The following is a 72,089-nucleotide window of genomic DNA, read 5'->3' on the forward strand; positions in this document are numbered from 1 at the left end:
AAAGCCTATGCGCTTGAAATGCCCGTGGTGGTGGTTTTGCCACCAGGGAACACAGCTCTTCTTTAACATGCTCTCTGTGATTCGAGGGACGGTGTTGTTCTTGCTGTACGTCATCTTGAGAGACGTCGATTGTCCGTGCCATGTTCGGGACAGCGCTTGACATGACTCGGGACCGGATTTTGTCCACTTGTTTCCTATATGCTGGACCTCTTCGGTGCCACTTAATGCCGTCAAAGGTCCTGTGCTTGAATCTTTCTGCAAGTCGTTCGTTGATGTTATAGACACCCTGAATAGTGAGTTCTACCTCCATTGTGGCTATGAGGTAGTCTTCTTCTCTGCTCCATCACGCTTTTGTTCTTGTCAGGTCTATGTCGGCATTGTAGGCCTCGAGATGACAGAGGCGACGATGTTGGCTGAGACCAATTTTTGAGTTGAATGCTCTGCTGCATTCGGGGCAGACCTCATGGTCAGGATTCTTGCGACTAGACGTTTCGCCTGCCGCTACCACGTCAGCCGGGGCGGGGGCAGATCGGCCCTTCAAGGACGCCCCATCTCCCTTTAAAAAATCCGATGCGGGAGATTGTCTCGCCTCAGTGAGGGATCTCCCACAGTACGCATGGGAATCTACCTCGCTGTCTGATTCCGACAGTAGACCAGACGGGACAATAAATCTCCGTCGATCTCTTGGCCGGGCCCCCGTACTAACCCAGGCTGACCCCTGGTGGTTGCCGTCGGCCGCGCCCCTAGGGTTCACCGTTACGGACACACCTAGTGCTGGGCAGTCGGAGGTGGCCGCTAGAACAGAGTCCCTGGCCTGCCTGTTCAGGCTTTCATTTCCAGTTCTGCTTGCCGTATTTCAGCTTTGAATGCTTTCTGCAAGCATTGGACTTCCTTCTGTATCCTCGGAGGACATGGGCTTCATTCGTACCATTTCATCAACCATCCTTCGCCCCTCTGTCACCTTATAAGAGGCTGTTACTTGCTGCCCACACGACATGCCTTCCAATCCTCTAGCGTGGCTCAGCTCCTTCACTTCCTGTGATCCACCAGCTTCCGTTTTTGTCACATCATCGCCCTTATGCATTGTTCGCGTCATGTGTATCGACAGGCCTCTCTTCGTGTCAAACGTTCTGTGGCACACCGCACATTCAAAACGAGTGCCTGCGATCTCGGGGGCTCTAAGGCCACTAGATGCACCCTCATCCTGAGTGGGAGGGAGACCTCCCCCACCCTCCGCACTTGGTGCTGCTGCCTCTCGGCACTGGCTTTCTTTCAGAAAAGTTTTCGACATTTGCCAAGTGAATAATGTCTACTGCCGATGCTTGAAGTTTGCCGACGCGCGGCGAAGCTGCGCCGGCATGCACCAATGAGAGGCTGCGACGATTCGCAGGCGTCAACCAATCGGAGGCTGCGGAGACTCCGCTACTAGGCCTAACATGGCCGCCCGTACCTGCCCGTACGAAGGCGACGGCACCAACGATCGTCCGAGTTTCTTGGGCGTACGACGCGCGCGACAGTGTTCCTGAAAAAGTGTTGTAATAGTATGCTGACGACGACAGGACCGACGACCGTGGGTTGTGGCAGTGCGACGTGGATCCGAAGCGACTTCGAACGACGCCAACTAATCCAACCTGCCCACTGGGTTCCGCCGGGGCTCAGTGCGATCGTCTGTTAAAAGAGCCAACCGAATCACGATTACCGCAACGTCCGTGCTTGTTGTGTGTGTATTTTGTTGTGCTCAAAACAAATGGAAACATGTTTACGAGTTCCGAAGTCTGGATAATCAGCACTCGCCTATCGCCGATGTTGTTTACGTTACGCGTAGGCCTAGCGGGTCCATCGAGTTCGTAACTGGCGAGTGAACGAGGCCAGCTAAGAAACTCTGTTGAACGAAGTGAATTTAGTAGCAAGGTTCCATTACAGCCATTTGAAATGTAGTTTGCGCGGTGAACCTCGGTGTGCTTGCTGTCAAGACCGGAATCCGTCGTCACCGTTGGCGAAGGCAGCCGTCGCACTTTCCGGCACATCTCAGGAATGTATGACCACATGCGTTGTGTGTTTTTTTGTTCCAATTTGTGCATTTTAAGACGTTACAACGTCTTTAAATTTCAGAACAAATGATCCGCATGTGATGCCACGCGATCGACAAGTTGCCCTTCGATACAGCTGCGTGTGAACTTTGCTCAGCTTTCAGGCATCAATTGCATGTGCGCGAGAACTGAACCAGAGATATCCGCGAAAAACAGTACACGAAAAATAAATCCGCTAACGGCGGGGTAGCACGTATAAAAACCAGTGGCCGGCGATAACCGGCAAACAGTGGCCGGCAAACAAATCGACGGTTTCGGCTTCGCGAAAGTGCACGGAAGGGGCTACCTAGCCGGAAGCCTCCATCGTACATGACGACACTTCCTGATCGATTGCAACTGGTCATGCTGTCTCCTGTCTGTTTCCGTGCTGTTTCTGTGCTTGCTGCTCGCGTGTAGTTCGTTGTGTGCGTCCGAGAAGCATGGTCGGAATTCCGATCGCCGACACTGAGTTGCTGATCGCTGCTGTTGAGCAGCGGCCAGCTTTGTGGATGGCCCGGCACCGAGAGCACAAGAACAAATTTCTGAAAGCGGCCCTGTGGCGTGAAGTAGCGGCCGCCGTCATGCCCGTTGGTGTGGGCATTGAAGGTGAGTTGACTGGCGGATTTTGATGCTTTGCTTATATCAGCAGTGTTACTATACATTCTTCCGATTGTCATTTGCGCAGAAGGCGTTGAACTTGTTCAGAAACGATGGAAGTCGCTACGGGACAAGTTTCGGCGCCTCTTCTTTGCCCACAAGGATAAGCTCAGAAGTTGCGCCAGTCAAGTGGCCGCCGAATCGTCGGAGAGTTCATGGCCCTTTTTTGACGCGCTGCTGTTCTTGAAGGACACAATGCAGACAAGGGTGTAAGTGTTAATTTTGCCAAAATTTTCTAAAGTCATTTGCACACACAGCTGTAGTTCTGTGTTTGGATACATTTATTGTATGAAATGTGTTCTAAATCTGAAACTTTCCTATAGCGGCTTTACTGCTTATCTCACAACATCTTAAGCACTGTCCCCCTCAAAGTAGCCCCTCTACTGGCAATACACTGTTCCCATCGTTTCTTCCATTTTTTGGAAAGCCTCCTGGAACGACTTCTAGGATGGAGTGCAGGTCGGTTGTCACATTGTGTAGAATGTCCCATGTGGTTTGGAAACGACGCCTTTTAAACATAGTTTGAAGTTTGGGAGACAGGAAAAAGTCAGCTGGGGCTAGATCTGTAGAATACGGTGCATGGGGAACAACAGGAGTGTGACGTTTTGCTGGATAGCTGCAGACAAGGAACAACATGTGGGCCGGTGCATTATCACGATGCTATATGCATGTCTGGTTTTCCCATAATTCAGGACTGTGCACAGCAACCCTCAAATGTGCCAGACCTCCTTGTTTACCATGCGGCCCCATGGTACAATTTCCTGATGTACAATTCCTCTGCAGTCAAAAGAACAACCAAAATCACCTTGCTGTTTGGCTAACTCGTGCGTGTTTTTTTTTAATTTTTGATAAGGAGACCCTTTGCTCACTCACTGCGACTGCACCTTCGTTTTAATGTACACCTTTTATTACATTCTTAAGGAAGCTTTCATAGGGAGTGGCAAGCAGTTCCTGGCCAATTTCAACACAAGTCTGTTTCTTGTCATCAGTCAACAAATGCGGCACGAATTTTGCAATGACACGACGCATCTCCAGTTTGCCACTCAAAATTTGATGGCATGACCCTGCACTGATGCCCACTTGTCAGCTACTTCTAGAACAGTTAAACGACGATTTGCGCAAATGACTAACTCCCTCGACATGGTCACCGTCTGTTGATGCGGAAGGTTGTCCAGACTTGAATGATTGCCGACTGACATTCTGCTGTGTTCAAGCCGCTTAAACAACTCGTAGCACTGAATGCTACTCATCCAGTTCCCGCCTTTTGCTTGACTATGCAATGTAATATTGTGCGAACATTTTGCCAAATTTGTAGCAAAATTTCAGTCACATACCTAATGTTCTTCAAGCTCTTTCATTGTCACTTGGGCACTAATCCGACAAACAGCTTAGGCACGTGCTCAGTTCAGCAGATACAGCGCGTCAAGTAACAGGCAGAGTGAAACGCGGTAAATGGCAGTTGGTTGTCTAAGCCTGCCACTATGTGTGCTCAGCAGCTGCAGCACACTCCCTGTGCATGTTGGCGGGCTATTTATTTACTAAGTGTGGTTTCTTTTTAACTACCACGTATAGTGCAGCGTGTGAATTTTTTGAAGTACAAGCATTGATAACTGACATAGCTTATTATAAAATGCGAGGACGATTTTTCTCAGTCCTTGCACTACGTTTGTGTCACAGTTACCATCCTTGAGTATGTCATTACCGAATACAAGTGTCCTTCTTATGCAATTCGGGCTTCTGAAGTGGTTATGTGGTGATGAAAACTGAACGGCACACAACGTGAAGTTAGTTGTGGGCACAACTTGTGATGTACTCTCACATTTATTGCAACCTGCAATGTGCGAGCGCTTTGCCATGCATTCTCACGTAGCTTACATTGAGTGCAATAGTATTTCAGTTGCAGTAACATGACCACTTTGCTTCTAATCAGCAGTCTGGTCATGCAAAGCTGCACGTAACTTTATGGTGCTTTGACATATCCCACTTACTACAATGAACTCTATGCGCTCACTTGCTGTATGGAAGTTGCTGTATGCTACTTTCGAAAATGAAACTAATCTCTTTAGGTCGAGATGCCTTAACTACCACGAGCGATAACATTGTCCATCATGTACTTCCTCCAGCAGGAAGTAGAAACTGTGATTGCGATTTAGGTGAATGATGTGAAAAGACCGAACATATCGGTGCAACGTGGGCAGGCTAGGCTTGCTGAAACAAAGACAAGGCATCTGTTAGTCTAGATAACATGTGATTAGCTTGAACAAGTCAGTATTCATAATTGAAAGAAAAAGCACGAGCACTGCCACACACAGAACGGGCAGAGGGCAAATTTGCCTGATTCATGACGCGCCACCAAGCCATTAGTTTGTCTCCTTATTTCATGTGTAACAATTTTACATGCATATTTACACTGCAAATTGTAACTAGTGCTTCGGGTTTTACAGTCTTTTTCATTATTTGCATATCCAGTCATTTTGAAATTAAGTTCCGCACTTACTTCATTATTCTGCAATACAGAAGTGGTACCTTATAGGATATTCGAAGCTAGAGCACAGTGCTTCTTTACCCTTAGTGACGTGCCAAATGGCAAAGTGCAAAAGTTTTAAAGTTTGTTACTTGAGGCAATGTCTTGTGGCTACACAAGTGCCACTGTAAACTTTCATGCTTTGAGACACGTGTGATGCATTGACAAGGTCAACATGCTGAAAGGCAAAATGTGTACTTTTGTATTGTCCCTTGCTTACATAACCACATCAAGAGGAAGAAAATGAGAAATGGCACAGCTCGTGCCCAGTGAAAAGAATAATACAAGACACACAGGTAGACATGTTATGAAAATGATATACATCTTTGTCTTTTTGAAGAAATATGCTATTGCAATAGTGCTAATGCAGAGAATATTACCTATGATCAGCCACAGAAAAGTTGGGGCAGTGGATGGAAATTATGGTCGTATTACACTTGTTGGAAAGGCCTGGTCTGGCTACTGCATTTTCGCACTAAAGTTGTGGGGGCTGGTACCATAAGATGCATTTTGGTGCACACCTATGTTTTGCCTCAAGTAGGGCTTTCTCTTTCTGTAAGCTGTCTTGTTTCCCTCAAAACGAATGATTCTGCTGATATAAGCTTTTACATGCTCCGATACGCACTTTTGGCTACTCTATAGAGTTGCTCTAAAACGGCCCCGGCCAATCGCATATTTGTAAACTTGGTTATGACTTTGAGGTTTCTGTTTCATGATTACAGCAGTGCTGCAAACAAGTTGGTGGAGGCATTATCTATCTCAGCATAACAATATGCTAACAGCAGTAATAGTATACAAGATAACTCTGGAATACCCGTTGAAATCTTTATTTCACGTCATTGTGTGGAAAGAACTTGCAAGACAAATATTTGTGCATATTGATAGATACGTTTCGCCTTTTTGTTTGTGTAGGACGTCGGGCAATTACTCGTCATATCAGACGAGCCAATGCGTAAGTCCTGGAAGCCAGTCGGCGAGCACTAGAAGCCAGGCAGTGAGCCCAGCAAGCCAGGCGCCGAGGCCTGCAAGCCAGCCAGTAAGCCCTGCAAGCCAGCCAGTGAGGCCAGCAAGCCCAACTGCTAGCTCTCAGCCGAGTGCACAGGAGCTTCTTAACAACATCATGCAATTTGAAGACATAGATAGAGATGTTCTCCAAGAAAGCTCTGCGCACTCGGACATAGACTTGCAACCACCCTCCCGGCCACCACTTTGCCAGCTGCAAACGCATGCAGTGCCAACTACTGCGCTTAGGGATTTACAAAAAATGCTTTTACCCCCCAGCGTAAAGGCAGCAAAAGAAAGCACGACACTAGTGAAACAGACGCACATTTTGGCGACCTCTGCGAAGCTCTAAAGAACACACAGCCACGCAATGAACATGAACATTTTGGGCTGTGTCTGGCCAAGTACATGGAGCGTGTGCCTGGAGAGAGGCAGTTAGAACTTAAAATAAAAGTTCTAGAAATAGTGAAAGAATTTGTAGAGGATTAACATAATTTTTCATTGATGTGTTTGTTTATTTCAATGCAGAAGAAAAGTCTAAATGCATTACATGGTGAATTGTTAAATAAGGGGAAAAACAATGTGAAGAAAAAGGAGGAGTAACAAACAGTCGTCACTAAACCAGCTTCGTTGTACTGCAGCCATATATAGGCTTTTAATTTTTTATTCATTATTTATTTACAAAGTAAATGTGCGGGGAAGGGGAGTCACAGTTCTTTGAATATGCAGCCGGTATGCTTAAAGGGATCCTAAAGGCAAATATGAAGTCAAGCTAAAGTAATAGAGTACAGAAGGACGTGCATGGCATCAGTATTATGGGAAGTTGAGGTACATGCAGTCCATGATTTCAATAACTTTTTCCCTGCTGAAATATTTCTTTCTTTATATTCTAGTCATGAAAGATGTTAACTGAAACCAAAGTTGGTAATGAATTTTAGCATAATTTCATAATTTCATTACCTCACACTCTAATTGCAACATTAGAGAGTTTTGTTTAGGGGACGCAAGTGGCTTGCGTAAGCAAGAACTAGGAGCGGCGGTACTGCGCATGCACAGACCCCTACGTCTAGGTCTGCGCATGCGCACTACCATCACCCCGAGCTCTTGCGTACGCAAGCCGCTTGCGTCCCCTAATCTAAAGCTCTCCATTATGCTTACATGCAGCATGTGCACTTGAAATCCGTCAACGTGTAGGTATAAATATGAAAAGGTTTTTCTTCTGCAAAACACAAGGTGCCTGTCCAGTAATACACGCATTTTGTGTAATACTAACCAAACACAGGAGGCGCACTTCATAGAAATTTCCATGTCTGGGTGCATGGCCTCATGTGCAAAACCATTCGCGAAATGTACCTCGCCAGACACACCCATATAGGGCTTTAAAGTCCAACCGCAACAAATTTGGGACCGCGTAAGAAACCTAGTTTTATATAGCGTACATATAGAGCCTGCATGCAAGCAAATTCTGACATTTCGAATGGTAGGGGATTCATCCTCAACATCTCGTAGAAATAAGACCTATATATGAAAAAAAATGCCACTATTACCACTTGTTGAAAGTGACATGGGACACTGCACGTTTTGCTCCTCGACATGACCTCGGAGAACAGTCCTGAGCAGTATACGCAGAGTGCCTCAAGCGGCCAGCCTCGCTGCAATTGCGCATGCATTCGCTGGCTTTTTTCACTCTTGGAAAAACACTTATCTACAATGTGCTGAGCAACAGAAAGCTGTATCTGATATTTTTTATGCGAAGCATATTACGAGGGCTCAACCCAGCTCCTCAGGCGCGGCGGTGACCATGAAATCACGTGACACCGTGACGTCACGACAGAGGAGAAGTGGCTTTGGCTCAACTCTTGCAAGACGGGCTGGGTGGGAATCGAACCAGGGTCTCCGGAGTGTGGGACGGAGACGCTACCACTGAGCCACGATTACGATGCTTCAAAGCGGTACAAAAGCGCCTCTAGTGAATGCGGTGTTGCCTTAGAAACGAGCTGTTTCTAAGGCGTGCGTCTCTTGCTCAGGCGCACATTTCGTTGCCGCGCCGAACGCTGCTTTGCTCGACGCTCACCGCGTCCAATGCGGGGCGCGTAGTCGCTGCCCTGTAGCCCATTGTCTTACACCCCTTGGCGGGTCGACGGGAACGCTGTCGCGTTCCACTCTTGAAGGCGAAGAAGTAATGCATGAGTTGTTTCTTCGTCTAGCCGAACCAAATATAGCCAAGCAACAGCAGTTCACCAGGCTAAACAGTGGTTCAACAACTAAAATAAAGGCTAGTATGCTTCGCATCCTGGGCTTAACCTTACCTAAGCCACAGCCATTTTTATGTTGCTCTACAATTTTCTCACTGACACTTTTCATTTGCTTATATTAATTAAGAATTACATCTAATTAGGCAGAATGCAAGAAATATTATGAATATTTCCAGGTGACGGCAAACATTACCTTGGTTCTGTCCAGATAAGTGGCATTTTCATATTTATAAAGTTTGTGTGAATCAAAGAGAAACACCCTGTATAGTACTATAGCGGCCTGTTTGGGCAAAGTATAATTTTTTATTGTAATTGGCCTTTAACTTGTACTTTTGACAACACAACCACTTCACACACAAAAACATATACAAAGAAAATTGTAATGCTGCATGGAGAATGCACTATCTCCTTGGCCGGGAGGGGTGGTGGGTCGTGGCGGTGATGCACAGAAGGATGTGCATAATTATGTTTCTTCCAGCAGCTTGCTGAAAGGAGAATGCTTGCCTTACAAATTCAGCAGTGATGCTTAATTCAATTAACCTTAAGAATTTTACATGCTGAAACAGTATGATTATGGGGCCTGCGGTGGCAGGGGCAGATTAATTTTCACACCTGGGATCGTTAAACGTGCACCCAGTGTATGGTGCATAAGCACTTTTGCATTTCCCCTTCAATGAAATGTGGCCGCCTTGGCTGGGATGGCTGTGATGTTTGTATCAGGCCAAACTTTCAAAATGAACTCCTGTGAAGTGACCTGCTACCATATGCACGACTGAAGAGACCAGCTCTTATTATTCTCATGCTGATACAAGACAAAAGTGGTATGTGCATGGGGTGCTACTGAATCCACTTGGACATTAATGTTTCAGTAACTTATGCTTATTACAAGACTTATGCATTGGAATGCCTTTCCCAAACTCAAGCTGTTGATGTGACTGCAAACATCGTTCTTTTTTTAGCAAGAATGTTAGTACTACATTCGAACGCACTTATAACAATACTCAAGTGCCACTAAAATACATTGTTATATAATTGAGTATAATTGAGTATAATATAAAATTACATGTTATATAATTCTGTAGAGGGGGCTGCGGGCCTCGTCAAGCTGCCTACTGGAGCAGCTTTTACTTGCAGCCTCCTCCATCAAGTAGATGGAAATAAAGCTATTCTATCTATCTATCTATATTTGTCAAGCCGAGTTGCATGAAAAAATCACAATGGGGGATGGCAGAGCTGTTGTGAGAAAACTATAATGGCGTGGAAGCGTGTGCCCCACCCCACCACGTTCCTCCATAAGGCTGCTAATTGTGTTCACTCGTTTAACTGCCTCTTGGGCACTCCGATCTCATGTACCAAGCCAGGGCTGCCGGCGTTATAAAATGGCATTGCTATAACAACTGTTAAGAAGGGTTACGGGTGGCAAGTGATATGCGAGCTCCGCCAAGGCATCGCTTTGGTGGCTCCAAAAGGGGCCTTTAAGAGTGCGAGAAGGTCGCCGCGGCAGCCTGTCAGCTTGACAAATCCAGAAGAAATTCTGAGGCGAGATCGCACGAGCATCCCGCCACGTACTTCTCACTGGCTTATACGAGTAAACCCTATGTCCGTCAGCCTTGCATGCTTTATGCAACCTTTGCCGTCATCCTTCATGAAGGCATCCAGGTGCTCCACATAGTGCAGTGAAAGGTTCCTCACGAAAACAAAGCACTGGAGGCACTGCATCATCTGGCGGTCCTTCTGTGAAGACAACGTTGAGGCAGCCTGCCCTACCGAGTCATTGCTGCTGTTGTTGCCGTCGGTAGCCAATGCAAGCATGTTTGCGACGATCGCCGCATCGGTTAGAAGCACTTAGTTTCCACATCTATAGCTGTGTGCTTTCTTTACACTGGCAACATCGTGCGTTGTCGATGATCAGTGGGCGGATCATTCATCTCCCGTTTCAGCAGCAAGTCAGAGAAGGCCGACAAACCACGTGGCCAGGAATAATTTCACTGCAGCCAACAAAGACGAACACGAGCGATTAAACTCTTTGCATAACTGCACTGAATGAGGAGCCAGCGAACAATCTGGGAGCAGTGCAGTTGGCGCGGTCCATTCATGTTTCAGAGGGTGGTGCGGCTAAGTGCTGTGGGTGCTGACCATTCGTGTTCGGAGGACTGCAAGAGCGACGGGAGAGAGGTGCACGAAGACGGCTAGAAAATGAGCGCACGGCGGCTTTTGGGGCAGCGGGCCATCGTTCAGCAGCTCGAATGTCTCGCTTTCATTTCTTTTCTTTTCAAGGATTTCGCATTTCAATACCTTCTGGCATGGGCACCCAGCAGTTAGACTTCATCGTTATAATCGATAATGCAGCAGCGAGGTATTGTAGTAAGTTGGTTATTTCACCATGGAAAACATACAAAAGTTGACTGTGCAGCAACTTTTCATTGTTATAACCAACATATTATTAAAACCGGTATCGCTATAAGTGGGTTCGACTGTACATGCTATAACTTTCACAACTGCTGCATCACCTGTACACAGCACCGCAAGATAGGCAGGGCAGATAGGCTGCCATTGGCTAGTGTCATGTGTTATAAATCTGTTGCATTATGCACTGTGTGTTGAAGTGGGAGTGTTGGCTTTGCAACTGTAGTAACGTCTAGAGTGCTTTGCATTGAGCAGATGGAAAGTGCAAGTGCTTGTAGCACAGGAGAATATTTCAATACACATGAGATCTACTGTGACATGAGGGCCCCCTGTGCCTGCTGAACTTTAATGCTTCTTGTTGAATTTGGTGACATCTGTGATACATGTTCTTCACTGTTCTTTTTCAATTGCACGCCTTTCCATAAACGTGCCAAGTTTAGTCTTGGAGTTTATGTCTTGTACCTGAAATCTTGATATGCACCTTTCTGTTCGGAGTCCAGTGGTGACATTCTCAGGTTATCGTTTTTGGCAGCACCTTCTATATTGCGTGACACAGTACAAGGCATGTTGCACGATTCAAGTGGTTGTTTAGTGAGTGTGCACTGAAAGTGATCATCCAAGCTTACATTCCCTGGGCAATGAATTGCATCAAAAGTGTATTGTTGGCATAAGTGGGTTCGACTGTACACGCTATAACTTTCACAACTGCTGCATCCCCTGCACACTGCACCGCACGATAGGCACGGCAGATAGGCTGCCATTCGCTAGTGTCATGCGTTATTAAATCTGTTGCATTATGCACTGTGTATTGAAGTAGGAGTGTTGGCTTTGCAACTGTAGTAACGTCTAGAGTGCTTTGCATTGAGCAGATGGAAAGTGCAAGTGCTTGTAGCACACGAGAATATTTCAATACACATGAAATCTAACATGAGGGCTCCCTGTGCCTGCTGAACGTTAATGCTCCTTGTTGAATTTGGTGACATCTGTGATACTTGTTCTACACCTTTCTTTTTCAATTGCACGCCTTTCCATAAACTTGCCATGTTGTGTCTTGGAGTTTATGTCTTGTACCTGAAATCTTGATATGCACCATTGTGTTCGGAGTCCAGTGGTGACATTCTCAGGTTATCGTTTTTGGCAGCACCTTCTATTTTGCGTGACACAGTACAAGGCATGTTGTACGATTCAAGCGGTTCTGTCTAGTCAGTGTGAACTGAAAGTGATCATCCAAGCTTACATTCTCTGGGTAATGAATTGCATCAAAAGTGTATTGTTCGCATAAGTGGGTTCGATTGTACATGCTATAACTTTCGCAACTGCTGCATCACCTGTACACAGCACCGCAAGATAGGCACGGCAGATAGGCTGCCAATGGCTAGTGTCATGCGTTATTAAATCTGTTCCATTATGCACTGTGTATTGAAATGGGAGTGTTGGCTTTGCAACTGTAGTAACGTCTAGAGTGCTTTGCATTGAGCAGATGGAAAGTGCAAGTGCGTGTAGTACACGAGAATATTTCAATACACATGAAATCTACTGTGACATGAGGGCCCCCTGTGCCTGCTGAACTTTAATGCTCCTTGATGAATTTGGTGACATCTGTGATGCATCTTCTTCACCGTTCTTTTTCAATTGCACGCCTTTCCATAAACTTGCCAAGTTGAGTCTTGGAGTTTGTCTTGTACCTGAAATCTTGATATGCGCCTTTGTGTTCGGAGTCCAGTGGTGACATTCTCAGGTTATCGTTTTTGGCAGCACCTTCTATTTTGCGTGACACAGACAAGGTATGTTGTACGATTCAAGCGGTTCTGTTTAGTCAGTGTGCACTGAAAGTGATCATCCAAGCTTACATTCCCTGGGTAATGAATTGCATCAAAAGTGTATTGTTGGCATAAGTGGGTTCGACTGTACACGCTATAACTTTCACAACTGCTGCATCACCTGTACACAGCACCGCAAGATAGGCACGGCAGATAGGCTGCCATTGGCTAGTGTCATGCGTTATTAAAACTGTTGCATTATGCACTGTGTATTGAAGTGGGAGTGTTGGCTTTGCAACTGTAGTAACGTCTAGAGTGCTTTGCATTGAGCAGATGGAAAGTGCAAGTGCTTGTAGCACACGAGAACATTTCAATACACATGAAATCTACTGTGACATGAGGGCCCCCTGTGCCTGCTGAACTTTAATGCTCCTTGTTGAATTTCGCGACATCTGTGATACATGTTCTTCACCGTTCTTTTTGAATTGCACGCCTTTCCATAAACTTGCCAAGTTTAGTCTTGGAGTTTATGTCTTGTACCTGAAATATTGATATGCACCGTGGTGTTCGGAGTCCAGTGGTGACATTCTCAGGCTATCCTTTATGGCAGCACCTTCTATCTCATGTGACGCAGCACAAGGCATGTTGTACGATTCAAGTGGTTGTTCAGTCAGTGTGCACTTAAAGTGATCATCTAAGCTTACGTTGCCTGGGTAATGAATTGCATCAAAAGTGTATTGTTGGCAAATCATTTCTGGTGAAGCCCAGAGAGTGGAGGTACATTCAAAAAAGGAAACGACTTTCCTTGTTTTTCGAGTTTGCCTAATTTTCATTGATAGAACACTAGCAGAGTCACTTTGAGTACTTTATTTCAGTGCAATATCATGTGTCTTTTTCTACTCTGACATTGTTCTTTCCTTCTTTTTTAATATGTATTAAACAAGCGCAATAAAATTGTATGTGCCTAACAGTATGCTTCCTTATATTTCTTCTGAAGTGTAACAATGGTTGGCTATGCAGTTCAGTGCTGTGCAATAAAATATACTACAGCAATTGTTTATGGCGCAAACTTAAAATGTGAAGGTGAGGGAAATGAGTTTGTTGGGAAGAAACACAGAAGTCACCATGTGCAAAGAAATCAGGGGAGGAAGCTTTTGAAGAAGTGTGTTGATGATGTACAATTTCTTTGGAAAACGTTAGGTATTCTGAAATAAATTTCGACACTTCAAGCAATTATGCATCTTTGCACTCTGTCACGTTGTCAGTGCTTCTATAGTACAAGTCGACAAACGACAACCAAAGACAACCATTCAAACGTTCAGATTGCCATGTTTCTGGTATCTGATGCTGTCATTTTGGCAATGTCGGCAAAGACTCGCTTGACATGTTGAAACCAGTTACAAAACACATGGGTCGTCATTCTGTCAAACCTTGCCTTGCAGTTCACCAGCTGCTCGATGTGGAGACCTCATGGTACAGTATTGATGCCCTGACATCCTAGAAAAATGATTATGTGCTGCATGGGACTTGCCATTGATTTTCTGCCCAGCTTGCAAGAGCACTTCCATAGGCATTTTTTATAATTTCAGCTGGTCACAAGCCGGGTGTGGCTCTTGCATGGGAGCAGGTCATTCGGCTCTACTATTTTCGGCCATGCTTAATCTCTGCGACTCTTAATTACCAAAACAGCGAACAGCAGTCTTTTTCACAATGGTATTTATTCACAAATTCATGTTCCATTCTTTACAAATTACTGCATTCACATTACTGCGCTGCACTCGTCACAGAAGCCGCTGTCAGAGTGGAAAACAATGCTATAAGTAGTAAAAGTTCACCGCAAGCTAAACAGGCGTCTACAAAAAGCACTCAATAACACAGGCAGAAGACTAATTTAGTGGGCCTTTCTAAATGAAGGGTTGGTGTGAGATGTGGGGTAGCAGTGCTTTGTCAACTTCCAGTTGATCTGAAATTTGTTCCGCACAGTGGCGTGCGTCCCATTATTGGCAACCAGGGCGGTGACCTGCTACAATGGCCCCTTGCGCTCTGGTTTCGAGCAGTGAAGTAGTTTCATCGTCGTAGCTTGCTCAACATGCAGTTTGCAATGTAGCTAATGAGTAATTGTTTACAGTGATTTTTAGGTGTCTAATTTTACCAGTGCCCCACACAACTCCCAATTAAGCATATTACTTGTAAGGCGTATATGTACATGTTTATTTTGTACTAACAGACAGCGAAGCATGAGTTTGCAATTTTTTTCATCAGAAATAAGAAAAACTTCAAAAATTAAATAGCAAATATTTTTTGGCAGATCAATGTCCAGATTAACATTATAGAAATAAACATGCACACAGAACACAAGAAATACAAACTGACCACACTGAAAGGCCTGTAGCAATATGTGTACGCATAGTGTGTGCAGAGCCAAGTTTGTTGCAGATTGCATATGTAGCCGCACAGCTATGTACAACAATAGATTATCCGCATTTTAAAGTGAAGTTGACCGAAGCACCTTGAAGGGAGAGGAAACTGAAGATGAGCCACGAAGAGTATGCCACTAGGCGAAGCAGAATACAGTCTCAGTAGAATGTGGTATTATGGAGCACATCATCTCCCGAGGAAATTGCCTACTTCTGGCTTGCTATAGTGAAAACGCTAGCTCACACTAAATTAATACTTGTTATACAACTCCAATAGAAGCAATTTGTCAAACTGGTCTAGAAATTGACACCACAGTGGAGTTGTCTATGAAATAAGCTGTGCCTGGCATGCCCCACAGCCTACTATCAGGTCTAGCCTCTCAAGCATCATTGTCATTACCCTCAAAAGTTAACTGTTATTTTGCTGGAAGGAACCACAAATCTCCCTCACAGCTGGGGGGATCCCCATTCCAAAAGTGGACAAAATCAGAGTTCTGGGACTTTTCATTCAGGCTAACAGCTTTAATGGCAAAACAATAAGGAAACTAGACGGCTGCGCACTGCAGACCATGAGGCTGATCCGCAGGATTGCCAACAGGCGGTCCGGGATGAAAGAAGCGAATCTAGTTGGGGTAGTCCAGGCCTTTGTTATAGGTAAAATAGCTTATGTTGCTACCTTCCTCAGTTTTAGGTCATTCGAGAAGAAGATTGAGGGCATCATACGTAAAAGTATAAAACAGGCACTGGGGCTTCCCATCCGCACTGCAAATGAAAAGCTCTTAGCTCTAGGGCTCCACAGCACTCTTGAGGAGATTACTGAAGCAATGAGGATCTCGCACTATGAAAGACTTGCGGGAAGCCCTACGGGCAGGAAAATCCTAGCTAGGCTAGGCATAAACTATGAGGGGCAGGAAGGCATCAAAGTCGACCTGCCGCGAAGCGTGCGGAACTGACTAATAATCCCACCACTACCTCAAAACATGCATCCAATCCATCACAAGAAACGTAGAGAGAAATGGGCCGAGGCTCTTGAGGCGGGTTAAATATCCACCGGCTGATATATCCCTAAACAAGAGCCAGGCCTTCACTTGGCATCGCCTGCAAACCAACTCGTTTCCAAGCCCGGTGTCATGCAGCCTCTACTACCCGGGTCAGTACTCCAGCCAGTGTAAGCTATGTAAAGCCAGGGCGAATCTTAATCACATTTTGTGGGAATGCCCACAGGCTCCCTCTGAGGGAAGAATAAAGTCTTTAGAACAATGGGAGACCTTTTTACTCAGCTCCGATCCGGAGATTCAACTAAAGACCGTCCGACTGGCCGCAACCGCCGCTAGGGTCCAAGGACTCCTGGCCGTCGTCAAGGTCATCATCATCATCATCATCATCAGCCTGGTTACGCCCACTGCAGGGCAAAGGCCTCTCCCATATTTCTCCAACAACCCCGGTCATGTACTAATTGTGGCCACGCCGTCCCTGCAAACTTCTTAATCTCATCCGCCCACCTAACTTTCTGCCGCCCCCTGCTACGCTTCCCTTCCCTTGGAATCCAGTCCGTAACCTTTAATGACCATCGGTTATCTTCCCTCCTCATTACATGTCCTGCCCATGCCCATTTCTTTTTCTTGATTTCAACTAAGATGTCATTAACTCGCGTTTGTTCCCTGACCCAATCTGCTCTTTTCTTATCCCTTAACGTTACACCTATCATTCTTCTTTCCATAGCTCGTTGCGTCGTCCTCAATTTGAGTAGAACTCTTTTCGTAAGCCTCCAGGTTTCTGCCCCGTAGGTGAGTACTGGTAAGACACAGCTGTTATATACTTTTCTCTTGAGGGATAATGGCAACCTGCTGTTCATGATCTGAGAATGCCTGCCAAACGCACCCCAGCCCATTCGTATTCTCCTAATTATTTCCGTCTCATGATCCGGATCCGCCGTAACTACCTGCCCCAAGTAGGTGTATTCCCTTATGACTTCCAGTGCCTCGCTGCCTATTGTAAATTGCTGTTGCCTTCCGAGACTGTTAAACATTACTTTAGTTTTCTGCAGATTAATTTTTAGACCCACTCTTCTGCTTTGCCTCTCCAGGTCAGTGAGCATGCATTGCAATTTGTCCCCTGAGTTACTAAGCAAGGCAATATCATCAGCGAATCGCAAGTTACTAAGGTACTCTCCATTAACTTTTATCCCCAATTCTTCCCAATCCAGGTCTCTGAATACCTCCTGTAAACATGCTGTGAATAGCATTGGAGAGATCGTATCTCCCTGCCTGACGCCTTTCTTTATTGGGATTGGTCGTCAAGGTGGGAAGGCTTAAAGCCTTCGCTACATCTGTTGGACAGATAAAGTTTTACAATCCAATCCAAAAATCTGCTGTGCCCATGAACAGACAGAGGCCTTGATGATGGTGCAGTTCAGGAAAATAGCAAGAAATCACTGAACAAAAAGAACCTCAGGAGTAGCAAAAATAATTCTCAGGACAGACTCGTAAATTGAAGATTTCAACTTTGCTGCTGCACATATTTGTGTGGACTTTAGTCATGTAACTGACCAATACGATTCTGTCATTTCAGGATTCCTTCAAAGAGCAATAAGCACACTCAGCATGCTTGAGATAGGTAAAAATTTAAGGACTACCAGAGATGACACATACTGCGCTGACTTCCAACAATTTTATTGTGTTGCCACGTCATGTGTATATACACAAGAGAGCATGCGCAGAAAAATGGAAGGCAGTCACAAGCGGTGTTCTAACAGCAAGTCATTGTACTATGAACACGGTCACATGAAACAAATGCGCATTACTATTTATATCTGCTGAGTTACATGACTGCACTAGGTGTCAGTGCGATAGAAGGGGCACTAATGCGCAAACTACCCAGTTTTATGATGAAATATGCTTGTGTAATTTCCCACATGAGCTGTTAGCTGTTGCAGATTTCATTAGCAAACGGGGTAGTTCCTGCGTCTGTGGGTTTGTGGTTCGTGGGTCGTCTTTCAGGGAGCAGCTACGGCGGATTTTTGGCACGCCCACGGTTCGTTCGGAAGTTGCGAAAAAGAGGCTGTCTCAGCGCGTCCAGCATTATGGCGAATCGTATACCTCGTACATTGAGGACATCCTCGCGCTCTGCCGCCGTGTCGACAGTGCCATGCCAGAACCTGATCGCGTGCGACACCTTCTTAAGGGTATCGGATCTACTGCCTTCAACGCACTCGCCGCTCAAAACCCTTCGACGGTGTCGGACGTCGTCTCCGTTTGTCAGCGCCTCAACGCCCTGCAGTCGATCCGCTTGCAACCGGACTTTTCCGACAACCCCCTGGCAAACAGTATTGAGCTCCGGTCTATCATTCGAGCCATAATTCGAGAGGAATTGCAAGCGCATGGCTCAACCCCTTGCAGCAGCGCTCACGTCCAACCTGCTTCTACTGACCTGCGCAGTATTATTAAGGAGGAATTGGCCTCCCTGGAGAACAACCAGCATACCAACGCTTCTCCTTGCCCACAACCGGCTTCTTACGCCTAGATTGCTGCAATGCCAGCCGCGCCGTCTCCAATTACACCATCTGCCCCTGTTCACGATCACCTGGCACCTTTAGTCACCCTAGCTCCGAACCCGCCTTACTACTCTGCCTGGCGTTCGTCGAGGGCTATCTGCTACTACTGCGGCTTTCGAGGACATATCTCCCGGTTTTGCCGACGCCGCCAGCAAGACGAACGTCGTCGTTACGCGGCCTTTGAACGCCATGAGCCACCTCCTCACGTTTACCGCACTTATGACGATAATCCTCCCGTTCGCCGATCTCCATCTCCGGCCGACTTCTCCAACACCGCACTCAACACACGTGCCTCGAGACGCCGCTCCCCATCGGCGCTCCGACGTTCTGTTTCGCCACTTCGACCTGTCTCCCAACTCCATGTCCAGCGACCGGAAAACTAACCAGTGCACTTTTTGGAGGGAAAACTGCATCACCGCGAAGTGCTTCAAGTCCTCCTGAACGTCCTTCGAACATGTTATTGGTGTCTGTGGAGGGTGTGCCTTTGTTAGCTCTGATTGACACGGGAGCTACTATATCTGTTATGCGTGCCGACCTGTGCTCTCGTCTGCGGAAAGTGAAGACGCCTTATACTTGATCATCCCTGATTGGGGCTAATGGAGCAATCATTCGATCATCAGCCCAATGTACAGCACGCGTCTTCATTGATGGTATCTGTCATCATATTAAGTTAGCGATTTTATTCCCGTGCGCTCATGAACTAATTTTAGGTTGGGACTTTCTCTCGTCAGCGTCCGCTTTAATCTCTTGCCGTCGACGTGTAGTCCATATGAGCGAGACAGTTCATTGCGGCGGGAATACCGATGAGCCACGACTGCGTTTTCTCACTGCTGCCGATTCTGTACTGCCTCCCGGCCACGAGCAAGTCATAAGTCTCTCTTCTAAGGACATCACCAATGGCGACGTGTTCATCACTCCTTACGGTCGCTGTCTTGCCCGTGGGATCGTCTTCGCTTCCTGCATGGTGCGGTTCAAAGAAAGCTCTGCATTAATCATCGCTTTAAATGCGACCACTGAGACAATCCTCCTACCTCAAGGCTCCGCAGTGACCTGTTATGTGGATACACAAACAGTCTCCCTGCTTCCTCTTGCCGCTTCGCCAGCTCTTCCTCAACAGGACAAATATGCTTCATGTGCCCTTACTTCCGTGATAAGCCCTGACCTTACTGCTGCTCAACATGAAGCGTTGCTAAAATTGCTTACGAAGCACCAGGCCTCCTTCGATATGGATACTTCGTCCCTCGGACAGACTTCCGTTGCCTTCCATCGTATGGACACCGATGGCCAGACTATTGTACGCCGTCGTCCCTACCGAGTCTCTTTGGCCGAACGCAAAATCATCGAGGAGAACGTCGCCGATATGCTGAAAAGAAACGTTATACGTCCTTCCGCCAGTGCTTGGTCATCACCCGTCGTTTTGGTGCAGAAGAAAGATGGATCGGTACGATTTTGTGTTGACTACCGTGCGCTAAATAAGATCACCCGCAAGGATGTATATCCGATGCCCCGTATCGATGACGCCCTTGATTCGTTGCAAGGCGCGCAGTATTTCTCCAGCCTAGATCTTCGCTCCGGATATTGGCAAATCCTAATGCACGAAGCGGACAAAGAAAAGACCGCCTTTTCTACTCCGGATGGTCTTTATGAGTTTAATGTAATACCTTTCGGTCTATGCAATGCTCCCGCCACATTTGAAAGAATGATCGACACGGTTCTTCGCGGCCTCAAGTGGAAAACTTGTCTTTGTTACCTCGACGACATCGTCGTGTTTTCCTCGACTTTCACTGACCATCTGCAACGCTTAGATGAAATGCTCACATGCCTTACTAATGCCGGACTTCAAGTAAACACGAGAAAGTGCCGTTTCGCTAGCACAACGAGAGAGAGAGAGAGTAAACGTTTATTGTAACAGAGACTGTTTGGTTATGGTGGGTGGAGCCCCTCCTCCAGGGCCCCACTGGTTACAGCGGCTCGCCGGGCCTGGTCAAGGGTCGCCAGTTGGCTTCCCAATTCTACTTCCGCGAGTCGCGCCTCCCACGACCAGTTATGTAGAGTGTTGTCTAGCAGCGGCGAGGTGGCAGCCGCCGGACGTGACGCGCACTGGAATGTTATGTGTTCCAATGTCGGTGTTCCTTCGCACCACGGGCAAGTGTTGCTGTATTTGTCTGGGTACATTTTGTGTAGCCTGTATAAATGTGGGAAAGTGTTTGTTTTCAGGCGGCGCCAGTCCCGTGCTTGCCTCCTGTCTAGGCCTGGGTGAGGAAGGGCTTTGGTTCGCCTACTTAGCCGTTGTATCTCGAGGATTTCTCTTGGCGCACCGGGTGTCGAGGTGTTCTCCCGGGCGGTGTGACCCGCGGCTCGGCCTGTCATGCCTCGAGCCAAGCGGTCCGCCCGTTCGTTCCCCGCTATCCCTGTGTGCACCGGGCACCAGGTCACGCAATGATCCATGGTGAGATTCGTTCCTAGGATGCGGAAGACGCAGCCTGGTAAAGCCCCCCCAAGGAAGAGGCGGCAGGCGTCCTGCGAGTCTGTCAGCTACTAGCACAACGATTAAAGTCCTGGGTCATCTCGGTAGCAAAGACGGCATCCAGCCCGATCCGCATAAAATTTCCGCGGTGCTCAACTTTCCACGTCCACTTCGTGCAAAAGAACTGCGCAGCTTCATTGGACTCGCCTCATACTTTCGACGTTTTATCCGGAACTTTGCCAGCATTGCCTGGCCCCTCCACAAGATCCTTGCTAGTTCCAGTTCCTTCGATTGGAACGATCAGTGTGAAGCCGCGTTCCAAGAACTCAAGCGCGCACTAACATTCCCACCTGTTCTTTGTCATTTTGATGACAAGGCGCCCACATTAGTGCATACTGACGCCAGCGGTCACGGAATTGGTGCCGTACTGCTGCAGCGCGCCCACGAATTTTGCGAAAAGGTTGTTGCATATGCAAGCCGCACTCTCACTTCCGCGGAAAAGAAGTACTCGATAACCGAACAAAAGTGTTTGGCTGTTGTCTGGTCCATTCAAAAATTTCGTCCATACCTCCACGGTCAACATTTCACGGTTGTGACCGACCACCATGCCCTATGTTGGTTGTCTACGATCAAAAACTTGCCCGGGCGCCTTGGCCGCTGGATACTCCGATTGCAAGCATATGATTTCAATGTCATATATAAGTCCGGACGGAACCACCAAGATGCCGATGCTCTTTCACGATGCCCATTACCACCATCATCGGAGCACATCACATCACCTTGTCAAATTGGCCGTACGGAGGACGCTTCGTCTCTTACACCGATTTCTTCCTTGACTTCACCAAACCGCCTTTCAGTGCTTTCCACTCACCAGCGCGCCGATTCCTATTGTCATAGTATCATCAATTGCCTTAGCGGTGTTTCATCTCCACCCAATGCCAGGCTACGGAAACAACTCAAACTGTTCAAGTTTGAAGACGACGTGCTCTACCGGTACATTTTTCACCCAGAAGGCCATCGATGGGTTCACGTTCTACCGCGCTCTCTTCGCGCTGCAGTTCTGCAGGCCTCACACGATGACCCGACGTCAGGCCACTTGGGTTACAACAAAACACACGAGCGCATACGCAGCCGATTCTATTGGCCAGGCCTTTCCACGAGCATAGCTAGATATGTTGCCTCGTGCACGCTTTGCCAACACCGTAAGCGACCTACTACTGCTCCAGTCGGGACCCTACAACCACTTCCTTGTCCAGCACAACCCTTCTCTGTCGTCGGCATTGACCTTTTCGGGCAACTCCCACCTACTCCAGACGGCAACCGATGGATCGTCAGTGCTGTTGACCATTTGACCCGGTACGCTGAAACAGCCTCAATACGCTCAGGAGCTGCCTCAGAAGTAGCGACCTTCTTCTTGCAGGCTGTCTACTTACGTCATGGGGCGCCTCACGTTCTTTTGAGCGACCGAGGCAAGACATTTCTTTCAAGCACTCTTAATCAAGTTCTGCAAGCGTCCAACACCGTGCACAATACAACGTCTAGCTACCACCCTCAAACCAACGGCCTAACAGAGCGATTTCATCGTACGCTGTGTGACATGCTATCGATGTATATTCAACCTGATCATCGTAACTGGGATGCGATTCTCCTATTTGTAACATTTGCGTACAACACGTCTGTTCAACGGACCACCGGATACTCTCCGTTTTTCTTAGTATACGGCCGCCACCCAACCTTAACACTCGACGTTTCTTTCTTCTCTGGCCCCGTCAACTCTTCACCATTCATTTGCGACCAGTTTGTGTCTGTCTTGCCCAATGTCGTCGTCGCGCCCGTATGAACACTGCAGCCAGCCAAGACGATCGCAAATATCGGTACGATGCCTCTCATCGCGCCGTTTCCTACCGCCCTGGTGACGATGTGCTCCTATGGACCCCTGCGCGAACACCCGGTTTATGTGAGAAGCTTGAGTCCTGATATCTTGGCCCCTACAAAGTCATCGAGCAGACCTCGCCGGTGAACTATCCCGTTACACCTGTTGAGGCCCCAACCGACCGACGCTCCCGCGGAACAGAGATCGTGCACGTTTCTCGCCTGAAGCCCTTTCATATCCGTTCCACTGTCTAATGTGCAGCCAGGCTGGCCGCTTCCGTCCACGGGGGAAATTTGTGTAAGCATTTATGCGGACTTCATCTTCATCTGTACAAATTCATCATCAATCATCGGCTCGTGTTCGTTTTTGGGTCGGCGCCATTTTTCCTTCTTGGAATAAAGCGTCATCTCAACCGTGGTATTTCAATATATATATATATACACGTGATGTGGCCGCACAATAAAATATCGTTGGAAGTCAGTGCAGTGAAGTTTTTGCCATGAATTACCAACGAGCCCAAGCAACCATGCTAGTTCAATGCTTGTCATTGTTTAAGTTCGTTGATGAGGACAAGGAAGTGGAGTCTAGAGCACTGTACAGGCTGGTTTTCGAAGGCACATATAATTGCTCCGAGTTCTGAAGAATTGATATGTGAAACTGTAAAGGAGCACCTGAAGAAGCATGACTGAAAGTAATAAGTTTTATTTAGTATAAGTATCAAAGTGACAAAATTTTAATTGTTCAGTATAAATATGCCTTGCTCTTAGTTCCCCACTTCAGGAAAGTAGGCACAGAAAACAAATTTTATGCAGGTTTGGTAGCATGAATATTAGCCAGGGCGATGCCCATTCGATGTAGGAAAGCCATGACTTTGCAAATACGAAAACATGCAGGCACCTACGTATGGTGCAGGGCGCATTTCTTTCGCATGCAAGCAAGCACTCACAGCAGTTTTTCCTGCATTCTGCAGGCTATCCAAGTAATAGTTGTCAGGTTGCAGAGCATGCACAAGCCTCCTTATACTTGATTACTCTGTTGGATCAGCCCCTCGCGTACAAACGCGTGTAGTCATGTATCCAGAAATTGTACTGAAACCATGATGGGCTTTGTAAAGTACTTGTACAGTAATGCACAAGGGCAATTGAACAGGCAGCATATCAAAAGTGAGATATTAGACTGCTAGAAAAGCTTATTTTGTCCGCCTGAAATCGATTGTGCGCTGTTCTGTGAATGCAAGCTCCACACGACGTATTAGGATGAACATCATCAGCGTGGCTATGCCCACTGCAGGGCAAAGGCCTCTCCCTTACTTCTCCAAGTACCCCGGTCATGCGCTAATTGTGACCATGTTGTCCCTGCAAACTTCTTAATCTCAACCGCCCACCTAACTTTCTGCCACCCCTGCTACAATTCCCTTCTCTTGGAATCCAGAGAAGGGAACCCTTAACCATCACTTCACCATCAACCATCATTAGTAACCCTTAATGACCATCACTTATCTTCCCTCCTCATTACATGTCCTGCCCATGTACATTTCTTTTTCAACATTTCAACTCAGATGTCATTAACTCACGTTTGTTCCCTCACCCAACCTGCTCTTTCTTATCCCTTAACATTACACCCATCATTCTTCTTTCCATAGCTCGTCGCGCCCTCAATTTAACTAGAACTCTTTTCGTAAGCCTCCAGGTCTCTGCCCCGTAGGTGAGTACTGGTAAGACACAGCTGTTATACACGTTTCTCTTGAGGGTAATGGCAACATGCTGTTCATGATCTGAGAATGCCTGCCAAATGCACCCCAGCCCATGCTTATTCTTCTGATTAGTTCAGTCTCATGATCCGGATCCGTGGTCACTGCCTCCCCAAGTAAATGTATTCCCTTACCATTTCCAGTGCTTCGCTACCTATCGTAAACTGCTGTTCCCTTTCGAGACTGTTAAACATTACTTTAGTTTTCTGCTGATTAATCTTTAGACCCACTCTTCTGCTTTGCCTCTCCAGGACTGTGAGCATGCATTGCAATTGGTACCCTGAGTTACTAAGCAAGGCAAAATCATCAGCGAATCGCAAGTTACTAAGCTATTCTCCCATAACTCTTATCCCCAATTCTTCCCAATCCAGGTCTCTGAATAGCTCCTGTAAACACGCTGTGAATAGTATTGGAGAGATCGTATATCCCTGCCTGACGCCTTTCTTTATTGGAATTTTGTTGCTTTCTTTATGAAGGACTATGGTGGCTGTGGAACCGCTATAGATATCTTTTAGTATCTTTACATTCATCTCGTCTACACCCTGATTCCATAATGCCTCCATGACTGCTGCAGTTTTGACTGAATCAAACTCTTTCTCGTAATCAAAGAAAGCTATATATAAGGGTTGGTTATTTTCTGCACATTTCTCTATCACCTGATATTACATACACCCTTGAAACGCCAATGGATAAAAGGAGCCCACACGAGAAAAGCTAAAGTTCCATTTCATACTACTCGAACACAATCATGAAAACTACACACACTACTGAGCATGTACCAATGTTTCACACAATGTTAAAACAGAGCCTCACAGAAGGTCCACTGACGCACAATGGGCAAGCCCTCCCCCCACCTTCATTCTCTGAACACACCACTGGCTCTTGTCATGCTACCCCTGTCATCAGTCATCAAAAAGAGAAATGGTGAGCTTTAACCCTGCTGGTTTCACCTGGAGCACCCTGTTGACACAACGACATGCGAAGAAGGCACCGGAATAGCCAGGGAAGGAGCACGAAATGCATGCAACCATTCAGCATGCACCACCAGCAGCACGCAACGTACAGACAGTATGCTTTGCTGCTGCTATCTCGTGCAGTTAAGAGCTGCCTCCTTGGACACTCCTGGTTGGTGCCACTGCCAAGGCACCTGGCCAGCACTGCTGCATAAGTAGGCAGTGAACAGGTCCCTGGCAGCAGCTGCATCAACATGGTGGTTCCTTGAGTGCATTGTTCCAATAGGAAAAAATTGTTGCCTGCTGTGCTTTGCATGCTTTGCCGCCAGTGTCCTGCGAAATTCCCAAAGCTATCTTCCCTATCTGGGAATTTGTGGGCCTGGGGGTTATAGATAGTTAGGAAGTTGTGAAGCAGACACGCAGCTTTCACAACAAACTCAACATTCTCCGGCTGCAGGTTCATGGTGCGCAACAGTACTCTCCACCTGGCAGCAGTAATGCCAAAGGCATTTTCTACACAGCGCCTGCAGAAATGAAACAAAACACAGTTTGAGCAATGATATTAGATATGACAAACAATGGGGCTTACAAACACATTATGAGCACGTACTCGGATAAGCGCAAGTGGCAAAGTAATGACAGCTTTGCGTCTTGAAGTAAAGGTTCTTTGTAAACACAGTGCCAATCGCCTAGTGTCTTGTGAATTGTAGACGTGTGCTCCCCCACACTGTGGTGCCTTTCGGGCTTTCTTTGGTGGATCCTTTTAAATATGATCACTTGGGAATACCACTTTAGCTCACCAGCTAACATAACTACGCATTTCCAAGTCAGCAACACATACGCGGAGCAACTTTGTGCAAGACCTGTGTTGCAAATTGTTTTAAGGGACTGACAACCAGCCAGAACACTTTGCGAGATGCTGGTAAAAATGAGAAAAAAAAACATTAATTATAGTGGTACAATCGAGCCTGCCGATCACGACTTCAATGGAAATTATAATTTGAAGTTGGCATACAAAATCGCAATAACCATCATGAATACGCAATGAACCCTTCGTACTTTGAATGTGGTATATGAGATTACTGTACATTAGCCGATCGTTATAAAGTGGCACATAGTTGTTTAAAATTGCAGTACTTATGTAATTTGGCTTTTGCAATTGATTTTACACGTATTATGCAGCAGCAAAGTACACACTAATGAGCGGCGCTAGTTTCATGGTAACGAGTGGAGCAGCAGAGTGGGCAGATCCATGCAATGTATTGTGGTGCATATTAGGGCTGCTGTATACACCCAAGTTTGCAATTTAGTGCCCAGAGCACTGAGAAACAAAATGCCATCGACGATTTGTGCCATGAATGGGTGCCAGCCCTGCAATAATAGCACTACTGGCATGTCCGACCACTTAGCTTGGTTTGGTTGAAAAAAGCTTCGCGCATGCAGCCTGCAAAAGCATGGCTTTCGAGATCAGTTTATGTTACGTGGAGGGAGCTGTTGCTGGGCTATAGATTCAGACACCGCCTATTATTGTATATATAATTCAGCGCTTCAGGAAACATGAACTGCACTTTACATTGACCTGATAAACAAATTATTACTTTTCTTACAGATAGAGTCGTACTTGCCTTCTACTTTCGACCAATGCCTGCGTAAAAATCGCTATCACATTTACATTTTACTGTTTCCAGCATGTTTCTTGAGCACAACCACATCCGGAATGCAGAACGGAAAATTCTGATAACAAAATGTTCACAACATTTTCCGCATTACCACTGCACACTAACCACTTGTGCGATAGCTACTTGAACTGTTCACGTTCACGCTAAACTGCAGTGCTCTACATTGCAGAGACTAAGTGCATTTTACCAAACTTGCTTACAAGGACCACCGAGTTGTAGCTACCAGCTGCAGGTGGATGTGAACTTGTTTTCTAGCCAACAGTGCTGGTGTTACAATGAAATCAGAGGAACACTGTTACGCCATACCTTGCCCGGCTGAGCCTGTAATTGAAGATCCGTTTGTTGTCGTTGAGGTGCCTGGCTGGGAATGGCCGCATGAAATCCTTCCTCAACTGGAAACCCTCGTCCCCAACAAAGGCATATGGAGCGTTTGTTGAAGTTCCCGGTAGACAGCCAAGCGCGGGGATGTCAAGTTGGCCATGACTGAGGGCACGGCCAAAGTCAGAGTTCTCGAATGTCCCACCATCACTCATCCGACCTTCGGCGCCCACATCAATGAGTACATACTTGCACACACTGTCCACAACTGCCATCAGTACTATGGAAAATGTTCCCTGAAAGATCAAGCGTGGCACATAAAATTAACACAGGTGGAGCCATGAACATTTATATGCCCAAAATGAATGAAAGAGTGCAAGATTACTGGTACACTTTCTTTTCTTTTTCGACAACTTACGTGGGCTTATAGGTGCCACTGCACAGAGGCAATAGGTCTACCCAGTAGCATTGTAACGGGTGGGGGGGCGGGTGCACGGGGCCTGTAGGGGGGGGAGGGGGCTGACAGAAGAGCTAGGGGCCCCGGGTGCATGGGGCCTGTAGGGGGGGTGACAGAAGAGCTAAGGGCCCCGGGTGCCAGATGACCTTGCTACGCACGGGTCTACTTGATGTGCAAGTATACCACACGATGATAGTATGACATCATTAGTATCTAACGGCAATGTCTTGTGCCAGCAGTGCTGCATCCCACATCAACTCTGCTCGTTTATTAGTGCTTTGCAAGCAACATGCAATGTCAGTAACTGAAGTGGCCATTCATGCGGTGAAACAATGTATGCTGCTTCAGCAAGTACACCACTCCAACAAATTGGCAAAGTTGATATGCTGTCTCGAAGGGCTAGAGTGCCTTTACCCTGTAAGTCATTGCAAAGAAAAAGATGAGCACTGCGAAATGTATTAAAAATGTGACCAGGAATTTAAGATGCATGCAGGCTCACCCAACACACTCACTCAGGCTGCATACAGGATTACTAAAGACAGACTCTAAGTTTAGACAAGCAGCATTCTCTCAAAGCTCTGTTAATTTCATGGTGAGAGGCTGATTACTAGAAAGGAAAATGACGACCCATACATTCATCACCTAAATTTTGCGGCAAAACTCCTCAATTGCAATGTCAGCGTGATGTCACAAACTTCTGTGCGTTCTTTGGTAACTTGACTCTTCTGTTGATGAAAAAGTTATGGAAACTTGGCCCTCTAACTGTCTCGCATAATGCAAAAGTTGTAGGTTCAGTAGCCATCGGCCTTGGGTAGTTTTGTCATTTACTTTCATTTCTCCTTCAATTTATCATTTTTACACTTCAATCAAAAAAACAAAACACTTCCTTTAGTCTTCTGCTTGACTTCATTATCTGTTGGTTCTTTGTGGCCGCTGCTTTATAAAGCAATTTAATCCAGATGTACGGATAACTATTACAGCAGGCGCAAACAGACGATGTCACAATTCATCACATCACAGCAAGCTGGTGTGGGGACTTCAAGGTAATGTTACAAGTCTCATTTCTTGCACCTTTTTAAGCTTACTGGCCCTCCATTTACAAAAAAAGTGTCCTTTTTGGAATTGTTGGAGACTACTAGAACAAGTAAACCTACTTTGCTCTCTAGTGCCCTTGTTAGCATGCAATGATAAAGTGAGCGAGGGACCCACAAAGTTAATCCACATGAGCTTTTACCTTGTAGTTGAAGTATGTAGTGCCAGACTGTCGAGGACAGACGATTGCAACATGTTTGCCATCAACAGCTCCCAGGCAGTTCGGGAACAACCACCGCGAGGCAAAGCCTTCCGCAACATGTGCCCAGTCTGCTCTGGTAGGTTTCTGGAAGTAAACAGTGGTAATGCAGTGAGCCAATTAAGAGTTGCTTTTGCACAATATATCATGTGATAAACAAGTATGTATTATATTTCAAACACAGGTGCAATAAACAGTAGCAAGACGAGAGGCCTCAGCCTAGAGCCACGTTTTTGTTTTTAAACAAGGGAGACATGCTCCCATCAGTTCAACAACTACGCACATGATACAGTTTGAAATAGAACGCCCAGCTGTTCAGTGACACAGCCAACGTGACCCCCACACTGGCATGCCATTTGATGATTATCCCTGATTAGGTACATGTATGACAAGCACTCTGTTACCTGTTCCGACACAGCAAACAGCTGAATTCTCAGAAGCGCATCCATTTATCATGCTTTAAAATGTTCATGCTCATGAAACTTGGTTTATCCAAAGTTAGCAGACAGTGACGTTTATTCTTTCATTCTTTCTAATTACTCCCATGAATCCAAGTGCAGCTTCCCTATCGCTCCGATACATCATCTCTGTGGCCACCCACTGATGGCATTTCTCGAGTCGAGCAGCATGACCAGTAAATGGGCACACATTGCAGATTTTCCTGCTCTTTCACGCCGAAAGGGCCATTCAGATTTAAAAAAAAAGCTTTGAGTGTTAAATTTTATAACATTATTTAATGCCTCACAATAAATTACAATCACTCTAACTCGGTACTTCACATATCAACAGTGTACCGTGTTTGTATTTTTGCAAGCGATACTTATCACAGAAAACAACTTCCTTTGCGTTGCCCCCCTCTGCATGCCTATTTTTTTGTCTGGCCACTTTGAGAAATATAATGAATGCAGTATAAAGGAACATTCAGTGGGCAATACTGCAGTGCACCTTGATGTATGCATATCCCGGTGTGCAGGTAAATGTCAGTACATATAATTAAAATATATTAAAGCGCAGGTTGTACTGAATGCTGTACTTGCAACATGCCTTTTGTGTATGAGCACTCGAGCATGCATGCATCAGTGGAAATGTGAGTGAACAGAACATTTTCAACTGTATTAAGAGCACAGAATAATTGCATATTGATATTATATGAACCTATGCAAACATTCTACAATGGACGTTTGTCTGTTTGCATGAAGCGTCAGTGCTTCAGCTTACCTTCATGACATGGTCTTTGAGTCGTGCCCAGATAGCACGACATCACAGGTGAATGCACAAACGTGCCGTCTCAATTCCTACCCGGTAGGCCGATGCAATGGAGGGAATATCTTGCCCAGATGCCAGGTGACTGCAACAACAAAAAGGCAAATGCAAGCAAAAGGTATTTTAGAATCTAAATTTCTGCTTATGATGAGATCATCCTTTAACTAATAATCTACTAACATCAAGGCTATAGCCAGTCTTTCACCAGGTTTCAGGGGATCCCTGGAGACATTGCACCGCGTCAGGTCTGCTGACACAAAGCCCAACAACGTGTCGAACAGTGCTGGCGTCATGGGGAAAAACTTAAAAAAAGCCATGGTCCCCTTCACGCATATACGCATCTGTTGACAAAACGAAAATTAAGTTAAAATTCAGGTGAACGGAACTGTTTCCGACAAAATTGACACACATACAACATGCGTACATTTTATTTTAGCCCATTCACAATTTCGTTCAATACATTTCTCCTCAAATTGATAAATTAGGATGCATGACGAAGTCACACATTAAATGTGATATATAGCCTTGGTTTCCAATTTTGTGGACAGCCTTTTATCAATATTACATCACAACTAAGTATACTGTATCTCACCACTACGGATATGGGGATTTGCTTAGGAAAGCACACATGCATGCACAGTAGCTGTTCATTGGCTATTTCATGTGATTGCTGCTAAGCCAGCAATCACATTTGCAGGGAATAAGCTTGGGCATGTTGGTGGGATACATACAAACTGGGTACATAGCGCAAGAATGACACAAGGACACTCGTCCCTTGTTCCTGCTTCGTCCTTGTGTCATTCTTGTGCTATGTATCCCAGAAATCACACCAATATAACTGGTGCTCCAAGTGAACGATTAGTAGTGCAGAAAGCTCAGTTATTACATGGAAGTGTGCATACATGTGCAACTATTCTTGTTGCATTAGTATTTACAATATTTAACTATGGGCTGATATGTACATTTCCAAATCTCAGGGGAAACTGTCTATGCTTGCCACAATGGCATGTTCTACAGTTGTGCAGTATCACCAATTGTTAGGGTGAATTATGTAGCACTGTGACATCTATCAGGAACCTCCGCATGCGAAATTAATATTTTAATAGCATTGCCGTTACCAGAAAGCGTGGTCGTTTGGAGCTTGTAAAGAGTATCTCATGCATTGCACGAAGTGATGCCCTCTAGCAAAGGCAAGACTGATACGCGTGGTGATGAAAGGGAAGTGCCTGCTCAAGTTCTCTCAGTGAACTTCACAGGTATGCTGAAATGCGGCAATGCCACCAACCACAAGTATTCTGCTGCAAAGCTGGGCGAATCTATACAGTAGAGAGGGATAAAGTAGTCCCGTGTTTCGTTTCATAGGAACCTTTAGCTCGGGCCCAACTGCGATGCCGCCTATCCAAATACATGTAACACGCAAAAATGCTTTTCCGAGATAACCCCTCGGCCTGTTTTATTGAAATTTGTTGCAAATGAGAGAACCATTAAATTCTAGTGGGGACTGTTGAAAGGAGAATTTCGAATGAGTACCTCAGTTGTTTTACCTCAATTGCCGAAAATCGGCAAGTTCGAAAAGCACGAAATTTCCAAATACGTAACTCTACCAAAAACAAGCATCACACTTATGTAAACTGCATCCGTTAGAACAACCAAATGGGACAAAGTTGAAATAGTGATTTATATCTTACGTGAATGTATTGAAATTTTGAATTGAATTTATTGAAATTTATTAAAATGTTTAAAAGTGCATCGCGAAAGTCCTACTCATATATCAGCGTTGTGTTTAAGAGCCATGTATAATATATCAATCTCGTCTGCTTTAGATGAACCAATATATTTACTTTTCGGAATTGTGATATCGTTTTCCGTTGCAGAGTTACGGAGTAGGAAAATCTATAGTGTCGGGTTCAGAACACTAAGTTCAATAATTAATAGGACAAAGATCAACGGCGTAAATCGAAATTTTGTCCCAGCAGTCACTACATTCCTCCTAACTACTACTAAAGGAGAAGAACAATTTCTTCTTTCCCGCGTATTTAGAGAAGAGAGCAGCGAATGAAACTTAGCGCGGTGTGGTAGAGACCCTCCTGTTTGCGCGCCATGAAAACAGGGCGAACCCACCAACGGCGCGAACGCCGCTGCTCTCGTCTCTGCTTTTTCTTTTTCATTAATAGCAGCAGCGCAGCCATCTTCATGAAAAGGATGACTTTGTTATTCCTGGACAGAGCTGGCATGGTCGTGCACGTGCGCTGGCAGGCCACTCGCAAACCGCGCGTCAGTATTGCACTGCCCGCGCCAACGTTGATGTCGATGACTTGCGGGCAATGTTCTGGCTGTTTTTGCGAACCTTTATACATCCAAAAACGTTCGTTGTTACTTCAACGGCAAGAAAAAAAGCGTTTGAAACTAGCGTATATCCATCAATCAAATGTTTTTTTATATCTCAAAACGCATACAGACCACAAAGTCACAGTTTCTAGCTCAGTTGACAGCACGCTGTTTTAGGCCGTGCTAAGCAAAATGGTCAAGGCACAGTGCGCCGCAGTTGAGTAGCGAGCGCCGGCGTGCGTCAGAGCTTTTCTGCAGTGGTTGCGCGCCCTTTCCCTCCAGCCGAAGCGAACCGACGCATTCGCGTGCCAGCGCGCGCCGAAGCTTTCGGTGCGTGCCAGTGGTTGGGGCATTACTCCCATTCCGCGCAAGAGTGCCGAGGCGGACAGAAAGCCCACCCAGTGTGCGTTACGCCGTTTCTACCCGCGGGCGCGGCCAAGCCAACCGTCCAAGGTTGCAGCCGGCGTCCACTGGGCGCAACAAATTCGGCACGGGGCGCCCTTCAAAACTCAGACAATCCCCGGCATGTTCGGGTATAGCCGTCCCCGCGTCCGAGCGGGTCCAGCGGCGGAAAGCGTCGGGCGCAGCGAGCTGCTTCACCCACACGGGGTAGAAACAATGGCGCTCGTCACCCTCGAACAATCCGGTAATGATCCTTCCGCAGGTTCACCTACGGAAACCTTGTTACGACTTTTACTTCCTCTAAATGATCAAGTTTGGTCATCTTTCCAACAGACCGGCGCAACCGAAAGGCCGCGCCGGACATCGGTCCGAAGACCTCACTAAATCATTCAATCGGTAGTAGCGACGGGCGGTGTGTATAAAGGGCAGGGACGTAATCAACGCGAGCTTATGACTCGCGCTTACTGGGAATTCCTCGTTCAAGGGGAACAATTGCAAGCCCCTATCCCAATCACGAAAGAAGTTCCACGGGTTACCCAGTCTTTTCAGACAGGGATAAAGACACGCTGCTTCCTTCAGTGTAGCGCGCGTGCGGCCCCGGACATCTAAGGGCATCACAGACCTGTTATTGCTCTGTTTCGTGCGGCTAGGAGCCGCTTGTCCCTCTAAGAAGGTTGTAAGGTGCTGGGAACCCCGCACCTATTTAATAGGCTAGAGTCTCGTTCGTTATCGGAATTAACCAGACAAATCGCTCCACCAACTAATAACGGCCATGCACCACCATCCACCGAATCAAGAAAGAGCTCTCAATCTGTCAATTCTCCCAGTGTCCGGGCCGGGTAAGTTTTCCCTTGTTGAGTCAAATTAAGCCGCAGGCTCCACTCCTGGTGGTGCCCTCCCGTCCATTCTTCTAAGTTTCAGCTTTGCAACCATACTTCCCCCGGAACCCAAACACTTTGGTTTCCCGGAAGCTGCCCGCCGAGTCATTTGAGTAACTCAGGCGGATCGCTGGTTGGCATCGTTTACGGTCAGAACTAGGGCGGTATCTGATCGCCTTCGAACCTCTGACTTTCCTTCTTGATCAAAGAAAACATTCTTGGCAAATGCTTTCAAAGTAGTTCGTCTTGCGACGGTCCAAGAATTTCACCTCTAGCGCCGCAATACGAATGCCCCCGTCTGTCCCTCTTAATCATTACCTCGTATTCCAAAAACCAACACAACAGAAACGAGGTCTTGTTCTATTATTCCATGCAAGTTTATTCAGGCGACTCGCCTGCGTTGAGCACTCTAATTTTTTCAAAGTAAAAGCACCGGCCTTCTCGAGGCACACAATGAAGTGCACAAAGAAAGGACTGGCATGATGTTCAGTAAGAACCGTCGCATCGGGTAGATGCACTACTCGTGTGGAACTGAGATCCAACTACGAGCTTTTTAACCGCAGCAGCTTTAGTATGCGCTATTGGAGCTGGAATTACCGCGGCTGCTGGCACCAGACTTGCCTTCCAATTGATCCTCGTATAAGGATTTAGAGTGTACTCATTTCAATTACGGGGCCTCAAAAGAGTCCCGTATTGTTATTTTTCGTCACTACCTCCCCCTGCCGGGAGTGGGTAATTTGCGCGCCTGCTGCCTTCCTTGGATGTGGTAGCCGTTTCCCAGGCTCCCTCTCCGGAATTCAACCCTGATTGTCCGTTACCCGTAACAACCATGGTAAGCAAGTAACCTACCATCGAAAGTTGAGAAGGCAGACACTTGAAAGAAACGTCGCCGGCTCGTGGCCATGCGACCAGCACAAAGTTATCCAGTCACCACACAATACGGGCCGAAACCCGATGGATCTTGGTCTAATAAAAGCACCTGTGGCCCAAAGGGCTTCAGGCTCACTGCATGTATTAGCTCTAGAATTGCCACAGTTATCCAAGTAGGAAGAAACGATCTAAGGAACCATAACTGATTTAATGAGCCATTCGTGGTTTCGCCTTATTTCGGCGTGTACTTAGACATGCATGGCTTAATCTTTGAGACAAGCATATGATTACTGGCAAGATCAACCAGGTAATCGTTCAAGTGCGCGTCCCGCCTGTTAAGCAGGCCGGACGCCGTTTTTGCGATGCCGAGGCCACCTTCAGGCACCCAGCACGCTTCGTTCTTGCAAAGAGTAGCACTTTGCACAGTCCGAGACGACGGCGTTCGAGCTCGCTACCGCGCCCTCCCTGCCGGGCCGGGTATCGCCACGCGGCAAGAAACACGCAACATTCTCGATAGACTGGTTGTGTCGACTCGATCACGGCTTGCGGTTTCTCTTGAGCCCGCAGCACAGGTGGACCGACCGACACTTGCAACGTAGCTGAGGCAGCAAAGCCGCCAGGCGACGGGTCACGCCCGCACCTTCGGCGCTTTCGTATTTGACTCGTCCGAGGACGATGCGGAACACAACTCGATATCGTGGAGAAGGCGTCGTCCGACAACCAGCCCCTAACGCATCAGGCGGATGAGGCTGCAGACGTTAGCTGAGGGATCCACGGGAGCGATACCGGGGACACGCTTGACGGGCACGAAGCCCGCCGCATATCAAACACCCAGGTCGCTTTTGGGGGCGACTGCTCCCTGGGACCCCCATATAATAGCAGCGATACGTTCCCAAATCTCAATGGGGCCGTACTCGTGCCACTTTCGACGAGCGTTTGGCGAAAATCGCGCCGCCTCGCAGCGCCGCGAGCCATATGGGAAGCTTACGTCGGCAGCACAATGCCGAAGTCGTGAAGGCACAGCGCGTCGACCGAATGCGCGAACGGCAATCTCTCGCCAATGGACAGCGCGGTTTCCAGAACAATCGCCTTTCTGTCGCCCTACGGGGCACCCGGCCGATCGATTCGAGGCACGCTAGCGCGCCCCCTTTCGCCATTTCCGAGCACGAGTGCGACCAGCGCGGGCGGTGTGCTCGACACACCGGCTGTCGTCGTTACGGATTTTGTCTCTTCGCGCGCTCGCGTCAACGTCGCGGCCAACGACGTCTGCGCGGTTCTTTCCCGGTTCCCGGCGTGCTATAGTGCAGCCCTCTGGATGGTGACGCCAACTCAGTCGCGGCCGTGCTGCGGCTTGTACGCCAAAGTTTCGTGAAGGGCGTCGAGCTCCCGCCGCCACGGCTCAGGTGGTTTCGGACTTGTCTCTTCGAGCGCTCGCGTCGTCGTGGGCACGATTCTCGACTGCGGAGCAGTGCGCGGACACCACCACGAACACGCGCAAGCCGAAAACGGCACTACGGTACAATGTCGGCCAGGGCCGTACGGCCCTTTACAGCAGTAGCGATAAGTGACCAGACCTCCACGGGGCCGTACTCGTGCGACAAGGCGGCGTACTGCGCCGAGCCGAGCGCCAATATTTGGCTTTGGCACGGCCGGTTTGAGCTCTCGTGATCGCCGCGGTACCGCCGCTCACCGATTCAAGGCACGCTAGCGCGGCCCCTTCGCCATTTTCCGAGCAAGAGTGGGAAAAGGGCGGGCGGCGTGCTCGACGCCCCGGCTGGCGTTGTCTCGGTCTTAGTCGACGCCCCGGCTGACGTCGTCTCGGACTTAGTCGCGCCCACACAGCCCCGGCTCACGTGGCTTCAGACTTAGTCTCTTCGAGCGCTCGCAGCCATGTCGGGGCCGACGCCGACGTCTGCCTGGTGCTTCAACGATTCCCGGCGCCACGCAATGCAACTGCGCGCAGGATGCCAGCGACTCCGTCGTGGCCGTGCGGCGGTGTATACGCAGAAGTTTCGTGAAGGGTATCGAGCTCCCGCCGCCCCGGCGGACGTGGTTTCGGACTTCAGCCTCCTCGATCGCTCGCAGCAATGTCGCGGCGATCGCTGACGTCTCCGCGGTTTCAGGTGTGCTACGATGCAGCAGTCTGCCGCACGACACCTCTTGGTTGCCGAGGCCAGCACGGCAATTTGCGGAAGCGAGTGCATTCCGCCCAGGCGGACGCGGCAGCGGACTTTGTGCCTGCGGGAGTGCTCTTTTTGCTGTAAAATTGGAACGGGTGCAGCTGCGCGAAGCAAGTGTGCACATTTTCTCTATCTCTCTCTCTGCCTTTGAGGCGACTGTAATTTTAATTTAAATGCAATTGGAGGCGGGAGCAATCTGATGAGAGTAGGTGCACTTCGGCACAACTTGAAGTTTAGAAATTCTTTTCAAGCTTTGAGGACATACACATTCGCGCCACCTGCTTTCCCCGTCTCTTTGGCACTTCATAGTGTGTGCTGCATGCTCTGCATTCCAAAGAAACACGCCTATTTCTCCCCCTCTCTCACGTTCTTCTTCGCTTTGTTACTGCTCTTGTAGAAGTTGCTATACTCTTTACTCGCTGTAAAATAGAATGCTTGCGCAAGCCAACAACCTTTGCGTGTTTTCTTTTTCTCTTCATAAGACGTTTCTGCCATTATTCACTGGCTCTCGTTCTTAGTATGCAATGGAGCGTTAGCTCGCGCCATCTACCTATCTTTATGTATGGCGAAGTCCGTAGGGCTTCCTAGTTCCGTACACAGATGGCGCAAATGCTTTTCGCGCCAGTTTCGAAGGACCTCGCTGTACTCATGTTTCTCATATAAGTGTTTCAAAGGGGCTTGTGAAAGGGCGTGGTTCTTTTTTCTTGCGCAAGGCTGAGCTTTCCAGCTGTGCTAGCATGTGTGCGTATATATATATATATATATATAAACGAGAAGAAAGGGGGTTAACCGGGGGACCCGATAATTAGTCATATAATGAGAAGCCAACAAACACTGACACCAAGTACAACATAGGGGACATTGCATGTGCTTAATAATAAATGAAATAAAGTAATGATAACTTAATGGAAATTAAAGTGGATGAAAAAACAACTTGCCGCAGGTGGGAACCGAACCCACAACCTTCGCATGTCGCGTGCGATGCTCTTACCAATTGAGCTACCGCGGGGCGTTTCCCCATCCACTTTCTTGGCTATTTATGTGTACTAGCAGAACCCTGGGAGTGTTAGCCACTCACGCTCCCGTGACGCCTGCGGCAAAAAAGACGTTCCACGTCCGCCGCCAAGGTCCGTGAGTGGGGGCGCTGGCTAACACACCCAGGGTTCTACTAGTACACATAAATTCCCAAGAAAGTGGATGGGCAAACGCCGCTGCGGTAGCTCAATTGGTAGAGCATCGCACGCGACATGCGACGGTTGTGGTTCGGTTCCCACCTGCGGCAAGTTGTTTTTTCATCCACTTTAATTTCCATTAATTCATCATTACTTTATTTCATTTATTAAGCACATGCAATTTCCCGTATGTTGTACTTGGTGTCAGTGTTTCTTGGCTTCTCATTATATGACTAATAAATATCGGGTCCCTCGGTTAACCCCCTTTCTTCTCGTTTATATATATATATATATATATATATATATATATATATATATATATATATAATGTGTATATATATATGTGTGTGTGTGTGTGTGTGTGTGTGTACGTGTGTGTATATACACACACGGCAGTGGTAAAGATGATGAGGTAGCACGTTTTTTACAATACCTGTGCTCCACATGGCGATCTTTCTCCCCTCTATGTTTCCGGTTGGAAGGAGTGCGCAGCCTTTTCTATATTTATTTTTTAATTCGCTTTCATTCGTACATGGGGCACGCTACCTAATTCTACCGGTCGATTCGACACGTTGCAATCCGTCCCGGCCTATGCCGTATCAGAATTTTCAGTGGGCTTTGCGGTAAATAAAAGGAAATGAAGGAAATGCACGTAGTGTATTACACTTGCGCACGGGCTTGAAATGAAGGCCTCAAAGAAAGTCGCCTTGAGCGGTCGCATTCAGACGGAAGTAAGCATTGCCCTTGCGCGTGTTTTCCGCTCGCCTGTTCCGTTTTCTACGAGGTTGCCTTCGTTGGTTTTGCCTTGCAAACAAACTTGCGCTCGGGTCTCGTTTCTACGCGACGGCGTTTCGTTAACAGTGAAAGACTTAGGCGTCGCGAGTTCATTCGTGAGATAGAGAGCATAGATTCTCTAGACGGGCTGAGTTTTATAAAATTGCCCACGCTGTTGCCGAGGTTACCAATGTCGGCAGGGCACCCATAAGGCAGTAGTACAATGTAGCGAAGTGAACGACATCACTTCTAGGCCCTTTGGCTAAGATCGCTGCCCCAGGCCGAGAAGACTACTTCAAGAGTCGACACCATCACCCCGGAGGTCGCGTCGGGACCACGGCAGACCTCCAGGAGTCTACAAGGGCCTGCCCACTAGGACCAACCCGGCTGCCCGCCCGCCTGCCCGCCCGAGCGCCATCTGCTGAGCAGCGAAGCAACCCGGCGAGCCTCCCCAGCGCCTGCCGAGTGGCCCATGATCACGGGAACCAGCTCCTCTGCAAGCGCCTCCTGTCGAGCCGTCGGCCAACCCCCTGTCCACAGCGGAGCCAGCGCCACCTTCTGAGCCCCCCCCCCCCCCACAATCAGAGTAGAGCGGCGTTCCTAGCGCCTGCTGTACACCACGAGTACAACTACTTTTTCACTATGAATCCCGGAGGCCACGCTCCCAGCAGCCACGCCCCCCAAGCAATGCATCAAAGCTGTGAGACCCCAATGCGGGAGAATTGTTTCACGTTTCACGCCCCTGAGGGCAACATATCTGTAGATGACCTGATTGATGTTCTTGAAGCGACTGCGGGGGACGACAGCGTATTAGCGTTACAACATATGGGAGGAGCAAAATTTCTAGTATGCACGAGGAACGCTGCACAAGCGACTAAGCTAATGGTAGCTGAAGGTTTTCATGTAAACCACGTTAAGGTACCCGTAGACGCTGTCGGCCCGCCAGTCACCTTTGTAAATGTGTACCGATACCCAATCTACATGTAAGCAGATACCCTGTCGTTTGCCTTGCAACCCTACGGCAAAGTCAAAAGCATGGCTTTTGCAAAGGTGGCTAACCGCCAAAACAAGCTCAATGGTGTAAGAGTGGTCCGCATAGAAATGAGCAGATGAATTCCTAACTTCATGACGGTCCACGGCTACAGGATAATGTTGCGAGTACCGAGGAATGCGGCGCGTTTGTGCGCGATGCGGTGCTGACAGCCACATGGCCACAGTGTGCACTGCACCGTATTGTAAACGTTGCGGCATTTTTGGCCATGAAACCGAAGGCTGCGAAGAAGAATGTCATAAATACGGAGGCAGCCATGGAACAAAAGCCTGCTTCCGCGGAAAAGCATGTCCTAAGTCTTATGCCGGTGTTGGGCGACACACGCCCACTGAACAAGAGCAGGCCAGAAACGCGCAACTGAGCCAGGTTTTCCCGCCGATAGCAGAAAGTTCTGTGCCACGAATGCAAGTTCTTCAGCCGAGCAACCTAGGCTCCAAAAAAAAAAAACGCACGACTTCTGGCTGGGCGCAGAGAGCACCCCGACAAGTGACAGTGACATAAGCCCAGATACAACAGCGCGGCAATCGCAAAACGTCATTCAAGAAAAGAGTCACGATAAAGCAATGGAAGACGGCGCGCCCCGCAATCTAGACGCAACAGAGCCAGATAGTATGAGGGAAACAAGCGAGCCGCAATCCGCAAAGCAGACAGCAGACTCAGAAAGCGAAGGCGGCAAAAAAAAAAATGACCGCCCCTCCCCCCCCCCAAAAAAAAAACACCCCCGGGCGAAGCAACACCTTTGAAGATGCCCCAATTGTCAGTAGCGGGAGGTACGACATCCCGGAGGATAATCTGCAGAAAGAAAAGCTCTCTCCCGAAGTACCAAAAAAACAGAGTGAAGGAATAACTACTGAGGGACTAAAGACAGAACCCCCACCCCCTCCCCTAAAAGAACAACCGAGGAAGAACGAAGACAACCCAACTGGCAAAGGTACACTGAAAGGACGGAGCGGCCGCATGCCAACTACACCGACCGTAGGTGCCCAGGCAACAGGCCAGCAAAGGCATAGGTCTAGATCTGGCAGAAGAGGCGGCGGAGAAAAAAAAACACGCCAAAGAGCGACCAAGCCCAGACACCCAAAGACGCACTAAAGAGGAACAAACAAGCAGCGACGGTGAACTGAAAATGCGTAACAAGATCCCGAGAAAGGGCTCCCCGCCGCCAGGAAAAACAACCAAGCAAACTGGCGAGAGTGACATGGACGTCACAGAAACCACAACACTAGGGGAAATCCCCACGCCATAGTTGCGCTATGATGTTATGCACGCCGTAAACAAGATAAGAAGCGTGCCAAGCAGGAGCGCAAGAAAGCAATAGAAAAAAAACTGATGAAAGGAATCCCCCCCCCCTTCCTTCTTCTGGTATGGCTGAAGGCGTGAGAAACAGGATAGCGTCTGTGAAAGAGTATGTTTACCCCCCTTGCCACTGCCATGTTACGGACACCACCATCAGCGACGTGGCTCGCGGAATACCCCCCTCCCCCCCATAGCCTTCTTTAGATCGCCCTCACAAGTCTGCGTCAGAGTCCGCCAATTGGACGACCGTCACCATCAAAGGTCCCACCAATGGAATGAAAGGACCATCCCGTACCATGCCCCCCCCCCCTGCTATTTTTTTTCTAACTCCTATGTTAGCAGACGAGCCAGGAGCCAATGGCCTATTTTAAATTCGCGTCCCTAAACGTCAGGGGTTTCCGCAACAAAACCAAACAACGCGAAATTATGAATTTCGCAAGGGAAGAAGGAATAGACATTCTTTTCATTCAAGAGGCAAATCTGAGGACCCCGCTTGACGTGGCGACATTTAAACGAGACTTCCAAGTGGAAGCTTTTTTTTCACTAACAAACGCCCCAGCGTGCGGCGTCGGAGCCATTTTTGTAACAGGCAGGTTTAGAAGACAAGCGCATTGCTTCTATGGAGCGCACGGACGGACTTTGATGTTAGACATTTACATAGACGACAGGAAAGTACGATTCGTATACATTTATGCCCCGGCAACACGATCAGACACAAATGCTTTCATCAAAGCCCTCCACCCACTACTTCTCGAAAAGTTACCGTACGTCCTACTTGGAGATTTTAACTGCGTTATTAACTCCACCAGGAATATTAGAGGCCCAGTGCAAGGAGGTTCAACTTATAATTCAAAAGAGCTCAACAAAATCCTTCGCCACTTGTATCTCACAGACGCATGGGTTTACCTCCATGATGAACAGTTCGAACCCACCCGCATCTCCACTCGAACAACAAGCAGAATCGACAGGATATACATCCCTGACTTCCTCGTCCCAAAACTCGAGACGTGCACGGTCGCCAAGCTCCCGACGCTACTGAAAAAAAAAACCGACCACCTCACAGTAGTCTGTACGATACGGGGCCTCCCAAGGCCGGCAGCAAGTATCGGAAGTTGGCGACTAGACGCTGCCTTACTACAGGACGACACCACCAAAGAAAACTTTAAACAAACATTAAGAGCAATAACTGAGCAAATGGCAGAAATGAGCCCGGTAACTTGGGAAGATCTCAAGGAGAAATGGACCGCGGCATTACAAAGCGAAGGCAAGGCAAGGCACGGAAGGTACACCGCTAAATTAAATGAATTACAAAGAACAATGCGGATCATACAGAGGGCCGACACCATAACCGCCTGCACCGGTTCGTATTTGCAGATACTGCAAAGAAAGTATGACTACCTCTTGGAAAAACGCACTAACAACATACGGCAAGAACCGCGCCCACTACAGGCCATCACAGAAGAAAACAGCAACCGCGTAGGGAGTAACGACCCAAAGGAAATAACAGAAGCGATAAGAGAAGATGGTACAAAACAAACGAACAAACAGAAATACAAAGCATTTTCTTAGCCCACTTCAATAAACAGTTCGGGGACGATCAAATTGAAACCGATAAAGACGCAAGGAACCTTGATAAGCTATGCGAGAAGTTGCAGCACCTTGACCAGCTTGAAAGAACTAACCTTTGCAATGAGGTCACAACCGAGGAAATACAAAACATCATGCAAAATATGACACAAGCATCAGCCCCAGGATGCGACGGCATAACCACAGGGTTCTATGTAACCTTCTTTGAGCAAGTAGGTGAAGCGCTCTGCCACATGATTAATAAGATATTACGCGAAAAGAAAAAAACCCTCCTCCTTTGGGAAAAGGCGAATAATACTCTTGCTCAAAGAAGGCGCAACCGAACTGCCCCCAATCGTGGCGTCCAATCACCTTACTAAACACAGACTATAAAATCACAGCAGCAGTATTAAATAATAGAATCAAACACGCCCTTCCTAAGATAATATCCCCTTACCAAACATGCGCGGTCCCCGGGAGATCCATTTTTGCAAACCTGACAATAACAAGAGACATATCCGAATATGCAACAGAAAAACAGATAAGCGGTGCATTTCTTTCCTTAGACCAGGCAAAAGCCTTCAACAGAGTCAACCACAAGTACTTATTCACAGTAATGGAACATTTCTCCTTTCCCACAGATTTTATTGAGATAATTAAGCTTCTGTATAGCAACATGACATGCAACATACAGATAAACAGGACCATCACACAGGATTTTCATTATAAGCGGGGAATACCTCAGGGTTGCCCTCTAGGACCAACCCTGTTTGTCATCTCCATAGAACCCTTGATAACCAGCACAATCGGAGAAGAACGCATCCGCGGCTTCCCAATGACAGGACGAGAAGAAGTAAAAATAATGGCTTATGTGGACGATCTCTCCATCTTCATTCGCAACGAACCAAGTCTTTGGTACTTAGGTACCGCGTTAAACCAAGGGAAAAGTAAAGCGCTTATATTCGGTTCCTTCCCACCGAGTGCTATAAAAAACCTGCAACGAGTCGACACCATGAAGGTCCTCGGACTGTATTTCACACAAAAACGGGTAGCACCAACCCCATGGCAGGTTGCCATCGCAAAGGCAGAACAGGCACTATACCAATTACAGCAAACGGAATTAACACTCACAGATAAGGCTCTCGCAATTAGAACCACAGCTTGCGGCTTCGCCAACTATGCAAGTCGCATAGGCATAATGCCGAGCAAAACAATCACCAAGCTAAATAGAATGAATACAGCTTTTCTATGGGACAACAACCCCCCCCCACCCCCCATTAAAACGGAACATCCTGCAACTCGCGACGTCGTGCGGTGGTCTCGGCCTCCTCCACGTCAAGACAACCTCCCGGCTTTTAGCTCGAAACACGGCACGATTCTTAGGCAACTCGACCGACTACGTAGGTAAGAGCCTAACGAAATACTGGAACAGTACGAACCGCAGCATCTTAGACTACAGCAGAACCCCAGGACCACTCGCCGAGTCCCCCTCTGAATTCTACAAGGCCGCAATCATCAGCAAAGCCATGTTAGAAAAAGAGGCCCCAGAAATCGAAATCGATACTGACTCGCCCGCCCGAATTAGCGAGACACTGACGGTAAAACAACTTTCAATGGAGGATATGGCAAAAATGAACCGCTTCAAGGAAAACCACCTAAAGAACGTGAGGCTTTCCGAGGAAATACAAGACTTTGAAGTTAAAAGGAAATGGCAAGTCCTCCCAACACGTCAGAGGCTGTACCGAATGGGCATTGTGCCAAACGACCAATGTCCCAACTGTAAACACACCAAAACCGTGGACCACGCCCTTTTTGAGTATGCCGCCGCGAAGATAGTATGGCAACTAGTTTCAAATGTTTTCGGTGTACGGACTCAGCCACCCCAGAAGAAATGAAAAGGCAGATTTGATACATAGTGCATGCCAGCACCAAGTTATGTCATATAGAAGCGCAGATGCCTAGCGGAAGTAAGGAAAACACCGGTGAGAGCGGCATACCCCACCCTACAGAGAATCAGCCTGCTTTTATGGGACTACCTACACGAGGAAATCGGAGCCACCGGGGAGGAAAGCTTCCTCAGGCGTTGGCACACAAAATTCTTCATTTACAAAAACGGTGCAACTCACACTACCCTTAATAGCATACTAACAACCTCCCCCCCCCAAACCACATGCAAACAGAACAAGTTGCGGCAACATGTAGCGCAGAGCGCTGTCTCCGACGCTGCAACGGCAGCCGCTAATAAGAATAGGCACAGGTACCACAAGACTCAATGATGTTCACTGTCTCCTTTTTTTTCTCAATGACTGTTTTTCTGGCTGTTGATCAGCATTAGAATTATATAAAGATACGCGCAGCCTGCATGTACAGAAAAAAAGAGCTCACTATGTGAATGTTATGGAAGCACCATAAAGATGTATAGAAACGAGTGAACTGTGTATAGGAAGTTTATGACGACATGAAATTTGTTATTGGAGGAATAAAGCCTTCCCTTTGTGTAGTACATTCAGCTGCCTTGACCGGCCTTTACTATACTTAACTTTGTGGAGGCGCCCGGATACCTGCCCAGTTATAGCAGTGTCTTTCCCCTGACCCAGCCCTATCTTTCTAGGCCCACGGCTCCCTGCTGCACTGCCACCGGGGCACACCACCGTGCTGCCACCTGGTGGCCCCTGGACGACCCACACCGGCCCTGCTTCCTGGTCTTGCCGCTGCCTGCTGCCTCTCGGAGACTCCTGCCCTGCTCGGTCTGACCACTGACTGGAACCCGGTGCTGTCTGCCTGCGGGGTGCCTGTTGTTCCTGCCGCCTTGACTGGTACTGTGCTGGGGCACAACCGCCTGGCCCCTGCCCCCGCCATCGTCCACCATGGGTCTGGCCTTCTCGCTGCCACTCCTGGTGGCCCCCTAGCCTCCGGACCTGGCCTCCTTTAAGGAGAGCTGCCGGGTCCAGAAGGTGAGCCCATTCAATGGATCCTGGGAGCCACGGCCGCACGGCCCATGACAACAGCGAGGACGATGGCGACCACAACACCCCTGGGCAGGAACGCCAGCCGACCCTCACGGTGTTCTTCCCCGTGCCCCAAACGGTGCGGTGCTGCGAGGAGGGCTGCCGAGCTGCCTACGCCGCGGCCAAATGCACAGCGCGGCGGCAGTCCCTCCAGCGGCACCTCGAACTCGAGAACGGTGCCAGAATCCTGCGCACCATCAACGTGTGCAGCATCTGCGGCGAGACACTGGGGCTCAGACCAGCCTCCCACGCCTGCCTGGCTGCAGCCAACTCAACCGCGCCCCCCCCCCCTGTTGCCCTGCCACACCAGTGTGGCAGTTGCTCAATGTCCTTCCCCAGAAGGAGGGGCTTGAGCAACCACGAACAATGGCACAGGAGTGAGGCGGCACTAGCAGCCAGGCGTGATCTCGCCGCGGGTGCTGCCTCTGGTGCGTCGGAGCAGGACAACGACGGCACCCCCCCAGCAGAGCAGGACAGCACCGAGGGTCCCGCTGAGGACCCTCCCGAAACACCAGCAGTGGCCACCGAGCAGGCCGCCGACCGGGGGTAGTCTCCTGTGGCGCCTCGAGGAACACCCGGCCAATCAGCGATGGCTAGATGGCCGAGGCACCCTCTCAGCGGACGCCAACCCAACCAGGGCGTGCCGCGGCCTCGGCCATTCCTTCTCCAACACCATCGCTGCTGTCCAACCGAGGCAGCCCGGGAGCACCGGCCTCCGAGGCTCACGAGCCGGCCGCCATGCAGCAGGACTCTCCCCAGACAGGGCGGAGTCGCAGGACCATGACGGAAGCACCCAGGACTTCGGGACCCAGGAAGAACATGCTGGTACCACGCGGCCAGAGAGAAGTGCATGGGGTTTAGAGGACGAGACGGCAGAGCTGCGGGCATTGAGCCGGTTGCCTGAGTCTGCTCGGGAGCGGTCACGGTTTGAAAACATCCTCCACCGTGCCATTGCAGCCGTAACAAAACACCTGCGGCTGCCAGTCGGCGACTCGCGCCAATCACGGAGGCGCGAGGTGAACCCCGACAACCCCCAGCAGATGCAAACACTGTACAGAAGGAACCGGCGCCGGGCAGTGCGGGTAATCGCTGAAGGCTCGTCGCAGCTCTGCCCGATCGACCCCCATCCACTGCAAGACCACTACTTGAACATCTGGTCACCAACCGTGGATACCAGAATCCTGCGGTCAAGGATTCCGGCCGCCGAAGAACTGGACTTGTGCCCCTTTTCACCCGAAGTCGCAGCCAAGCTCCGTCAATGCGAGAGTACAGCTCCAGGGGAGGACCGCCTCACGTACCACCACTGGAGGCAGGTGGACCCTGAGGGCAGGTTCCTGGCGGCGGTATACAACGTATGCCTCGAATACCGCCGCACGCCCCTGAGCTGGAAGTCGACGAGGACAATCCTGATTCACACAAAGGGCGGCCGCGAGGACCCCACAAACTAGCGACCCATTGCCCTTGGTCGCACGATCGCCAAACTGCACGCCGTGTGTCTAACCACCCGGCTGCAGAGGTGGTTGGGCGACTATGCAGTACTGTCCAGGTGTCATAAGGGCTTCCTGCCGCAAGATTGGGTGTTTGAACACAACTTCGTGCTGCAGGGACGCCTGGATGATGCCAGGACAGGAGGTGGGGAGCTGTGCGTGGGGTTCCTCGATTTTGCCAACGCCTTCGGCTCGGTCGCCCATCAGGCCCTCGTCGACGCTGTCCGCGGCGCCGGCGCGGGGGAGGCCTTTGCTACCATCGTTGAAGACCTCTACCACGCCAACACCACCTGCGTCGTGGCAGCAGCTGGCATTAGGAGCCAATCACCATCGGAGCCGGGCTGAGACAGGGCTGTCCTCTGAGCGGCCTGCTTCTCAATCTGGTGGTGGACCCGGTCATCCGTGCAGTAGAGGGAGGCGATAGGCAGCACAACATCCTTGCCTACGCCGATGTACTGACGCTGCTGGCCGCGGATCCCACCACCCTGCAGAGCCGCTTGGACCGTGTTACTGCCCTGTCAGCCCGGCTTGGGCTGCGACTGAACGCCGCCAAGTGCCGGTCTCTACACCTGTCTGGTCGCCACCCCGTGGGTACACGGCCCACCTCTTTCACCGTGGGTGGCGACCCGATTCCGGCGCTTGGCAACTTCGAGGGGCACAGGTTCCTGGGCCGTCCAGTGGGGTTCAGGGTGCTGCCGGACGAGACGACGGTCGACGAGGCCATCCACCTAGGCAGAAAGCTGCCCTCCTCCATGCTCGCCCCATGGCAAAGGCTGGATGCCATAAAAACCTTCTTGTATCCAGCCTTGAACTTTGCCATGCGGGTGCGCCTTGCCAGCAAAGGAGAGTGGCAACGCTTAGACGAGGAGCTCCGCCCGCTCATCAAGAAGACCCTGTACGTGCCAGCCACAGCTTCCAATGAATACTTGTACGGAAGCTCTCAGGCTGGCAGTGCAGGGATCCCACTTGCGGCGGAGCTCAGCGACATCTGCAGGGTGGATGGGGCCTTCAAGCTACTGACGTGGACCGACGTGGAAGTCCGGGAGCGTTGGCATCATGCCCAGCGAAACAATAAACCAACTGAACAAGCTTATTACGGCCTTTTTGTGGAAAATAAGCCACCCGCGTTAAAAAGGAGCATCCTGCAGCTAGCAACAACAAGCGGAAGCCTCGGACTTCTGCATATAAAGACGACCACGCGACTTCTAGCCCTAAAAACGGCCCGGTACTTAGGCAACTCAGCCGATTACATAGGCAAGGGCCTAATGTTGTATTGGAGTAGTACGAATCGACGCGTTTTAGACTATAGCAGACCTCCAGGACCACAAGCAGAGTTCCCCTCAGAATTCAATAAGGCTGCCGCTGCCAAGAAAACCATGTTAGAGAAAGAAGCACCCGGAATTAACATAGACACGGATTCACCCGCCAGAATCACCGAGACTATTACAGAAATCCAATTACCAATTGAGGACAAGGAAAAAATGAACCACATAAAGGAAACCCAGCTAAAGAATATAAAGCTCCCCAAAGAGGTACAAGACTTCGACGTTAAACAGAAATGGAAGGTGCTCCCGACCCGGCAGAGACTGCACAGAATGGGCATCGTGCCAAGTGACCGTTGCCCCAACTGCAACTACACGGAAACAGCAGAGCACGCCCTATTCGAGTGTGTCGCCGCGTAAACCGTTTGGCGGCAAGTCTTAAACATTTTCGGAGTACAGCCTCAGGCAACGCAGCAGAAAACTAAAGGCAGATTTGCCAACTTAGTGCTAATCTGCACAATGTACGCCATATGGAAGCGAAGATGCCTCGCAGAGGTTAGGAGAACACCGGTGAGGGCAGCCTACCCCACCCTCCAGAGGATAAGCCTGCTTGTGTGGGATCATCTGAATGAGTACCTTCGCGCCACAGGGGAGGCAAACTTCCTCCGGCGCTGGCACAAAATATTTTTTATTCATAAAAATAAGCAACTCGTGTACCCACTCATGCCGTACTAATGCCCCCCACCAACACTCCACTCGGAAATAAATAAATCTGCGGCAGTATGTAGCGTAGAGCGCAGCCTCCAACGTTGCAACAGTAGATGCCCGCAGGAATACGCATAGGAGGCATAAGGTTCAAAGGTTGTTCAATGATTTTCTCCTTGTTTCAATGAATCTTTATGACTCTTGAGTAGCCCTAGCATTGTATAATGCAGCATAGCTTCCGTTTGTAAAAACAACCCGACAATGTGCGATGGTTACGAGAGCGCCTGAAAGTTGTATAGCACTAAGTGAATTGTACACTGTTAATCTGTGTTCACACGAAATCATTTGATGTATGAATAAAAACTTCCCTTGGTGTAGTATCTGTTCTTATCAGCTTAATATCTGATACGGGTTCTATATGGACCCACGATATTAAACCTATTTTTGGACGTTGGCGGAGTGCTTGAAGCCTGCTTCACCTCCGCCGCAGCTCGGCCCGGTATTGCACAACCTCCGGGATCGACCCCCGCTCACTTAGGTGAGACTTCATTCAATCAAAATGAAGAACACAAGCTCGAAGCGAGCACTCACTTGACACGCACCATTCCTATACTACACGCAACGATGCCGGTTCGCGGACCACGAGAGTAATTGAACTGCCACTCCATCTGTGTGTAGCGTCGTACTTGTTGCGTCGCAAATTTGTTAGCCGCACCAGCAAAGCAAAAGGAAGAACCAGGAGGGAGAATCGGCAGATTATATGTCTAAGAAATAGGATTCTTATTTATCCGATGTTTCTGAACGATTGTCTGCTGTAATGAGCCACTTGGCGGGAAGGGTGATTAGCCGTGGGTTTTGCAATCAATCTGAGTCCCACTCAAAGCCAACACTGAATTTTGGAGTTCACTATCGCTTGGATCCGTAAACCACAGCGCCGACGCAAGATCGCCCTGCCAAAATCCGCTGCCCTAGTGGAAGAAAGGTTCCCTATGAAAGAAAAATGGAGTGCCCGATTTGAGGAAACTACTGTGCAGCCTTTGTGTGCACATTTTCGCTGCAGTGGGACCGAGCGCCTCGAAAACAAACTTGTTGTATGGCCAAGTGTTGAATTTAATTGAATTGAATTTTATTCTCCTTGAACAAATACACAAGGAAGGAGCAGTCACAAAAAGCTACTGAGATTATTAGTTTGATGAGGTGGCAGCCCCTTTACACAGCAGCAGCAGCAGTAGTTATGAAACAAGTTTCTCACAAATGACTGCTTTCATACATATGCACGGACAATGATTGCACAACGGAACATAAGCACTTTGCAAAATACAAAAGAAAACTTCACATTAATGAGCAAAATATATGAAAATAGATAAATAAATGCATCATAGTTCACAGGAACTGATCTCGCATTGTTTTTTTTGGACAACTGTGACACATCTACAGATTTGTTGGCAAAATTATTGAGCAGAGCTGGGAGAGCAAAAGCGATCGATTGTTTCGCATAGTTGTTTTGAGGTGTAGGTATATGCCAAATATTATGGTAACGCGTAGGGTATGCGGCAATATTTTCTCTTAATTCTGAAATCTCGCTGTAAAAAGAGTTGTTCTTTTTTGTGGCCGAGCAGTATGTCGAGTAAACGATAATTATAAAAATCATGGACATTTATAACCTTAAACTGTTTAAAGAGTTGCTGCGTGTGAGAATCATATGGGACGTTTGCAATTATTCGCATAAACTTCTTTTGAATTAGGAACAGTCTGTTTAGATTCGTTGTTGTTGTTGTGCCCCATACTACGTGGGCGTAGGATAACTGAGAAAGGGCTAACGAGTTATATAGTAGTAGTTTTATACGTTGAGGAATGACATGTCAAGGGTTACATATTGTCACGTAGGTCACGGTGAGCTACCTGGCACGCAGGCAGACAGAAAGGAACACTGCGTCGAGGTTAGATGCAAAAAGAGTTTAATGGGCGAACTTGTGCCCGAAATCAAGTGAACAACGCGGTGACGGCGAAACCAGCAAGCGCGTCTGGGGCGTTCGTCGGACTGAGACAGCGCAGGCGGTGGTCCCGCATTTATACCTTTCGCGTGCATGATCGAAACGCGTCAAGCGACGCCGCCCGCGGCGCAGCGACGCCGGTCGCGTCGCAGCGACGCGAGCTGCGTACCTCGCGTCGCTAGAAGCTGAAATAAACGCACGTGGCATTACCCCCCCGTGAAAAAGCATCGCCCCGATGCTAAAGAAAACAAGAAACCTGTAAGCATGCAATCAACCAAGGATAAAGGGAAAAAAAGAATGTCTGTTAGTCCGCTACCGCTCAAAAAACTTCTTGAGGCGCGCGACGTGCACCATCTCAGGTCGTGCGCGACGTCGCTGTGACTGCGTCACTCCATCGGGCACAACCTCGTACACCAGCGGTCCAAGTCGTCGAGTTATCTTGTAGGGCCCGAAGTAACGGCGCAGGAGCTTCTCACTAAGGCCTCGGCGACGAATCGGTGTCCACACCATAACGCGGTCACCAAGTGCGTACTCTTGGTCTCGTCGTCGTAGGTTGTAGAGTCGGGCGTCGACGTTTTGCTGCTCTTTAATACGCATTCGGGCTAGCTGACGAGCTTCCTCGGCATGTTGAAGGAAGCCGGTAACGTCTGCATGGATGCTGTCGTCTTCAACGTGAGGCAACATCGCATCAAGCATCGTGGCGACTTGGCGACCGAAGACAAGCTCGAATGGCGTCATCTGCGTTGTCTCCTGTGGCGCGGTGTTGTAGGCAAACGTCACGTACGGAAGGACTTCGTCCCAAGTCTTGTGCCCGGCGTCGACATACATGGCGAGCATGTCGGCGAGTGTTTCATTTAAACGCTCCGTAAGGCCGTTTGTCTGCGGGTGGTACGCTGTAGTGCGCCGATGGCTCGTGTGGCTCAAGTGCAGAATCTGTTGCGTAAGTTCAGCTGTGAATGCCGTACCTCTGTCTGTAATAAGAACCTCGGGTGCACCATGACGGAGAACGATGTTCTTTAAGAAGAATCTGCCGACCTCGATTGCATTTCCCGATGCTAACGCCGCTGTCTCGGCATAGCGCGTCAGATAGTCCGTTGCTACCACTATCCACCTGTTCCCGCAAGTAGACGTCGGGAAGGGGCCAAGCAGATTCCAACAGCCTATCTGCTGGAATGGTTTCCATGGTGGCTCGATTGGTTGCAGGAGGCCGGCTGGCCTTGTAGGCGGGGTTTTCCGACGTTGGCAATCTCGGCAGGTTTTCACGTAGCGTGCGAAGTCTGCGTTCAGGGCCGGCCAGTAGTATTTTTCTTGAATTCTTCTGAGAGTTCGAGTGAATCCCAGATGCCCCGCTGTCGGCTCATCGTGAGACGCTTCTAAAATCTCTTGCCTTAGCTTGACTGGCACGACGAGTAGATATGCCGCTTTGTACGGCGTGAAGTTCTTTTTCACAAGCACATTGTCGCGCAGGCATAGCGATGGAAGCGCACGTCTGAATGCCTTTGGCACTGAATCGGTCTTCCCTTCGAGATATTGAACCACACAGCGTAGATCAGGATCGGCACGTTGATCTTGTGCGAAGGTGTTAGAGCTTATGGGCCCAAGGAAGGCATCGTCGTCATCGTCAGAGGTCGGGGCAGATTCAACAGGGGCTCTCGAAAGGCAGTCGGCGTCTGTGTGCTTTCGGCCTGACTTATACACGACGGTGACGTCGAACTCCTGTAGTCGCAGGCTCCAACGAGCGAGGCGACCTGACGGGTCTTTCAGGTTAGCGAGCCAGCACAGAGCGTGGTGGTCAATGACGACCTTGAAGTGCTTCCGGTAAAGGTACGGCCGAAATTTTGTGACCGCCCAGACGACAGCGAGGCATTCCTTTTCGGTCGTCGAATAGTTCAATTCGGCTTTCGACAGTGATCTGCTCGCGTAGGCGATGGCTCGCTCCAGGCCGTTCTTCTTTTGAATCAACACAGCACCGAGTCCTATGCCGCTTGCATCCGTGTGGATCTCGGTGTCAGCGCTCTCGTCGAAATGGCCGAGTACGGGCGGTGACTGCAAGCGTCGTTGAAGTTCGCGAAAAGCGTCTTCTTGGGGCTTCTTCCATGTGAACTGCGCGTCGGATTTCGTAAGGCGAGTAAGAGGCTCTGCAATTCGAGAGAAATCTCGGACAAAACGCCTGTAATACGCACAGAGCCCCAAAAATCTACGGACAGCTTTCTTGTCACTAGGTATCGGGAAACTTTCGATGGCTGCCGTCTTTTTGGGGTCCGGACGCACGCCTTCGCGATTAACTACGTGACCGAGGAACAGGAGCTCTTCGTAGGCGAAACGACATTTCTCTGGTTTCAGAGTGAGTCCCGACACCCTAATTGCCTCTAGCACGGTCTCCAGCCTATTAAGGTGCTCGTCGAAGGTGGATGCGAAAACGACTACGTCGTCGAGATATACGAGGCATATCTGCCATTTCAGCCCAGACAACACGGTGTCCATGACACGCTGAAATGTCGCCGGCGCTGAGCATAGTCCGAATGGCATGACTTTAAATTCGTAAAGACCGTCCGGCGTGATGAAGGCAGTCTTCTCACGGTCCCTTTCATCGATCTCAATCTGCCAGTAGCCGCTGCGGAGGTCCATCGACGAAAAATACTTGGCACCGCACAGTCGATCTTACGTGTCGTCGATTCGCGGGAGCGGGTAGACGTCCTTTTTTGTGACGCTGTTGAGACTCCTATAATCGACGCAAAATCGTAGGGTACCGTCTTTCTTCCTTACAAGCACCACCGGTGAAGACCACGGGCTCTTGGACGGCTGAATGACGTCGTCGCGAACCATTTCTTCAACTTGTGTCTTGATTGTTTCACGTTCTCGCGCTGAAACGCGGTAGGGACTTCGGCGGACGGGACGAGTCGATTCATCGGTTATAATGCGATGCTTCGCTGTGTGCGTTTGCCGGATCCTCGACGACTTAGAAAAACATTCGGAATATCGCAGAAGAAGGCGACGCAGCTTTTCTTGCTTTTGTTGAGGCAGGGAGGCGTTAATGTCGAAGTTCACCTCATCAGCCACCGTCGACGACGCCTCATGGGACGACTCGGAGAGCGCTAATGCGTCGCTTATTTCGGCGAACTCTTCCAAGAAAGCGACCGTCGTACCCCTGTTGAGGTGCTTGTGTTCCGTGCTGAAATCTGTTATTAGCACAGCCGCTCTGCCTTCACGCAGGTGGACGACACCGCGTGCGACGCAAATTTGGCGATCCAGAAGCAGGTGCAAGTTCGCTTCGACAATCGCATCGCCGCTTGAGGACGCGTCTGTTTCGACGAGTGCGATGACGCCAGCATTTGGCGGGAGGCTCACTTGATCGTCGAGGATGGTGAATGCGGCGCGATGATGATTGCTTTGCATTCTTTCTGACCGGTTTGTCGTCAGTGTTATGGTTTTCGTGTGCAGGTCGATCACCGCACCGTTTTCGTTCAGGAAGTCCATCCCGAGGATTACGTCGCGAGAGCAGTGCTGTAAGATGATGAAGTTCACAGGGTAGGTGTGACCGTGAACAGCCACTCGCGCAGTGCATCGTCCCGTCGGGGTTATGAGGTGGCCTCCTGCTGTGCGTATTTGAGGACCTTCCCATGCGGTTTTGACTTTCTTGAGTTGTGACAAAAATCTTCCACTAACGACGGAGTAGTCGGCCCCGGTGTCGACGAGTGCAACCACTGAATGTCCATCTAGGGTAACTTGTAAGTCGGCACTTGGTGTTCGCGTTCGATGTCGATCGGTCACCGACTGTGCGGTCTGTCGCTTCGCACGGTCGCGGCTGCGTCGGGTGGAAGCCTCGTGGCAAGGTGCTGTTGTGGCCTTCAGCCGCGTCATCGAATTTGTGGTGTCGGGTTGCGGCTTCGTGTTTTGTGGCGTCGGTGCGTCGGGTCGCGTCTTGTTGCCGGAATGCAACGAGGCGTCGGAATGCGTCGAGGCGGCGGAATGCGTCGTGGTTGTAGGAGGGTTTTTCGGTCTTCGCTCGAGAGCGGCGTCACCTCCTGACGTCGCTGGCTTTAGTTTCCCCTACGAGGGCTCAGTGACCTCTCCTTCGCGTGCCCTGGGTACGGCGAAGACGAACGGCGTGGGTAGGGTGACAGGGACCTGAAGCGACGTGGGGCGGCATCTTCGGTCGCTCGAAGATAGGCTTCCATTTCTCGAGGCCGTTGGCCAGGAAGAGGTCGTGGGGCGTCGATGTTGTACCCGCGGAGGCCCATCTGACGGTAGGGGCATTCTCGAAGGAGGTGGCCGGCTTCACCACAGTGAAAACAAAGCGGTCGTCGATCTGGGGTTCTCCAGATGTCAGTCTTCCTCGTGGTGGTTTGCCGAAACGTGTTTGAGTGGACGGCCTGCTGCGGACGCGGCGGTGGCGGGTAGGCTTGGCTGCGTTGAGGTGGCGTGTACGTATCCCGTCGCCAGGTGGTCGGCCTCACTTGGCTTTGCAGAGCGGCGGCGTAAGTTGAAACGCGTGGCTCCTGGCAAGGTGGCGATATGGTTGGCGCCGTTTCGGCAGGATCGAGTGTGCCCAGCGCTTGTTGTACCTCGTCCCTTACAACGTCGGCGAGCGAGGATATTTGTGGGTGCGGACCCGGTAGCAACTTGCGCAGCTCGTCGCGCACGATGGCACGGATGGTATCTCGAAGGGCCACTGCGGAAGTACTTCGGGAGTCGTCGCAGTCTGACGGAGGAGTGCGTAAGTTGCGGTCGTATTGCTTTGCGCGCAGCTCGAGCGCCTTCTCGATAGTGGCCGCTTCGCTAATCCATTCGGCGACTGTCCTCGGCGGGTTGCGAATGAGAGCAACGAAAAGTTGCTCCTTGACGGCCCTCATAAGGTACTGAAGCTTCTTGTCTTCAGTCATGTTGGCATCCGCGTGGCGGAAGAGCTTTTGCATTTCTTCCGCAAAGACGGTTACGGACTTGTTTGGATGCTTCTGGCGAGTTTGAAGCAAGGCCTCAGCTCGTTTTTTGCGCAGAATACTTGCGAAAGTTGCAGATAAGTGCCTCTTGAAAGCCTTCCACGTTGTCAGGGACAGCTCCTGGTTTTCGTAGCAGGTTCTAGCAGAGTCTTCGAGAGAGATGAAGACGTTCCGAAGTTTGTCTTCGTCAGACCACTTGTTGAAGGCTGCAACTCGTTCGTAACGCTCCAGCCAATCTTGTACATCTTCGCAAGTGGAGCCGCTAAAAAGCGGAGGTACTCGCGGCTGCTGGACGACGAGCGGCGCAGGTGTAGTGGCGGCTTGCATTGGTGACGTCGAGCGGTGGTTCACACGGCGACCAGGGGCAGGTAGTGGTCCCAATTCAGCCGGCAGTCCTTGAAGTCGGCGGCTGCTCCGGGTTTCTTCTTCTTGTCTTCTCTGGAGCTGTCTTCCGCGTCGCCAGCTCCAGATGCACTTGGGCTGGTGTCCCGGCTTTGAGGGGGTGTCCGGGGCATAAGCACCTCCACCAAAATGTCACGTAGGTCACGGTGAGCTACCTGGCACGCAGGCAGACAGAAAGGAACACTGCGTCGAGGTTAGATGCAAAAAGAGTTTAATGGGCGAACTTGTGCCCGAAATCAAGTGAACAACGCGGTGACGGCGAAACCAGCAAGCGCGTCTGGGGCGTTCGTCGGACTGAGACAGCGCAGGCGGTGGTCCCGCATTTATACCTTTCGCGTGCATGATCGAAACGCGTCAAGCGACGCCGCCCGCGGCGCAGCGACGCCGGTCGCGTCGCAGCGACGCGAGCTGCGTACCTCGCGTCGCTAGAAGCTGAAATAAACGCACGTGGCAATATATTCAAGGGTTCAGCAATATATTCAAGGGTTCAGAGGTGCCTCAGCTTTCCAACCTGTATGTTATGAATACCTGTTGCTACATTTTCGTCAGCATCATCCTGCTGGCTAGACCCACTGCAGGGCAGAGGCCTCTCCCATAATTCTCCAAGCACCCTGGTAACGTGTGCCCCGGTCACGGTCGCCATGTAGTCCCTGCGCACTTCCTAATCTAATCCGCCCTCCTAAATTTCTGCCACCCCCTGCTACGCTTCCCTTCTCTTGTAATTCAGTCCGTAACACCTAATGATCTTCCCCCCACATTGCATGCCCTGCGCGCATGCCCATTTCTTTTTCTTGGTTTAAACTAAGGTGTCACTAGCTCGCGTTTGTTCGCTCAGCCCCCGAATCTGCTCTATTCTTATCCCCCGTAGCACTACACCCATCATTCTTCTGTCCAAAGCTCGTTGCGTCGCCCTCAATTACCCTTCGGTAATCCTTAAGGCTCTTCGTTGGGGCACTCGTGGCATCTTGCTCATTTAAATAAGGTTATTTTGTTCAGTTTTGGGGGAAAGCTCAATGAGCTAGGCGCGATTGTGTCCCCGGCGCCACTCTCAACAAGATGGCGGCGCCCAGGCTTTTTGCCTGGTGGTTCGGCTTAACGCAGAACACGCCTGCACGGCAGTGAAGCCGCATTAAAGGGGCAATGAGCGGCGCAGTGAAGCGCACGCTCGGGCGAAAAACGCGAACATTAGCCACAAATACAACCAAATCGCCAAATACGAATTTGCGTTATGGGAAATTGGAGTTCAGTTGGCGTATTGCGCTCGCCTAAGGTAAAGAACATAAATGCGAGTGCCCCATCAGCCAAGTCAATGCTGAGGATCGCGTATCATTTTTTTCCCTTGCCTTTTACTCCTGGCCTGCGTGGCCCTAGCGCGCATGCACACGAAAGTAATGGAATAGTGAAAACAGGAAATAATGCGGTACGGCTGTATCACATCTATTTTGTGCGCTTTGTTCTTTGTGAACTACAGCGGTGTGCGTTACGAGAAAGTTTCAGTGCCCTTCTACTGTGATTAGCGAACCTATATTTAAAACCACATTTACGGTTATTGCTACAAACTGCGGGTGCGTGTATTGTTTTTTTTTTCGCTACCGACGATGGGTTATCGCAACCGCGATCGGTTGTACTGGACGCGTTCTTGCCAAAGGTTGGCTCTATACGCAACATGTGACGCATGGTCGGCATATTCAAGCAGTCAATTGCAAACCGTTCCAAGAAGAAGGATGCACTCCTCGTTAAGCCGGGAGCGCTAGTTCGAAGATTGTACAGGGTCGTTCAAAATATGTGCGAACGCGGTGACGCGTGGCCGCGCTCCGCATAGCGTCAGCGCATCCGGCGCGGTCGCGCATCGAAACAATGTGGCGCAGGCGCACAGGAGACTGAAGGCGGTGCTTCGTGTCGTCTGCAACAGCGCGGAAGCGCACCGTTCTTGCTTTGCTGGGAAGCGCACCTAAATGTGTACTGGCACGACCCATACGCACCGAGATGGTATTGCCGCATTTTACTCCCTACAGCACGTTGTTCAGTCCTATGGAAGGGTATCAACTGGCAGAGGGAGTTAGCTTAGGCACGGCAATCTCTTAGCCGCTGGCGCGGCTGATAAGCTGCTGCAAATAGGTGCCAAGCCAAGCGACTGCTCTGTACTATTGCATGATTCTAGGATGATTTGTGAAAGCACGATCCACAGGACATTCTTTATGTTCATCATCTGACAAACGTCAAGCTGTCAGTTTTAAAAGTAGTGATGTTGCTTTTTTCATTTCTTGCTTATTTCCTATGCTGCCTCAGTAATAAAAGCGGTTTGAGAGTCGAGGAGCGTGTCAGTTTTCGCCGAACCTTCGGAGAGCAAGCAATGTCTCGTGTTCCGGAGAGCGAAAGATGGCGAATTGTAGCGCTATGCCTGCAAGCATGCTCTCGGAGGAGGATATCAATGCTCACTAATCGCCCACTTTCGCCATTGAACCGGATCGTTCGGGCATACCGAAAGGAGCGAAGAATCGAGGATCATCCGCGGACAGGCCATACGAAAGTCACTAGTGAAGACGACGACATGAACATCGTTGCGGCCGCTGTGGACAAGCCCACTGCCAGTGCGACTGAAATTAAGAACACTGTCGGGCTTCTGGGTGTGTCGAACGCAACAGTGAAGCGTCGCCTGCGCACGGCAGGTCTCAAGTCAAGAATAGCTGCACAGAAGCCACTTGTGAGCGAGAAGGACAAGGAGAAGCACCTAGCATTTGCCCGAGATCATGAGCCATGGACAGAGGAGCACTGGGGAAGGGTCGTTTTTACTGACGAGTCTGCTTTCACGACCAGGTGGGACCAGAGTCAGCGTGTCTGGCGGCCTGAGAACTGCCGGTAAGTGTAATCATTTAAGCAATCGTATCCTAAAATGAATGATCATTTTAGGCACTAGTATTTACTGTTATTAAGCTTTAAACATTAATGTGCTTGTTCTAAGAAGTGTCAAGAATGATTATTTGCAGTGGCCTAACAATTGTAGTTTTGCAAAGCGCGTACATTAAGCAAAATATTATTTTAAACTTCGTCAAAAATACAGAAATTATCTAAAATAATGGCATAGCTATAGTCCGTGACGAACGTTGCAACCATAATAACTGGAGTTTCAGAGTTTGTGTCAGTTACGGCTGAAATCTATAAACATCCAATGTTATAAGCTGGTGCGTACATTTAAATCGCGCAGAACATCTTGTTCATCAAGAAATATGGGAATGGGGAGAAAGTGACTGTAGCATCGATTAATATTAGGAATACGTTAGTCGCAGAGGAGGCTGCTATTGCCCTAGCGTGCGTCAGTACCAAAGTCCAGTTCATCTTGTCTGACAGTAAGGCAAGCCGCCAGAATTACTAAGAAGATACCTCTCAAGCCGAGAGGTCTCCCTCATATGGGTTCCTGCTCATGAGGGCATTCCCGTGAGTGAGGCTGCTCAAAGACTCGCTCGAGCATTATACATCCGAGCTGATCTGGAAGTGCCTCTGAGTGGGAATAAAGACCCTCTCATGCCGTATGATGAAATAACCGAAACACTTAGATTGGATAAGAGAACACTCTTACTTCCTGATAGGTCAGTCACTTCAAAGGAGTGCAGGGCCTGGTTGAGGCTTCACATCCACATATTCTTTCCATCCTCTATACTGCACGACGAAGACACTGGGGAGCCTGAACTCTGCAGTAGCTGTCACAGAATGACTTCGCAATATCATTTATTTGGGAGTATCAGGTTTCTCCTGGGGCTAAATCACAAAGCATCCCAGACCTTGCCACCTGGGAAGAGCTGATCCTGAGCCACGACCCGGATCAGCAAAGACTCATCATCCGTCAGGCGGAGGCAGCTTACTACAAGACTGTCTCCACGGTCTCCGGTGCTAAGAGCCGGCTGGGAGGCACCCCCTCCTAATTGATGCGCCCCGACCGTGAGGCCCCATTATGACGGAAATAACATTCATTCATTCATTCATTCATTCATTCATTCATTCATTCATTCATTCATTCATTCATTCATTCATTTCACTTCATTCATCAAGAAATGGGTGCCGATAGAGAGCCATTTTTTACACTGTGGCATACGTAGGAATCATGCTTTGCCTGATGCTCGGAATATTTGACGATCTCTCAAAACAATTCAATTCTTAAAAAAATGCCCTCGTTCGCAATTTTTTGTATGATTGAGTTAGGTGACCCGGTAATGAGCGCTAGACATTGCTAAAATATAGTAATTCACATTTTTGTTCCTTCCAGCTTGCCGGTTGCGCCTGCATTCTATACCTACGCTAACAATTTTTTTTTCCGTTTTCTGCAGGTATATGCATGAGTACATGGAGCAAGTCGCTGCCAGCGGCCGGTCCGCTGTGACAGACGAAAGCCTGGGCCCCTTGGTTCGCCCAGAGAGCCGCTTCAATGGAGAGGCCTACTGCTCAATCCTGGACGATGTGCTCTTCCCGTACCTTTTAGGAGGACCATTTCCGGACAACGACTTTATTCTGCAGCATGATAACTCCGCCATATCAAAAATCGAAAAGTGCTGCTGCATTTCTTGAGCTCCGCGGCATCGCAGTGCTGGAAGGGCCAGCTCAGTCCCTGACCAAATGTTATTGAGAATGTTTGGGGCATCATGAAGAGCGTTATGACCGGCCGACAGCTGCACGGCCTCTTAGCGGAGGCACTATGGATTGTTGCTGAAGGGGAGTGCGAGCGGTTGGGGTCCAATGCGAGCCTTTGTAGGTCCCTATACAGGTCCGTCCAGCAAAACAGGATGAAAGCCGTCATAAACCCAGGAGGCGAACCGACCTTCTACTGTCCTTGGTCATGGAACTTTTTGATGAGCAGCACATACGAGAAAATAAAACACCACGCCTGAGCAAATCCTCTACGGACTGGGTGGATAATGAGTTTTATTTCCTACAATCAGTTTCGCGTTCTCAATTAGATGCGTTATCTTGATGTCAAACTTTTTTGTCTATGAAAGGATACCTGATGTGCGGGTTTGTAATTTTCCCGCCAGTTGTCGATTCTGGTAGATGGCTGCTTGTTTCGTCATGTTGGCGATTTTTAAACGTGTACTGCATTCCTACCATGTGCAAAATGTCCGTAGAGGTGCACCGACACCCTCGGTGTCTATAGCAGGATGCAATCTAAACTTTTGACGCGCTATGATCACAACTGTGTACAAACTGAATGCGCACATTTTTCTGGGAGCGTGAGGCACGTAGGAGGGTTTTCTGTCTCATGACGAAAGTTGTAAGTAATATTTCGGGACACAATGTGTAGGATTCAGGGTAAACGAAGTGAAAAAGAAAGATGGCAGCAGAAAGTCAAAGGGAACCGGTGCAATGCTTGAGCGGGAGCCCTAGTTACTATGCAGAGTAGGGTTGTGAGTAGGATTTTTCCTCGGTTACTATATTATGCAGCAATATTCTGCCAAGGAAGAGAGACCATCGTTTTTGTAATACGATGCGTAATGAGCTTCACTTGAATTGCAATTCACTTCACTCCCTTTCAATTGTTTACTTAATAATTCTTGGCATTTGGGAGTTCCAATTCTACGCGTTCCGGCATTTTGTGCGTTTTCAAATCCCCGCAGAATATTAGCAGCTGGTTTTTTGATCCGAAAAACTCAGCAATTTCGTTGTTGACAACTAAAAAATATACTTCTTTTCGACGCGATGAACTTGACTGTGAAAGGGTGCAAAAAAAAAATATACGGCTAACAGCATATCGCAGCGGGCCGCGTGCCACGAGCAATCACAATAGTAAATGAAATGAGCTTTTTATGTTTCACAACAACAATGACCGCAGAGGCATTGAAATTTTAAAGCTAAATATGTCGTCTCAGATTTTTCTGTTGTGAATTAATTCTGTGAGCCGATAGTGAATGTGATTCCAGCTAAAGCCTTCAATAAACCTAGGTGCAATCGTTTCATTTTGTCGCTTTCATTCCTAGAGCCATTTATTGTGAGGTCTTTGGCCCCGAATATCCTGCTGCAAAGAGCGTTTAACTAGCATAGAGCCCAAGCACCGCGTTCTATTTATTGCCACCGCCACCACCTGAGACTTTTCGACTGGAAGCCTATAGCAAACGTTCTTCCTGCAATAAATATTTGTTCCTGATTAAGCCCTTTCCTCGCGGTTACATACGGCTGTTTCCTTGGTGCTACGCTACGGTGCACCACGTTCGAAGAAGGCGAGGCCGGCAAAAAGCGTCAGCGGAGACAGGAAAAACACGTGAGGGGCGCGTTTACAGAAAAGAAACAATTCTAATAAGGCATTTCAGTGGTACAATCAGGGTCCATTGACTTATGGCATGGACTTTCAACCACATACTTTGTTGTTCAGCCTTCTTAATTGTGCAAGTAAGGATATCTGGAGTAAATAAAATGTCACAAGATTGCAAAAATTTACCTTGATACCATTTAGAAAAATCGTACAAGGTTCGGTGATTTCTTCCCTTTCTATAGTAAAATTCCAAGTACTATCAAGCAATCTGCGGGCTCTTTCGCCTTAGGCTGATCATGGACCAAGAAGAGCAAGGCTGAAGCCAACTCCGTGCACACGCTTAGCAGCTCTTTTTGTAAAACATCTCATTCGATTTAGGAAGAACGATCAAAAAACAAAGCTGTGCTCCGTTACCCCACGCCGCCTCCACAGTGCGGTCAAGTGCTGAGAATGTCTCGCTGCGCCCGCTCTGTGGGGAGCGCCTGACTTCAGAGTCGGGGGAACCAAGTTCGATCTGGGCCATTGCGGCCCTGTTTTGATGGAGGCGGAAGGAAAGACGGTCATTTAAGGCGCTATATCCGTGCATGGTAAGAATCTCCGGCGGTCGGAATGATCTACATCCCTCTACTACGTCGACATCTGCCATAGCATGAGTCACTTTTGGGCATTTAACAGCATAAACCAATCCAGACTAGATATAAGAAATGTGAAACAACACCTGCATTTCACCGAGAATGCTCCACTGCGAACACATGCTGCTGAGTTGCCGTATGCGGAACAAACAACGCGCTGCAGTCAGTAAAATGCGCCAATGCCATCTCGGCACGTCTGGGTCCTGCCAGTACACATTCAGGTGCGCTTCCCAGCAAAGCAAGCACGGTGCGCTTCCGCGCTGTAGCAGACGACACGAAGAACCGCCTCCAGTCTCCTGTGCGCCTGCGCCAAATTGTTCCGATGCGCGACCGCGCCGGATGCGCTGACGCTCCGCGGAGCGCGGCCACGCTTCGTCGTGTTCGCACATATTTTGAACGACCCTGTACTTTTTGACCCTCGAGGAAGCACCGCCATCCCACGTTTTCAATAATACGCGGATTCAGAGCGACCGCGATCACTTGTCTTTGTCAATATCTCGGACACACGTTTTTTTTTTCTTTAATCGGGATCCTCAGACTAGCCCGCGTTCACGCGCACTTGCTCTCTCCGATAAGCAGGGAAGCTCGGTTGGGTTGTTGTAGGGCCTTGCGCATGCGCTGCTGAGCTCGTCGCTTCACCGGCCAGTCGATGCTGGTGCGGTACTGGTAATGAACTTCGACGTGCATGGTGAAACGTCACTGTGAAACGTCACGACTAGCAATGCAATGTGTTTGCGAGCAATTGGAGAAATGAGAGAGCCCCTGTAGAGTAGTGGAAATGTTCCTCCAAGTATCCCCGCAGGGGCGACTCCGTAAGCAGGCGTTTGGTGTGTTGCGACACCACGTACCCAAGCACACGAGGGTTGGACCTTCCCGCGTGTAGCCGTGCGCGGCTTAGCCGTGTCCGGGGAAAGGGGGATCCTGGGGGTTGAGCCGATGCCGGGTGTTCGGACCTTTAAGGCCCCCCGGCGGAGGCAACACACCTCTTTGGCCTCTGCTTCACCTAGACGGCACCCCCGGACTGACCCACCCAGGGGAAATCGGCAGTCGCCTCTTCCTGTCTCTCTCTACTCAAATCTTCGTCTTTGTCTCTCACTTTTTACCTTTCCTGTCTCCTATTTACTTCATTTCATTTCCAAGATTCCGGGCGGCGAGGGTTAACCATGTGGGCGTGGCCTTCCTTGGTCATGGTTATATGGTTATAGCAGTTATGTATGGCTAGTGGTTTTAATACACTCCCATGTTGGGCTCCATGGTGGGCGGCCAGCTTAGCTGCCGAAAGTATGTACAATTTCATGTATAGAACCCCCTCTTCAGCAAAACCTGATCGGAGGCCGAAAAGGCACCGGACCGAGGTAATCAACTTCAGTAAACGTATTGATAGCTTCACAAATTTTTTTGTCATCACGTCTGAAACTGAACGAAAAATTCAAGACATGTCCCCTTTCCTCATCGCCAAGGCACTTAACGAGTGTATTGGTGAGACCTACAAAGCCAAGAAAATGAATTCTGGAGACCTATTGCTCGAAGTTATGACGGCTGAGCATAGCATGCAGATTAAGAAACTTGAGAAGATCGGTGAGAACAGTGTGTCTGGCTCCCCACATCGTACACTAAACTACGCAAAGGGCGTGATTTCAGATGCAGAACTCCTAAAGTGCGCAGACGAGGAAATTGAAGAAGCCTTGAGAGATCAGGGTGTTCTATGTGCAGGACGAATTAAATTTAGAAACAATAACATTGAAAATCCGACCAAACACATTGTGCTGACCTTCAACTCCTTAACGCTTCCAAGTGCCGTTAAGGCCGCTTACCTGTACCTTAGAGTAAGACCATATTTTCCCAATCCCCGCCGGTGCTTTCGGTGTCAGAAATATGGCCGCGGATCCCAGTCATGTCGCGGAAGAGCAACCTGTGCTAAATGCGCTCAACCAGACCATGGTGATGAAACGTGCACAAGCGAGCTGTACTGTGCAAACTGCGCGGGTCAGCATGCGGTGTTTTCGAGATCTTGTCCTGAGTGGAAAAAAGAAAAAGAAGTGATTGCATTGAAGGTACGGGAGAGCATATCATACATTGAAGCCAAAAAGAGAGTCGCGTTTGCCGATAGAGGTACTTACGCGCAGGCTGTGCATAGAGGGCGTGCGCCGCCGATGGTGTCAGTTGGAACACAAGTGGAGCTGCAGGACAAAGTGCACTCCGGCCCTCCCCACCCAGTGAAAATACAGACGCTCGTAGCAAACCTCTCCCAAGAGGCCCAGAGGCTTCTGCTGGGGCTGACGTCAGTGAGCACGCGGTAGAGGCCACAAAGGTCTCACCATTGGTGCCGAAGGACCGCTTTCTTTCCAAGAAGTCGGCACCTTCATCAAGCACCATCAACGATGAACGCCCAAAGGGCGATGATATGGTGGAAGTGTGTCCGCCGGACAAGAATCAAACAAAAGAGCCTACATCTGGTAGGCAAACCAAAAAGTCGGGTATTCCCCCTGGAAAACACAAAGGGGGTAGACTTCCGGTCATTCCCCCTGCCAAGGAGACGTGACCTAAAAAGCATTTTAGCAAGTTTCTTGCTCATTTACATATGTCATCTTTGTGACCTTTTACATAGAATCTCTTCGTGAAGTACTTGATAGTCCACATCATCAAATATGGCTACTATTGTGCAGCGGAACTGCCGTGGTTTGAGAACTAATATAGATGACATTTACGATCTCTTCGAGGACGCTGAGGCTTCTCTTATGTGTTTGCAAGAAACTCATTTGAAAGGCTGCCATAAACAACCTCTGCGTCGATATGGCATCTTTCGAAAAGATAGGGAACAGTCTTCAGTCGCATCCGGAGGAGTCGCTATAGTGGTTGCTCAAGGAGTCCCAGTACGTGAAGTAAGCTTAACACCAACCTAGAAGCTGTTGCAGTAAGGGTTCAGATAGAAAAAAACAATAACAGTATGCTCCCTGTACTTACCACCAGGTAAGAATATCACAAGAAAAGAATTAGAAAATCTCGTGGAAAAACTTCCAGAACCTTTCCTTTTATTGGGTGATTTTAATGCTCATAATAACATCTGGGGCAGTAGCCATACTGACGCAAGGGGCAAAATGTTAGAAGAATTTTTAGACAACTGCAATTTGTACCTTTTTAATGATGGAAAGCCAACATATTTTATTGCTAAATCACAATCTACTTCAAGCATTGACCTCTCCTGTGGCACGCCGTCACTCGCTAGGTTTTTTACTTGGGACGTGAGGGAAAACCCACGTGGCAGCGACCACTACCCTATTATACTCAAGCCGATCGACGCACCTCCAACAACGCCAACACGAAGACAGAGATGGAAGCTGGGTAAAGCAGACTGGTCTCTTTTTTTGGAAAGCTCCAAAATAAGGATTGATGAGGTCATCGCACTCAATATTGAAGACATATGTGATGCGATAACGAAACAAATTTTAGATGCAGCTGAAAACTCCATACCACTTTCACAAGGGAAGCATCCACGTAGACCAAAAGCGTGGTGGAATGATGCGTGTGATAAAGCTCGTAGGAAACAAAACTGTGCATGGTCTCGACTAAGCAGTTACCCAACTTTCGAAAATTTATTATTTTTTTAAACAAAAGCGCAGTGAGGCTAGAAGGGAAAGACGGATAGCGAAAGGAACATCATGGGTGAAATATGTGAGCTCTATAAACAGTAACACAACAAGTAAATTAGTCTGGGAGAAAGTGAGAAGAATTGACGGTATTCATACAGAATACACGCTCCCTATATTTGACGAGGAAACGGATCCTAAAGGTCAAGCAAATGTACTTCGCGAGCACTTTGCTGGAATTTCGAGTGACGCTCACTACACGCCCGAGTTTCTTAAGATAAAGGCCACTGCAGAAAAGAAAGATCTTCGGGTATTACTGAATAGTACTGAGCCATATAACTGTCCTTTCACAAAAACTGAACTCTTCGATGCGATATATTTAGGAAAGAGCCATTCAGCAGGTCCGGACAACATACACTACGAAATGCTGCGACACCTACACATGAACGCGTACGACACAATTCTTCACCTCTTCAACAGGTTGTGGGCGGAAGGCTATTTTCCAAAAGCATGGAAGAAGGCGTTTGTTCTACCATTTCTAAAACCTGGAAAGCCCCGCTCTGACCCTAACAGTTATCGCCCCATTGCCTTAACCAGTTGTTTAGGAAAAACTTACGAAAGAATGGTTAACAGGCGGCTGTGCACCTTTTGGAAAGTAACAGGTTACTTGGATCAGTACCAGTGCGGCTTTAGAGTCAACCGCAGTACAATCGACCAATTAGTCCGGTTAGAAACAAAAATCCGTGAATCTTTCGTCCAAAGGCAACATTGCGTCTCCGTTTTCTTTGACTTATCAAAAGCATATGATACGACGTGGAGACATGGGATTTTAATTGACTTGAACAGATACGGAATAAAAGGGCACATGCTTAGTATAATCAAAAGCTATCTGGAGGACAGAACTTTTCAGGTGATGTTTGGCCCAACTTTCTCCAACTGTTTTATACAGAAGAATGGAGTGCCGCAAGGTGGAGTATTGAGCGTTACACTATTTTTAGTGAAGCTCAATTCGATAAGTACAGTTATTCCTTCTTCCCTAATGTATTCTTTGTATGTCGATGACATTCAACTTTGTTTCTCCTCTTGTAATATGGCTACTTGCGAACGCCAACTGCAGTTAGGTGTAAACTCTATAGTGCGATGGGCAAACGAAAATGGTTTTAAATTTTGCGCAGAAAAAACAATATGCGTACCTTTCAGTCAATACCGAAGGCTCACACCGGACCCAACATTATATATTAAAGGACAGCAAATCACAGTAAAGAATGAACACAAACTTCTTGGTATAATTTTTGACAAGAAACTCAACTTCAAAGCGCACATCGCTTATGCAAAACAGAAATCTCTCAAATCTATAAATTTAATAAAGCTCCTATCCCATCGATCATGGGGTTCAGATAGAATATGTCTGCTTCGCATATACAATGCAGTTGTCCGGTCACAATTAGACTATGGATGTTTTGTGTACGGCTCCGCTCGAAAGTCCGCATTAGAGGTTCTTGATCCCGTGCATCATCTTGGACTACGTCTGTGTTCCGGTGCGTTTCCTACGTCTCCCATACAAAGCTTGTATGCAGAAATCAGCCAGTTGTCTTTGGAACACAGAAGACTATTTCTTGGAAACATGTACATAATGAGAGTACTGTCCTGTTCAACGCATCCTTGTAGACTACAATTTACAAAGCCGCGCTTTGAAATGCTTTTGAGCAACAAACCAGCAATCATTCCTTCCTTTTTTATCAGGTACCAAAAGCTGAATGCGGACCTATGTTACAATGTAAGAAATAAATTCTTGAAAGATGAACTTTCTTTTGCTCCTTGGGAGCTGAAACATGCGAAATGCGAGTTTCGGTTGACAAAAAACAGGAAACAATTTTCACCAAGAGAGGCGCTACTAAGCGAATATTTAGAAATCGAATCAGAGTATAATTTTTGCATGAAGTACTTTACAGATGGATAAAAAAGCAATGGCAATGTAGGTGCTGCAGTGACATCAAATCAATTTGAAAAACAAATCAGACTGCCAAGTCAGGCTACTGTCTTTACTGCAGAACTTCATGCCATTTCGTTAGCTCTTGAAGACATCCTGAAAAGAAGAAATAATCAATCTGTTATATTTAGTGACTCCTTGAGCTCTCTTCAAGCTCTCTCATCTAGGTTACCATGTAGAAATAATCTGCTGAAGAAAATACAAAATCAATACACAAAATGCCACATGAGAGCTTTAATGTCACTTTCTGCTGGATTCCTAGTCATGTAGGAATTCCCGGGAATGAAAGAGCAGATTTTATGGCAGCCCGTACCAAAGATTTCGAGCTACATGGTGTTGGCCTACCTTGGCAAGATTATAAAGCCACTTTAAGAATAGCAGTTGAGAAACAGTGGCAGAAAGTGTGGGATCAAGAAAAACTCAACAAGCTTCACTGCATTAAGCTTATTTTACGAGAATGGCGCACTTGTCGCCACAGACAAAGATTTTATGAGGTTATATTATGTCGCTTGAGAATTGGTCACACAAGGCTGACACATAGTTACTCTATTGAATAACAAACAACAACCAACATGCCAACATTGCGGTGAAATTTTAACTGTGCTACACTTTTTATTAACACGTCCTGGCTTAGAAAAATGGAGACAAATATATTTTAAGATCTTTTACGAGAAAAGAATCCCTATCCATCCTATGTTTTTATTGAGTGATGAACCACTCGTGCCATATGAAGATACTTTTAACTTTTTAAAAGCCACGGGAATTCTACAAGAACTATAGCACATTTCAGGTTTTATATTTTTACTTGGCCATTTACACAATTTTACAGCATTTGAAGAAATAAGCTAATCCTAAAAACACGTGTTTCACGCATTATAGTCTGCACGGCTGCTGCGCCATAAAAATCCCAAATCCGCCCTCCTCCAAGCATTAGGTTTGTCATTTGCGCCTACTAACATGAACTAGACAAAGAAAATGATCTGTAGCCGCCTTCACTTCATAAAATTCCCGTACGAAGAAATTTGCGTGCGCACGTGATCTCCCGCATGAAACCAGACGACAGGTTAATTTTAGCCGTTCATTTTGACTTGCCGAATGTAAACCGGAACACTTTCTCCACGCGCTCTTGAGGTTTGAATGACAATTAATGAAATCCTTTTTTTTATTTCTGTTTGTGTTATTTGGAACCAAAAAAATTCAGAACGCCATTTCAATCTTAGATTCGATTAGATACCGTGACTGGTATGCTTGAAAATCACGCCTTGCGTTACGTCACCCCTGGTATATCTGATTAACATGCTGTGGTGTTAAACTTCATGATCACGGCATTAAAAATCGCCACTTCCCGAACTTTTATCGTGCCGATGATGAACCGTATGTTAGATTCTTATTGTAACGATTTTACAGAAAGTTTCACAGTTCTATGGCTAGCTTTAAGGGAAAGAAAAACATCCCTCAGCAATGTATAACTCAAAACAAAAAAATGTGCAGGTTATTCATAGTACTATCAGACCACAAAGAATACTGAAAAAGATGAAATCTTAAATGCTGCAAGGAGCCAACAAATGCAATTGAACCAGCGAATTGAACTGAAATTATTTCATCAAGACATGCGCCGAAAAACGTGGCCACTATCAATGCTCATTTCAAAGCTGTTTTCTTTTTTTTTTTTGATGACGGATAATAATTATCTTCCCAATGGCGGATGTGAAAATTTCAGAGCGCGGCATTTTCGAAATCTCAAGGCCCCGGCTGCTTTCTCTCTTCTTTAAATATGTTCCGGGTGGCAGATGGAGAAAAGTTTCGCGCACATAATTTATAAACCTGTAGTTGATTTTCTTGAAGAACACAAAGTGCTGACAAACGACCAACCAAGACAAAATTAAATCGGTATTACGCCCGATGATTTCGCACCGCAGTAACAAAAGGGTAACAAACACGTTCATTTCATGGTGTGTATTTCACGTCTCTCACAGTAATAAGAAAAAAAAGCTACTGCATAAATTAGGTTTTCCCAAACTGGATGGTTTCGATCAGCTTTTGAACAGCTCTTCCTTAAATTGAGTTGGCGTTGATTGAGTAGGTGCAGGCCTCTGTTGTTTAAAATTTTTGTAAATGGCATCACTACTGGATAGATGCGGACGTCTGCTGCGTGATGCGTGAAACAGTCTGTTCACTTGAGGATCAAGGCAGAACCCCCCCAAAAATCATATCATGGTGACAGAAGTGCCAGATGAGTACTTTTATCGGGAGAAAAAAAAAAGAAAAACCGCCTCGTACAAAGGAGCCACTCCTCTTACATGTGAAGCTCCAAACAAATTGTTTTTCTTGAGACGCTCTATAAAGCTCCTTAAACGCAGCACCCGTACACGAAGACAAATGTCCAAACTGGAAAGAAAGCATGAAATTCGCGGCGCCCGTTCGCTGTGAAACAACGGGCAACATTACGCAAAGTCCGCTACCTGTTAGCCGGGGCGGCCGCACCCCGCCCGCGCTTAAGCCATATATGGGGACTGAAAATCAAGCTGCACGCGCCGTCTACTACCACGTCAGCCGGGGCGGCCGCGCTTAAGCCTGAAAATGCTTGGCGCTTACGCCGCGGGATTGTTGCTGAAATTGTATGTAGTCCGGCAGGA

The 72,089-nt window shown here is 48.4% G+C and overlaps 1 protein-coding gene, 1 non-coding gene and 1 pseudogene across 2 annotated transcripts; 1 reads left to right on the forward strand and 2 right to left on the reverse strand.

The window, feature by feature from the left end:
* Positions 1-25,830: 25,830 nt before the first annotated feature.
* Positions 25,831-30,987, reverse strand: LOC139051887 (uncharacterized). The gene is made up of 6 exons (XM_070528926.1): positions 30,875-30,987; positions 30,716-30,779; positions 29,375-29,518; positions 27,672-27,979; positions 26,124-26,210; positions 25,831-25,930 (listed from the first exon to the last, which is right to left on the reverse strand). Exons 1-6 carry the CDS (start codon positions 30,985-30,987, stop codon positions 25,831-25,833), a joined length of 816 nt encoding a protein of 271 aa, XP_070385027.1.
* Positions 30,988-33,669: 2,682 nt separating this feature from the next.
* LOC135919076 (small subunit ribosomal RNA) lies at positions 33,670-35,482 on the reverse strand. The gene has a single exon (XR_010569879.1). It is a non-coding gene; the product is annotated as a small subunit ribosomal RNA (ribosomal RNA).
* Positions 35,483-50,032: 14,550 nt separating this feature from the next.
* Positions 50,033-50,206, forward strand: LOC135919080 (U2 spliceosomal RNA; annotated as a pseudogene).
* Positions 50,207-72,089: the final 21,883 nt, after the last annotated feature.

Source organism: Dermacentor albipictus, unplaced genomic scaffold, assembly GCF_038994185.2.
Source record: "Dermacentor albipictus isolate Rhodes 1998 colony unplaced genomic scaffold, USDA_Dalb.pri_finalv2 scaffold_15, whole genome shotgun sequence".
NCBI lineage: Eukaryota > Metazoa > Arthropoda > Arachnida > Ixodida > Ixodidae > Dermacentor > Dermacentor albipictus.

What these genes read in the sequence shown, in the direction of transcription:
- LOC139051887 (XM_070528926.1), bottom strand. Translation starts at nt 30,987, where the DNA reads ATGACGCCAGCACTGTTCGACACGTTGTTGGGCTTTGTGTCAGCAGAC. An exon ending in CTACATACTTCAACTACAAG is followed by an intron (nt 27,980 to 29,374) that starts GTAAAAGCTCAT and finishes TTGATCTTTCAG; the next exon opens with GGAACATTTTCCATAGTACT. An exon ending in TACAGGCTCAGCCGGGCAAG is followed by an intron (nt 26,211 to 27,671) that starts GTATGGCGTAAC and finishes TCATTTCTGCAG; the next exon opens with GCGCTGTGTAGAAAATGCCT.